This window comes from Akebia trifoliata, chromosome 12, assembly GCF_017979445.1.
Source record: "Akebia trifoliata isolate Shusen 1 chromosome 12, ASM1797944v1, whole genome shotgun sequence".
In the NCBI taxonomy this organism is placed as follows: Eukaryota; Viridiplantae; Streptophyta; class Magnoliopsida; order Ranunculales; family Lardizabalaceae; genus Akebia; species Akebia trifoliata.
This window is the reverse complement of record NC_141386.1, coordinates 5,115,021-5,187,109: the sequence shown is the minus strand read 5'-3', so window position 1 is coordinate 5,187,109 and position 72,089 is coordinate 5,115,021. Positions and strand designations below refer to the sequence as shown.

The following is a 72,089-nucleotide window of genomic DNA, read 5'->3' as shown; positions in this document are numbered from 1 at the left end:
TGGCTCGGGCTGAGTCATCTCGGTTTCGGATGAGATTTAAAACCATGCTCACAATAGCTTCCATGTGGATTTCATTTAGAAAAGAAGTGTTGCACTTAAGTCAAGTCCCATCATGTTTTCCAACACCAATCACTTGCATTGATGTAGAAAGCCAATATCTGTGAGTTGCTTTGTAACTCAATTCCTTTTAGTGTATTATGACTTTGTTATGGTCTTGTCATGCATAGTTTGATACTCATGAATTATTGGCCATTTCAGAGAATTTGACACTTTATATAGCTGAACTCCACTAAGAAGATTCTCACATGGAGCTGCTAATAATAGAAGAATGATTTTCCCTAGGTAGGGGAAACTACTAGAGTGGGTCCTTGACATGTATTTGTTCTTGAGGTTCCATCAAAATTTAGTTTCTATTCTCATATTTCAGAGAAATTGCTCCTTCCCCTCATACATCTGATTCTAGTACTCGTAGCTTATAGCAGTGTGAGGTGCTTTAAGAATAGAATTAGGTGCCTATTAGGATCTATCTGAGAAAATGTAGGAGTTGTTGCTTCTATAGTCGACGATTTAGGAAAGTCGATTGAGATGTTTTGAATTAATTGAAGGAACAAGAATTGATCCGCCTTTGACGTTGATTCAACCACGTGGCTAGGATGGGTAGAACCTTTAGACCAAGGAATTTGACAGTTACCCAACAAAAACATGCTTACTTTGACTAAGTGGCTTCTTTTAGGATCCTTCGATGCATTTAAAATAATGGTCGTCTCATTGGAAATTTATTTGATTCTGTCGGTTTGAACTTAGGGTTGTCAATCGGTCGGACCTGGGTTAATCTGTGATCAACTGATAGGAAACAGACTAAACTCAAAATTTATCTGATAATAATTGGGTTAGACCCTAGTTGGATCATTATTATGTGATCCAAATCTGGCCAACAATTGGATTGGGCCGGATAATATCAAATAAGTTATATACAAAATATTAATAAAAAAATAAAAATATGTAATATAATTTAAATGCTTTCTCACATTTTATCCGTATCAGGTTCTATCGGATTAGGACTTGTTTGATCCAGAACCAATCCGATATGTTATCAAATTAGATCCTTATTGGAATCCAAATTGTGATTCTAGATCAAAAGTTATTGGATTAAAACGGATTGGATCCGACCCGACCCATTGATAGCAGTGGTTTGACTAATAGGTACTGTACCCAGTGCTTCAACCACCACCTGTCCTCCCCCACTTGGTGGCCGGTGGGAGGTGGGCCCTCCTTTGATAGGCTTCGTACATGTGAGTGCTGTACGAGACTCCAAACTTTTTTTTTACTTTTACAAGAGCCATCATGTTTGTCAGATAAACTCAAGCCCATGTCCTCTTTATTGCGGCCCGTTTGTAATGATAGTTCGAATCTAAGGTTTGGGCCACAAATTATTCTCGGTATCATTGGGGACCCACCAATGGTATAAACTAGGACTGCCAACGGATCGGATCATATACCTGATACTGATCCAAATAATAGGTTCCAGATTAATGATTTGGGTTTGGTTCAGTACATGATCCAACAATGGTCTTATTTGACAGTTTATTGAATCGATATTGGATTTTAATCATATATCTTGATATAATACGGACTTGATAAGAATAATATGAGACTTTTTTCAAATCATACCATGGTTTCAAAACTCGTCCGAGACCGAGACGTATCAACCGAATTGTCTCGGTATTAGGCATGGACTACACGGACTGACGGACAAGATTTAAAACCGTAAGTTCATTTTTCTCATTGTTGAATGAGATGTCTCAAACGTATCGGATATCTGGCATGGACGAGACGTGAAACTGAGTTTTAAAACCATGAATCATACTGGATTGGATTATGTTCGATACAAAAGAATTGATTTTTTTATTATTATTTGTATCAGATCATATCAAATCTTGAACTCTAAATTTAATAACTTGGCTCGAGTAGGGTCTTGATCTAATAAAGTTGTCATCGTTACGATACAATTCAAGCCCAATCCACTAATAGACTAAGTAAAAACGTTCTGAGCTGGGATGCCATTAATCTCCCAAATTCAATCAAACAAATGCATTATTTATACAAACAACGCAAAAGAAATTTGTTTATGGGGTTTGTCGTGAATCAATGATCACGCACGCCTTCCTAAACTTGGGAGAGTTGTTATACTATTTTCTAGAAAAAAAAAAGCAATGTACAATCCTTTCTTCCTCTCTTTTCCCATTACATGATATATAGCCTTTTGAGATTCTCTGTATAAGATCAATTTTAACACCAAGATTTGCACTGATTGGTACCATATGTTCCTTCCAGATAACGAAATACCGTTTTATGGCCCTACCCCCTGGGAGTCCTCAATCTGTATTCAGTGTATTATAGTAATCTCTCTCAATCTCTCTATCTCTGTGCATTTGATTCTGCCAACATCCAATTCATTTTGATGTAGACGGTCCAAATGGTGGGCCCTAAAAACACTGATGCAGGAGGATCCACAAAAGTAAAAGTTAAAACTTATGGAATTATCCACCAGGTTTTTATAAAATTATCCACCGATGGATAATTATAGGGGTTCATATAGTTCTGTTAAGTTCAGACATGCTATGTATGGCCCACCCCAATGGAATTATCCAGAATTATATGTTGGCAGGTCACAGGTACAAGTAAATACTAAGGTGGTAATGTTCATTGAACATGATGGGCCTCATCTCCATCCAAACTTTGGGAAATGTTGTCATGATTCAGGTCCACTCATACTCAATGATCTTTGACTCCAAGATTGGTGATTTTGACAATTCCATTCATCATGTCTTGAATCTCAATATTATCTACCAATAGATTAGGGCCATGTGAAAAAAATAACCTAACTCAAGTTGCCATTTTTTGGTATATGGATCCATCAATAGGATTGGGATCGATTTAGACTGTTAATCCAATAATGGGTATTCTTGGAAAGTGGGTAGAAGAGAAAATACAATAAAGTATTTATTCTTTTTATTTTATTTTATATATATATATATATTGTTGGAACCGATGCATCTAGGCCTCTTAGAGCACCCAAGTAATTTTTAGGGCATGTATTGTCCCTTCCCAGAATATCCACCAAATAATTTTTGGGATAAATCTCTGAAGGTGGCTCTTAAGGGGGATTTGAACTCAAGACCTCTACTTCCTAAGATATGGTCCTGTCCTGGACACTTCACTAACCCTAAAAGAGACCAGATAATAAAGTAGGAAGAGTATTGGTAAGAAAGAGATGTCATACAGTTGATAGTTACCATCGAGATACGTGCAAAATTAAATCTCAACCTCTCATTATGTGGGGATAAACATTGGGAACACAATCGTTGTATTTTACTAAATAGATTTAATATATTTATATAAAATAATTTATATAGTTTCTCACATTTTATCCAAACGAGGCAACAAATACGATAGGTTACCAAATCGGATTGGATCCTTTACATAACCCAAACCTTGAATCATAGACAAATTTATGAGATCAAAATGGATCAGATTTCTAGTGTGATCCGAATCCATTTACAGTCCTTTTTCTCTCTCTAAAAGAAGGATTTTTTATTTTTTCAAATTTCTTTTTAAAGAAAAGATGCGTAAGTTATCTAGTGGGAACTGTAGCAATGGTGGCTAGCATGTAGGACCCACACGTGGCAGAAGAACGTAAGATAGATCCTTTTATATGCTTTAGGTGTACAAAAAAGATGAGCACGATAGTAGAGTAAGTGGAGTGGAGTGGTGTGGTGTGGTGTGGGGTGACCCCACTCTTAAGGAACATCGCTCAATAACACCTGACCCACAATGGCTCCCACCACGCATTTTCCTTTGTGGCTCCCACTACTCTATCTCTGCTCCTGGTGCAGTTCTTGTTAGCTACCTCGTTTAATTCTTGAAAAATTCATGAATTTTTTTTATTATTCTTCGGATTATTGAATTATTTTGAATAATTCACGTGTTTTAAGTTTTAAAAAAATTAAACATATTTTTATTTTTACGACTTTTACAAAATTAAAAAAAAAAATGTTACTGTAACTTCTTGTATGTTGCAAAGTGTAAATTTGTAAATTGTGACGTGTAGTACAAGTCGACTTTGGATCGGTCATACTTCAAAATTTTAGAGGAATCACCGTTTTATGTGAAAAATGTCTCTTTTATCTTTATAAAAATAATGACATGACCCTTTACATTTATTTGAGTTTACATCTTAATATCAATAACGAAAAATTCGATAATATGATAGTGATGGTGATGATTTGTCCCTTAACTTTGATCTTCTTTTATAAATTAATGAAACAATAACCTCAGTGCATTCATTATCACCAATATATCATCACCATCACTATCATATTACCGAATTTTTCGTTTTTGAATTTTTGAAATGAGACGGATAATACACGTGTGAATTATATGCCGTATATTTTTCATTTATCAAAATTTTAATTGAATGTTAGATCGGATTTTTGCAATAAAAAATAGAATAGAACTCAAATTTTTCACAAATCAAAATTTTGCCGTATTCTAAATTGCTAACAAGGGTTTAGAAAACTTTCTACGTAATTATTTAAAAAAAAAAAAAAAAACACGCAATTAGAAGTGATTACACAATAAATTTTTGTAACAATTTTTAAAGAGCTTCTATTACCACACCAATTGTTACTTATAACACACCAATATATGTTAAAACAATCATGATGAGACATTTTCCAAAACATGCATGACTTATGTCAAAATTCTGATTTTTGTATAGTATTTATTTTAATTCCAAAGCATGTTTTCTAGTGAATTCATAACTTTTATAATCAATAAATTTATTGATGAATTATCGACAAGATCTTTGATATGGTAAAATCATTGGTATTTTATCATAGAATTCGTAAATTATAAAAATGACGAATTCATTGAAAAAACATGTTTTGAGAATTAAAAACAACAGTGTACTAGACTTCAGAATTTCATCATATTCAACACACGAAATGAAGATCCACCTAACAATCATTTAATTTCAAAATGATTGATGTGTTGTTATTAAAAGTTGGCGTGTCAATCGTTTCTCTCATTTTTATTTATTTATTATATTACCTCAATCATAAAATTAAATTGTCTTGAATGGGGATGAATATCGTTTGATTTTCATCATCAAAACCCATTTATTTTCGACTACATGTTTGTATGTTAATCTCAAATGCCGACGTGTTCATGGGCAACAGTTCCATTCTTTTCTAACATTTTGTTCTATTCTTCAGCCCATCTTTTTCATGTTTTTTTTTATACTAATGTTACAAGACATTGATTTGATGTTTGGTGTGTCATATATAACTTTATTAACGAGTGTTACAGTAAAAAGTTGGTGTGACAATATAAACTCTCTTTTCAACCTCTTTTTTTTTTATAAATATGACATATTATTTTCATCATTCTTATAACATATATGTATTATTAAATACTAAATTAATATTCAACTTAAATTAACACTATTGTTTGACTTTTATCACTATAAATTCAAAGATAAAAAAAATCTTTTTTTTCTCTTCTCATGATCTCATCTCAACCATTTGAGAATCTAATCTAGGATTCCAAATATTTATTTAAAGATTTTCTTTCAATTTCAACTCTAATATTTTTTGTGTTAAGAAGTCATTTGATCTTAAATGGTCAAAAACATCGATCAACATTTGAGAAACTGATCTATCAAAAGGTCAAAGTCATCGGATTCATGATTTTGATGTCGATGGATATATTATTTAGTTAGGTTAAATGTAAAGTTGAAGTTTAATAATGAAATCGAAGGGGAGAAAGAGATAGTTTATTTGGTATTGGTTTTTAATTTTTGGTTGATAATAATTTTGAAAGAATAATCGATTTTTGAATTTTTTTTTTTAACTTTATAAATATATTCTCTAAAGTCTTGTTTTCTCTTTATCTCATTAATTCTTATCTCTTTGTGTTTCCTTTATCAACACCACCCCTTTCATGCTTATCCTTCCCCTCCCCTCCCCTCAAAATTTTAACTCAAATTATAAATAATATATTATTCAACATTTTTTCATAAATAATATATTATATTTATTTAATAATCTTAAAAAGCCTTGTGTCAAAAGTTTGGCAGGGATTTTTATCTCATTTTTTTTATTTATTTAAGTTTTTATTGATCATCATTGCAAATGATCAAATAATCTCAGTCACTATTTTCCTTTGTCATCTATGAATATTTATTCTCATTAAAAACTCTTTATATACTTTTTTTTTTAAAAATTTATAAAACTTATTAAGTAAAACTATAACAATGAAGTATTGGGATCGTGGACATGACTCATATAAAAGCACACAATCTTGACCAATTTAGTAAGTTGGCACCTTATGTTGTTACATAATTCATAATATATAGTAAAAATTATTAATTTTGTTATGTTTGAGAAAAGAGAAGAACACTTCTAACACTAGATAATTATTTGAGAAAATCTTCACCATTATTTATCATTATAATTATTTTGATGATTAAATTCAAAATTGAATTTAAAATAAGTCTTTTTAAATTTTCAAGTGTGACTAGTCTTACCAAGTTAGTAAGGATTTCGCTTTGTGGCATCTAAAAACTTGATCTGATGCTTCAAGGTTGGGGAGGACAAAATTCTATAAACATTCAAAAACAAAATCTACAAAAGGTGAATTTTCATGGTTGAATTTCAATTTTAAGTTTGGGAGTTACGTGAAAGTTCGATAGTCGTCCATTTTAAAACATTGGATCAAGCTAAATTTTTTAATTTTTTTTTTGAATCTTAAGGGGGCATTTGGTTTGGATTGTAGAGAGAGAGAGAGATCCATTCTTTACAAAATATGCTCTAGATTTGAGGAACCATGGTGAAGCTTGTAAATCTACACACTCTCATATTTGATTTTTGATCTATCAAAGATTTTTGCCAAGGCAATTAATTTCTCCTTTATTTCTATTTTTTTAAAATCATTTATACATTCTTATATTCTTGATACATTTCTTGACCATAGTTATCTAAATGGAAAATAGTAACAAATTTTTTTTTTTTTTTTTAATGGAAATTTTAAGGTTTTGTTCATAATATTTACCCAATGTTGAACCTCGACGTGAAATGTATTATAAAGTTCATGCTCAACGGTACCTATTGTTGAGGTTCGACTTTATGGAGAATGTTCACTTACATAAACTTTTGTTGGACAATTTCATCGAGGTTTGACAATAGGTATCGTTGAGCCTCAGTGTTATAATACATTCCAACACTGAGATTCAACACTGAGTAAATTTTATGAATACACTGACTACCATTTTTCATTTTTATATCTATAGATGAGAAATATATCAGGATTATAGGAATATATAAATGATTTAAAAAAAAGAAAAGAAAATAAGAGCTACAAGGTTCACTATTGTTTCTCAAATCTATAGTCTCTTTGGTGAACTCCAATGACTTTTTGATAGATTTTTGTAAAGAGAAGAAATCTCTCTCTATTTTAATGTATAAAATGTGAATTGAGATTTGCTATTTTGAAAGTTATGTGCTAAGCTGATGAACCAATGGCATGATGCTGTGTGCATTAAATAAGAAAAAGTGATTGGTCAATAAGAGAAAATTTGGAAGCAATTTAAATGCTTTATTTTTAGTAACTTTTTCAGTACACATGGCGTCATGCCATTGGTTCATCAGCCTAGCACATAACTTTCAAAACAACAAATCTCAATTCATAAAATGTTGAGAGGGAAGAACTTATAATTTAGAATATTATTTTTAAGGGTTTATTAGAGAAATTGTAGGTGAAGGTATTTCAGTAAAAAAAAAAAAAGTTCCTATAGCAAATAGTCCTATTTTGACTACAATATGAACAAACGCCGCCTTAGTTTTTATATACCTTACTGTTACAACTTGCCTATTCAACTATTAATTCCACGATTCATTACTCAATCAATTCAATCGAAGCTTATTTAAGCGACAACCATCCCATCCAAACCATGATTTTAAAACTCGTCTGAGATCGAGACGTATCGTCCAAGTTAACTCAGTATTGAAACTGAATAAGACCAACTCACAAAATCACTCTTTTAACCGAGATTTAGGACTCACATTCAAATTTTTTTATTTTTTAAACGAGACATCTCAAACATATCGAAAAACTAATCTAAGACGACTCGGTATCAGCCTGGACGAGACGAGATATGAAACCAGTTTTAAAACCATGATCTATACTCTAAATAACCTCTTAATTCCGGTAAATGACGAAACAGCCACTTAGTCTCGCAACGAGTGTAAAAAAACACGTGTTACCGAAAAAGCAGAGGAGCTTTGTTTGTACTTTAAAACTCTTCCAGTTGTCCAAATCAGAGACGTGGGTCCCTCACTTCACATTCCCAACTTCTGTACATCATGGCCCAATATGATGTAATACATCCAAATATCAATATCTATGGCCCACCAACAACTTAGCCTTTTTTCATTATATTGTCCCACAATTGGGGCAACCAAAAATAAAGTCTTGTTCTTTGATCACAAGGTTTTGTTCATTGTTTCAAGTCATGATGGCCATCAAGTTGGATGGACACTTAATTCCACCTTAAATTAATTTGATTAATCTAATGAAGAAGTTGTTAGTTAGAAAATGATTAAGTGTGATAAAAGATTGGTAAAAGAGTAGCGATTTTCTGACACACGCTCACATACGCATGGGTTAGAGTCATAGATTTTTCTCTCGGGATACACAATTGTACATCTTCATAAATTTTTATTGTTGTGTATCTCGAAGAAATAATCTATGGTTCTAACACATGCCACATCAGGGGGTTTATGAGGACGTGTGTCTGAAATAATTATTCTTCGTAAAACAATTCTTTAAAAGTCTCCCAACATATCACACGACTTCTATTTTCCAATGTACAAGTTCATTTTATCAAGTGATAGATTGACATTCTATCTAGAGATCAAGTCTCGATGGAGTCCTCTTCTTTTATTTACGTGGGTTTATAATGAGATTTAAACGCATCGATCATTTTCACGTTTAATATTCTAATTCAACGAAAATATATATGCTTTGTTGGTATCTAATACCTGTACTTCTAGTATTTTTTTTTTCTATAATGATTTTCTGATTCAAAAATTTTCATTCAGTCTGTACTTGATTGACGTGGCAAGGGCACAGAACTATTGATTTTTTTCTCGTGTATTTTGAAGAAAAAGATCTATGGTTTTGTGCCCTTGCTACATCAACTGCATACAGACCAAGTGAGAATTTTTGAGTCACGACTATTTTTTTTCTTTTTCTTTAAGCAAGTAAGTGATCAATAGTTAATAAAGATGAAGATGGTTCAACGGGATTTAAACCTAAGTCATGGGATCAACTCTTTTGAAGCATTTGCCATTTAGTCAAGTGGTACCTTCAAAGCCAAATAATACTCTAATTGGAGTTGAAAGCTCAAATGAGATTGTTTCGACACTAAATTTTCTATAAAACTTTAATTGGAGTTGAAAGTTCTAAAGAAGACGAGAAAAATGCCAAAAAAATAAAATAAAAAAATAAATGATTTTGATTGAAGTAGCAAAAAAAAAAAGATATAAAAATATAAACCGTCACATAAGATAAAATTATAAATAAAGCCAAAAAACAAAACTCATTTGTGTTGTTGATTCCAATAATTAGACATAAATGACGATGGCGAGAGAATCTAACCATTGAATTAATTGATTAATTTTATAAATGATTGCATGATTGGCCACTCAATAATCGGCATTATGAGCTATGGTCCCGAATATAATGTTGCGATTTTGATTTAATAATTCTGAAACATGTGGCCCTCACTTGATTAAGAGGTTAACATGAGTAATTTGAATGACTATAGTAAGTCCATTTATTAGACCATAAACATTGTTCATAGAATCAACCACTCTCACTCACTCTCTCATTTATTTGATTGTGAGTTTGTAGTGTTGGGGCCACATTCTTAAATAACCTTAATGTTATGCCCAACACCACAAATTATGACATTCATTCTTAGGTACCATACGACATGATAGGACGGCCCCCCAACCTGGTTTTATATATTAGACAAGATAACATCACAAGTCATCTCGGTCTGTGAGGCCTTTGAATGATTTTTTCCATTGTGAATGGGATAGCCAGATGACTTATCCAAAACCCTAGTCATCTTATGCAAGATTTTCGATAACTCGGCCGACAAGATTGGATAGATTTTTATGTGATTTTTAAAATTTAAAAGTTTTAGTCCATATAAAATGAAGTTTTTGTATCACAGCTCATCTTGATCGGTCTTGGAATGATTTTTTTTTGTGAATTGGATACCTCGATGACTTATCCAAAACCCTAATCGCCTAATGCAAGATTTTGGTGGTAGATTTTTATAATTATAATTGATTTTTAAAATTTAAAATTTTTAATCCATATAAAATGAGGATTTTGTAGCACAAATCATCTTGATCGTTCTCGGAATGATTTTTTCCTTGGTGAATTGGATACCTCGATGACTTATCCAAAACCCTAGTCGTCTAATGCAAGATTTTGGTGGTAGATTTTTATTTGTTTTTAATAAATATAATTGATTTTTAAAATTTAAAAATTTTAATCCCTATAAAATGAGGATTTTGTAGCACAAGTTACCTTGATCGGTCTTGGAATGATTTTTCCAGGTGAATTGGATACCTAGAATCCAAACCCTAGTCATCTTGTGTATGATTTTGGAAAACTCGAAAAATAAGTAGGGATATATTTTTATGTGTTTTTAATCAATATAATTGAATTTTAAAATTTAAAATTTTTAGTCCATATATAATGAGGCTTTTGTATATGTGGCATCTTTAATCTAATTTGTGGCAGAAATAATAATATAAAAAATTATTTAAATATAATTAGGTTTTAATCAAATATGTTTGGATCAACTTGAAAGAAGTTGACTAGTTCGATTTGAGATGATTTAGGTGGGTATCAAATAGGGGTTGAAGTTCTTTAACACGATATGAAGTTAGTGGGTTTGGGTTGAGTCTAATCGTGTTTGGGTTGTAATATACTGTCAACTTACCTAACTTCGTTATTAAACAGGTCTTGTCTAGATTAGGTACATCATGAATTATTTTATTATCGTGTCATTAACGTATAGTTTGCCACTTGTATAACCCATTTAAATCATGAAACATTGGTTAATCAGTTTGAAACCCTCAAAACACACAAGGATTTACATGATTCAGTAGTGTGCCTATATTGACGGATAGATCAAGAATAATCACTATTTTCTTTGAAGTTTTACAGTCTTAGGGGTCTCTATTTATAAAATTGGGAATTGCTAAAACATCCCTACTTCCAAAAAAAATAAAAAACTCCTTTCAAATAAAAATCTTAAGAAAATATTACATAATTGTCTTTTTAATGAACCTAAAAATTTGGTCTAGAACTTTTACCCTTGAATTCTTGGGAAGGGAACATTGCCCCTTGCACCCTTGCAACTCAGTTTACCGCCAACGAAATACAACATATGGATCAAAGGTCTGAATAATTACTAAACGGATTGGGTTGGATAAATTTTAAAATACTCATCAAATTCTAATGAGGACCTTTTCTTACTAACTTAGTAAAGATTTGATCCTTACTAAGGTTTGTTTTGCTCTAATGGATTACCACTTCAGCAATCCAACATCATAGTCCTCTAAGTTGTTTTAGAAAACTCAGATAAAAAAGAAATCGAAAAGCAATTTATTTTGAACTTTATCCAATGTTTTGAAAATGGGCGACTACCAAACTTTTACATAACTCTCAAACTTAAAATTGAAATTTAACGGTGAAAAATAATTAATTTTGGGTTAGAGAATTTTATCCTCTACAACCCTTAAGCATTGGATCATGTTTTTGGTTGCCAAAAATAGAGCCCAAGGACCTTTAGTGAGAGTGAAATTCTTACTAACTTAGTAAGGCTAGTCGGACTCATGGGTTAAAACATCTCATCTCATGGATATCAAAAGATCTTCACTTTCTCTAGTATCTGTAATGAGGGATCCAAGTGGCAAGATTTGACATGTGTGAGTTGGATTTTAAACCTTCTCCTAGTGTACATGATCGAGATTTTCTTTTAATTAGGTTCGGTTCAATGAACTCCAACAAGCAGTCAATCAAATGTCTTTTACTACCGTCAACTCACAAAGTAGAACCCCGTTATGTCCCCTAACGACCATAAAAAATGACGTGGCAAAATCTGGATCGATAATTTTCTACACTCCTCACCAACCGTTGATCTTGTGCGTGCTATTTTACTTCAAGAGTACAATAATGACTCGTGATGCAAGCGTGGTAAAAAAAATGCCTCACCGTAAAAAAAATAAAAAATAAAAATGAAGGTAACAGTTAGCAGACAAAATAAGGAGTATAAAATAGTATTAAAAAACCAAATTAATGAAAGAAATTGAGGAGTAGATCCGAATTTCGTAAATCTTGATTTCTCAGTTTTTTTATTGGATAACCTAATTAATTCTAGGGGGGCGGTTTAAGGGCCATATGAGAAAACATATGAAAAAACTTTCGTTTTTCAAAATAAGAGTTAGAGGTTTTGGATTAAGCTGATTTTTTGCAAGGATGGTCACTATGATGAAAAGATCATCCTCACAAAAAATCAGCTCAATCAGAAATTTCTAAATCCATCAAAAGTGATTTACAAATTAGTGATAAAAATTGGTAAAAAATCGACAGTCCACATTCTCAATCCACATTCTAAATCACTTTTAATGGGGTTAGAAGTTTCAGATTGGGCTGATTTTTTTTTTTTTTGGATGATCTTCCCATCATAGAGATCATCCTCACAAAAAATCAGCTCAATCCAAAATTTCTAACCCATATTTTAAAATTTTATTAAAAACGAAAGTTTTTACATATGTTTTCTCATATGGCCCTTGAACCTGACCTTTAATTCTAACATTAAATTATTTAGTTTTAATATGATTTTTAAGATAATTAGATCTTAATTTTCTGAAAATTTATCTTGATTCTCTAAAGCTTCAGATTTTATTATATTTCATTTTGTTTTCTGTTAAAATATCTGATTGAATTTTATTTTTAAGCTAATTAAATCTCAATTTTTTTGAAAATTTAGCTTGATTTTGTGGGTAAATTTCAGCATCTAAATTTCTAGATCACCAAAAGCCTTAAATTTTAACATATTTCTTTTTAAATTCCTATTAAAATATTTTATTTTAATTTTATTTTTAAGCTAATTCAATATCAAATGTAAGAAAATTTAGCTTGATTTTGTTTGTAGATTTCAACATCTAGATTTTCAGAGATCATCAAAAGCTTGAAATTTTAGTCTTATTTCGCGAAATTTTCTGTTAAAATCTCTTGAGAATGATCTTTCCTATCAATTTTCAATTTATATTATTTCTCTCGCAAAGTTTTTTTCAAAATCAAGAACATTTTTTTAAAATAATTTTATGACCTCAATCTTCTAAAATCCGAAGTTCACTAATTCTTCTTTTTTTTTTCTTTTTAAAGATTAGATCTTCGAAATTCAAAATCTACAATTGAAAGACAACAAGCAAACAACAATCTGCCTCACATGTCTCAATTGCCATTTTTTCCCCATTTTGATTCTTTCTTGTTCGAGCTTATGTGTCAACTTTCCAACAATTCCTCTCTATCTTCTATCTAGGATTTTGGATTCATTCAGTTCGTTAAGATTAATCCGTTTTATTTCTTTAAGTACTTTTCGATCTAATGTCAATATTAAAATCCAACAAAAGTGTCCCCAAAACTATCACTATGAATAACCCCCGAGGGGTTGGCTCAATGGCAATTTTGGACCGATAAACAATTAATGCCCATATGTTGTGAGTTCTATACTCAGTATGAGCATTAATTTTTTAGGGGCCACTCGTGAGGGTATACCTTCACTTACCTGTGCGGTGTTGCATGTGCCCCGAGACTAATTTTTGGATGAGACCATGGTCTATGGATTGGGCAATGCCCAAATACGGGTCCGATCCATTGTCTATAGGGATACTCGGCTATAATAAAAAAAAACTATCACTATGAATCTATAATTTTGTCTATTTAAAATAAATATGAAAGAATTGTAAAAGATAGCGTTCGTCTAATCCTTTTCTTCTTCAACAACTTCTCTCTTTCTCTACCACCCACACTCAGAATTTGATTCGTGCAATTAGTTTCGATTTTTTCCGAAAGAGTCATCGTCCCTTTCTTGTTTCAACACATGTTAGAGTAAAATGGTGCATTTTAGCAAATATTATTAGGTGCACATTAGATATAATCAATACATTTTAGCACAAAAATTTGCTTTAAACTCTTGGTCGGGGCTAAGAAAAAAAAGGTGAAATAGATGTTAGAAAAAGTTATTTGGATTCTAGAGTTACCGTCCAAAATTGGGTGATTTAGAAATGTCCCTCTATGTTTTGGTTAATATTAGAGATATTTCTCTATACTTTTAAATTGATGATTTGCCCCTTGACTTAGGTCTTGCTAGAGAGTTTAAAGAAAATAACTTAAATACCCTTATCTTCAAACATCAAACTAATCTAAGACCTCTTAATTTTTTCATTAAAATATCTATCTTTAAATTATTAAATTCAATGATATATTAATTTTTATTTATTCAACATTATCTTCAATCCATCGTCTTTAATATCATAAAAAATTGATAATCTTCTATATAAATTTATCTTATTCTACTTCTTTAAAGATCATATCTTGTTGTTGAGGTTTGAAGGTGAAAGATATTGCTAAAAATATTTCATATTCAAACTATTAATCTTTGGGGTAAAACTATTTTAATTTACCCAATATCATTCTCAATCCAAAGTCTTCAAAATTCTGGACTCTTCTACTCAAAATTTTATTGGTTTTATACTTCTCCTAAAATCCTTCTTGCTCTTGATCTTGAAGATTAAAGGTTGAAGAAGACATAATCTTAAGATTCAAGAAGAGAAAATTAAGTAAGGGTTGAACATTAAGGTATTTAGGTAATTTAAATTGATCCTTCACAGAGGACCTTGTGTAAATGCCTATTATTTTGTTAGGGGTACGTCGAGGGGTCGGGGTGCAAAGGATAGTGTCTCCTGTCTAATTGTTGCGAGCAGGTGGTGTACGGGCACCCCCAGATCAAATTTTTTAGGATTTAAAAAATGACAATGATGTAATATTTTCTTAAGGATTTTCTATTTTTAGGGAGATAGACATGTTTTCTCTATTCTCATTTTTGTTAAAGATCTCTAAGGATGTAAAACTCGAAAGAAGATAATAATTAGAATTTTTGATCGGATTGTGTGTTTTATTTGATGCTTCATTATGTCAAAGGAGTTATTCATAAATTTAAAAACACAAGGGTGTCTCATATTTTGACAAAAAATGTGGAGGGGGCAGTGTCTAAAAAAATATAAATCAACCTCCAAAATTCTGGGTGGCATTCCTGTTCATGAGTATGCCTAAGTGGAAAATCCAGACCGTCCATCTCTCTCCATTAATCTTATTTCTTTTACCTCTCCTTCTTGTTGTTGGAAGAAAAGATTCGAAATAAAAAAAAGAGAGCTACAATCAGAAAGCCCTCACACAAAAAACCAGCTTGTTTTAGTGGCACCAAGTCTCTTCTCTGCTCTCTTCTTCTTCTTCTTCTCATGCTCTCTTTCTTTCTTTCTCTAAGAAACCCTTCTTGTTATTGGTACCATTGTCGAGCTTTTTTATGTCTACACCGTTAGAACATGATTACATAGGCTTATCAGAGGTTCCTTCAATGGAAAACTCTGAAAAGTACTCTTCTTCTTCCTCCTCTACTCTTTCTACTGAGGAAGATAACAAGAACAATGATCTCAACCTCAAAGAAACCGAACTAAGGCTTGGGTTACCTGGTTCTAAGTCTCCTGAGAGAAAAGGAGGAGTTGGGGTACTTAAGAATCTTGTGTTTGGGGCGAAGAGAGGTTTTTCTGATGCCATTGATGGGGCTGAAGAGTGGGTTTTATCTGGAAATGGTGGATCAGAGGCTGATTTGGGAAAAGGAGCTGTTTTGTTCTCTCCAAGAGGTGTGGGGAAGTCTGTTGGTGGGTTGGAGAATAGTACTCAACAGACAGGTTCAGCTGCAACTGCAATGAAAGAAATTGTTCCACCTTCACCTAATAAGCCTTTGCAAGAGAAGAAACCTCAGATTTCTACTGCAAATGAAACTGCTCCTCCTGCAAAGTAAGGTTTTTTTTTTTTTTTTTTGAAAAAAAAAAAATGTTTGTTTGTGACGTTGTGTTGTGTTTTGATTTTATTTTAATGTGTGTGTTTTTTTTTCTTTTCAATTTGTTGATATTTTGCATTTTTTTTTTATAGCTTGGACTGATATGGGTTTTGGGTTCTTAATTTAACAAATATTTGCTCTCCACATGGCTTTTTTATTTTTATTTTTTGTTTTCTTGGTTGATGCTTGTAATAAAACAACCCCCCAAAGTAATTTTGTTTACTTTGATGATATCTTATAATTTTGATGGGTTTTTAGTAAAGCAAGTTCTAAGTTTGTGGCTTTGTAGAAGAAGAGAAAAAAAAAAAAAAAACTCTCTAGTTATTCATTTGTGCTTTGGGTTCATTAGATCTTTTTTGTGTTGGGTTTTGGTTTTACTTTTTTGTGCTATTTTTCTTCCAATTTTTTTTTTTTTAAATTTTTTTTTTTTTCATTTTGTTGATAGTTTGTTTGGGTTCTTGTTTCCTTAATTGAAGAAATTTGTGCTCTCCACTTTCCTCCCCCCCACCCCTTATGATATACTTGTATTTTGAATTTTTTACTATGCTTCATTTGCCGATTTGGGTGCTTATAGGCTGTATTTTTTTCCCCAATTTTGATTAAGCCATTTAATTTGTAGTAATGATAATTTAATTGAAATATTATTTCCTCATGTGATGATTTCAAAGTTCTCTCAAGGCAATTGGGGTTTGAATGATATTTTTTAGAATATAGTATAGTGCTCATGCTCATGTCTTGCCTTTCTAACTTGGTCTTCTTAGTTTGAAACTTCTTTCCTTATGTTTTTCATGGAAAAATCTATATATGATTTTGATTTGGGTGAACTTGGTTGAAGAAAAAAGTTTGTTTGGGTAGTTTTGCTAGAGAGAACAAATAAATAAACTACAATTATTTTTTTGTTTTGTTTTTGAGAACAGGGCTCAGGTTGTGGGATGGCCACCAATTCGATCCTTCCGGAAGAACACCATGGCTACTAATCCAGCAAAAACTAGTGATGATGCCGAAGGCAAGTTGGGTTCCGGATGTCTGTATGTGAAGGTTAGCATGGATGGTGCTCCATACTTGAGGAAGGTTGATCTCAAAACCTACTCCAACTACATGGAGCTCTCATCGGCACTTGAGAAGATGTTTAGCTGCTTTACCATTGGTTCTCTCTCTCTCTCTCTCTCTCTCTCAAATTTTTTTTATTTTAAATAAGTTATATTTTGTTACATAGGACCTTCTCTCATGGTTTTTGTTTGATTGGGAAATTAAGAAAATTATGGACTTTAGATGAAAAATATTAATGCATTTTAATTTTCAGAAAATATAGCTAAGCTTACCATTTAATACACAATAATAACTATTTTGATCATTCATAAGGCAAATATTTAAATCTCTTTGCAATTCTATTTCTTATCTATAGTATCCTCTCAATAATGTTTCCCTATTATATTACTGGAACTTTGAAGGACCGTTTTCTCGATGTATTATTGTTAACTCACTTGTGAAGGAACAAGGATTATTTCAAAAAAAAAAAAAAAAAAAAAATTCTAAAAAGCACAAGTATCATTTAGAGATCCCTTAACCTGATTTATGGAAGTTTAGAATCAAATTCTTTTCTACTCTCCGCCTTGTTTAGCAAAGTTTTCATTTTGTTTTGAACACTAGCAATTATTACTATTTACAATTCACAACTGTGGTTGCATGATCTTCTAGTATCTCTCGCCATCTTTAAATATTAAATTTGTGATTTTAAAAAAAAAAAAAGGTTTAGATATTAAATGTTAATCAGAAAAAGGGATTGATTTGTTTTTATTATGGATGAGTGTGATTCAGGGCAGTGTGGTTCTCATGGAGTCCCAGGTCGAGATGGGCTTAGCGAGAGTCGATTGATGGATCTTCTCCATGGCTCTGAATATGTGCTCACTTATGAAGACAAGGATTGTGATTGGATGCTGGTTGGCGACGTTCCCTGGAAGTAAGTACAATCATAGTAACAAAAAAAAATTCCGTTTTTTTTTTTAAATGTCTCGTTTAAAGCACATTTTGAAACTTTAACGATTAAAACAATACAAAAAACTAGTCCTTTTCAAAAAAACATGTTTTAAATTTGTTTTTTTACGTTTTAAATACTTAAAAAAAAAAACAATAATAATAAAACCCCATTTTTTGTATGCCTATGATTTGTTTCTATAGCCGTATGGTTGTTTGTGATTTGATTCATAAATGTTGTTTAGTATGGATTTGATGTTAAACCTGTATTTCGACTTGGTGAGATGAATCAAATCGTAAAAAATAACCAAGTTTCTATGTTTTAAACCATGGTCGAGGAATTCTTCCAAGATATATGGAGTCAAATGGTCTAATATACGAGTTGATCTAGCTCATCTGTGAAATCTTAAGGAATCATCATAGAGCAGAACATGAATCATCCTACACTTTGCAAAGTTCAAGCCATTTAATATTATTCTGAGTTTGAATTCTGTATAAGATATGTATTCCAATATTCTGTTGTTTAGAATCACATCACCTCCAACTTGAGATTACAATCTCATAGTAATACTTTAAACATATTTCATCAACATGATCTGAATCTTCTGATCTGGTCTTTTACAATTAGATGGTACTGTTATATAGTATTGTTTTTGCTGTAAAAGATATTCGCTATTGATTTTATTTATTTATTTATTTGTTATTGCAGGATGTTCACTGACTCTTGTAAGAGGTTGAGGATCATGAAAGGTTCAGAGGCAATTGGCTTAGGTATGTTGTATTAAAATAAAGTAGAACATGTGATGATCCCTATATTTTTTTCTTTATTATTCCCAAATTACCCCTAAATTATTGATAACCAATTACTCCAACCCATGAAGAATCTATTACATTAGGAAAAAGGGAGTTACTATTGCAACACCAATTTAAAATCTTTAATAAACATTATGGGGGTGTGAGAAGTAACTCCAAAAATAGCTGGAGCACCCCACCTTCTTCATTATTCTTGATTGTCAAGGGGGAGTGGCTTCTCAGACCATGTTGGGCTTTAGAAACATCCTCTTTCTCTCTCTCTTCAACCATGGTCTCACTCTTGCTTCTTCTCCTACTTCTCTCTATTCTAATCAAGACTCACCACAAACTACTACACCAAATCATACCCAAAACTCCAACAAATCTTCAAAGAGACCATCACAAACAAACAAATCATCAACCTCATCACCTTCGTCTCTTCTTCCACGAATGTATGGTCTCAGGCTGAGATGCATCCGTCCTCATCACCTTCCAAGTTTCAACACCTTCAACAAGTGGAACACGTCGCAGACATCAACCTCTACCTATCAGGCGACGCCTTCGATGTAGTTGTCCGCACCAAAACCTCTCAAACTCGTCTCTCTCTCTCTCTCATCTCCATGTGTGTGTTGCATTATTGAGATTTGGGGATTATGGTTACCTAGAGCTAAAAAGATTTTTTTATTTTTTATTTCCAATTTTCATTCCAATCACTAGAGATTCAAGTAATTCCTTACTTGAATCTATGGGTAATTTCCTACGAAGAAGGTTTTATGGGTAAATTTTTTACTTTAATCTAGTTGATTTAGTAGGCATCAAATGTGTTTGATGAAATGTGTAAGAGAATGGATGCAACTTGAAAATCCAAGAAGATGCATAAATGGACTGATTAGCACATTTATTAGTTGTTTTTCTATCTATTGTTGCTGTGTTTTTAGTTAAAATACTATATAATTTTAGTTGTGGGAGATACTTTATTAAGCAAATGTTTGTGGTGATGCATTGGTAATGGAGATGCTAGCCTGAATCTCATATAGATATTGTGAGACATTAACACTAGATGTTGTGGTGATGCATTGGGTGATGGATGTAGGATACTAGTCTGAATCTCATTTGCTTTCTTTTGCCCTAAAGCATGTGTAGTAAAACAAAATGGTGTGTAAATTTGTTTTTTCAATAAATGATGTGCACATTTCCTTTTTTGGCGTGGCACATGTAATTTAATTAATAGGTGTGGCAACAGTAAAAATTGGTGTGGCAATAGTAGCTCTAAAAAAAATGCCTTTCATTTCATACAACTACATGATGTGATGTGATGGTATCTGTCTGCCTTTCCATTGATCCCATATTCACTCCTTTGTGACCACCATCCATCCAATTCTCTCTCTTTCTCTCTCTACCATGTCTCTTAAATAAGAAAGCTTATATTGCCACACCAACTTCTTTCTATAACACACCAATTACATAACATACCAAACAAGGTTAATATATACGCATACCAAAAAATAAGGCAAGTGAGCTGCCATGGCTATCCTTTGATTTTGTCGTCGATCTCTCTCACTCCCTTTAGAGCTTGAAGAACTTCTATTACATCAAAGAGCTTCGGATGAGAGGAAATGAAAGGGGATGCATTCATAAGTACCTGAAACCCCATATTTAACTTGATTTGTTGGTGTGTTGTAAGAAAAAGTTGGTGTGGCAATATAAACTCTTTTGACTGAATGACAATAATGCTCACAAGTTTTCATCTACTTGTTTTGTAGCTCCAAGGGCCATGGAGAAGTGCAAGAATAGGAACTAGGGTTGTGGCAGGCACCACAACGGATCCTAGTCTGTGCCGAGGCAAAAGGCTGTCTATAAGGCCGCCATTTGGGTTCTTAAGTTGGGGACTTGTCTTGTAATCTTATATATTTTTCAAAAATCTTAAGAGGTTTGATGTCTTTGATGATGAACTCTGTATAAAAGCCTTCCCTGGTAGGTAAAAATTATCCCTAGAGACAAATCCAGGTTACATAGATTTATGGTCTTATTGTCTATGTATTTTGATTGTATGCTCTTTACTTACCTATGTAAATGGTTTGTTTGCTATTTTTGCAAATTGGCCTCTTTTTTGTTGCATAAATTCATTTTCAATGTGAATCTCACGTATACTTCGACGCTTAGGCCTCGTTTGGGAATGCTGGGAAAGTCAGTTGTTCAATGATCAATGTTTAGGAAACAGCTTCTGGGGACATTTTGTAATTGAATTATTAAAAGTTTTGGTATTTTTTCTCATTAACATCCTAGGAATATTTTTGGAAAGTATTTTAATTATTATTAGTTAAAATAGGTTCGTATTCGTTTGGGTTTTTTCGCCTAATTTCTGTGGGAAGCTGAAAGTTCAGTTTCTACCAAACGATACTTTCAAACAATTTCACAATTAAAACTAGCAGGCTTTTTTTTCCAAAGAGGAAGAGCAAATGTTTAAATGAATATTTTTCTCATTAAATCAAATATTGGGTTCTAAGATAAATCAATATTTTCTTTCCCAAAAGGCCCCTCCCTGTGTTGTCTGTTTAGCTCTTTCTTCAAGCTGACAAGAAAAAGAAGCCACCTTCAGGATGGCAGCCTTGTTTTAGTAAAGGAGTTTCCAAACAAGGGTTCTACACCAACCATTCCACTAAATGGATCAAAATAAGGAAATAAAAAATAAAAAATAAAAAAAATAAAATATAGAAGAAGTTGCATTATTGGTCCCTGTCCTACCTCATCTATTTAGGCATCCCTTTCAATAAATATAAAGGATAGGATCTCTCTCTCTCTCTCTCTCCCTACCACTTCTAGTTAGGCATCCGTTTTAATAAATATAAAGGATATTCTCTCTCTCTCTCTCTCTCTCTCTCTCTCTCTCTCTCTATATATATATATATATATATTTGAATTATTTTGAATTACTTTCTAACTTAAACGAATTTCGGCTCTTATTCAATCTGCTAGTCCATCTGACCTTTATTCAACGGTCTGAAGATGTTTGGTAAAACGTTTGGTGAATAGTAGGGCGTTGAACGGCTCCCATATAATATATGGTGATTTTGACGATAATCCTCTGTATTTTGATGAATATTTGAGATACCCCACTGTGTGTTCAAACTGATGAAGTGCCTCTTGATCTTGCTCTTCTCTAATAGATTAATGCAAAATAAATTAAATACTCTTGTTTTCAATCTCTAACCAGAAAATCTTAGATTTCTCTTCCAAAAAAATCTAACATCTTCAAGCACTTCAATCTCAATGGTAAATAATTTTTGATCTATTTGACTTTGTCTTTAATCCTTTGTTTTCAATCATGCCTTAATTCTTTGTAAAAGAAAAAAAAAAATTTCATCATCTTCTACTCCCCCTAAAAAAATCCTTGCTTTGAGGTTTGGAGGTTGAGTAGATAGAATTTTAAGCTTGAAGATGGGGGTAATTTGTTTTTTTACTTTTATCTTAAGTGGTTAACGAAGAAATTGCGTATAACTAATATTTTTATTAGTCTATAAAATAGGGTTGATGTTAAAGGGATATGTCATTAGTTTGAAAATATAGGGGTATCCCCAATATTCCCCTAAATGTGAAGGGGGATGTCTAAATCACCATAATATGGATCAATTATTATATTATAACTGTCTATTTTGAAGGGTGTTGGGCATGAGGAGCCTCCAAATATTTCTTAATTATAATTTCATAATAATGTATAATAGCGAGCTACTATGGCCAAGGTTGTACTTAGGTACTTAAAGAACAAAAATGCCATTTTTATCTTTAACAACTTTCCTAAGTGGGCATTTTGGTCCCACTGAACCAAAGAACTTTGACATTATGCAACTATATAATATTTGATCATAGCGGCTGCTTATATAATAAAATAAACAAAAAATATCTTCTTAATTGGATAAGGGGATCTAGTAGTGACTTAGTGTCCCCATTATTACATATAAAAATTAACGTAAGATTCTACTTTAAAGATCTTATAATTGGAGATCTAATAAAAAATTAAAAATGAAAAAAAATCAATAATGTGGCCATGTTTAATGAAGATCGATTATGGTTCCAATATTGAAATAAATATTAATTTCAAGACTATTTTTTTTGCTTTGGTGGCTATACGTATCATCCCACCAAATACGTGTACAACAGGTAAATAGCCATTTTGATGTGGTAATATCAATTCCTTTTCGTTCTAGTGTCTCGATATCATTAATTCAAAGTGCTATATATATAGATATATAAGAAATTCTATTGGCACACCAATCCCTTGAAATTAAATGATTGATTATAACATATAGATTGGTGTGTTGTTAATAAAAATTGGTGTGTTAGTAGAAGTTCAATTTAATAATTCTTGTATTATTAAAAGAGTCATTGTGACAATTTTAAAAATGAGAAAATCAAATTAAAATAAAAATGAAAATCATATGGGCCCATATTTATTAATTGAGTCGTGATAAACTGATGCTCTTGACTTGATAGTAGACAAAACCATAGATCTTTTTCCTCGGGATACACAAGGAAAAAAAAGATGTGTGGTTTTGTGCACTACCATATCAAGAGTGTCAATTTTTGCGAGTCTGTTTATCATTAGTCTTATCAATTATCCATTGAGTGAAAAAGTGAACCTTTTTTTTTCTCCATGGAAAAAAAAAATCAACAAAATATGTCAAGCTTTTTTAGGCAACTTGTATGGATGGTGTGTGGCCTTACCTAATATACAAAAATAATTTGAAAAATTACTTAATAGTCTCGGACATAATGTTTTCTTTTTAATTAGTTCTTGACTTTTATGGATTAGTTAAATAATTCATCTAGTAAATCCCTCTTTTATGGGTTGTTAAAATTGCCTTAACCATTAAAATTCACCATTTTAGTCCAAAAAAATTAGATTTTCGACACCCCAATCGAGTTTTGGAGATTTCATTCCGATAAAAAGGATTTGAGTAGGAAGAAGTCTTTTTTTGAAGATGTATGTAAAAAAAACTAGGATTTTTTAATACTTTTGCTTCAATTTTGGATAAAAATCGATCAAGGATGATTCTTTTGGTTTGAAATCGTTTACCAAGTCGTTATGTCAAGTTTTAGTGGATCTTTCCATGTATTTTAATTGGGAAAACTTGAAAAAAAATAAATAATAAAACGGGTGGGTTTTACATTGTCGAGATTGACAATTTTTAATTGAGTTTAATATTTTTATTGTCAAGTTAGAGATTAAAAAAAAAAAAATTGTCCAGCTCGCCAATAATTATTGTTGACCTCACTAGCTTTGTTGTTGAGCTCGACAATCAAAATATTGAACTTAAAATTAAAAATTATTGATTTTGATGTTGTAAAATCCATCAGTTTTTATTTTTCAAGTTTTTTCAACTAAAATACATGAAAATATCGATTTTAAATTTGACATAACAACTTGTGTAGATCATTTCAAACCAAAAGAATAATCTTTGATCGATTTTTATCCAAAAACAAAGTAAAACAATTGAAAAATCATAATTTTTTTACATACATTTTCAAAATGCTTGAAAATAACTTATTCTTCCTTTTCAAATCCTTTTCATTGGAATGAAGTCTCCAAAACTCAATCAGGATGTCGAAAATCCATTTGTTTTAGATGAAAATGATGAGTTTGAATGGTTATAACAATTTCAACATTTTAATCGTGAGAAATGTCTAGAGTGGGGTCAAAGACTGATTACAAAAAAGAGATTTACTAAATGAACTATTTAGCTAACCCTAAAAGTAAAGGACTAATTAAAAAAAAAAACTTTTGTCAGGGACCATTAAATAATTTTTCCACCTCTCTTTTCCATAACTTAAGTAGGGCTTTCACATGTCCTTGTACCACTAATTAATCCCTAAAAGTGGTGACACAATTGGTGGGCTCTACTTGTTATTATACATCTAATATATATCATAGATATTAAATCAATCGCTCAGCCGACAAATCGACAACTGCTTTTAGAGAAATCTATCAAGGTAAAATGAGGGTGCTTTAGCTTATAAAATTTTTATTTTAATCTTTGATTCCATTTTGTCTCCTAATTTTTTTTATTATTATTGCATAATCCGAAAAATTTAGATTTAAAAATTTATTTATTTTGATTAAAATTTGTAAATATTTATATATTTACAAGAAATCACTACAAATTTTAGACTATATGTATGTTAATTTTTCAGAAAATTGGCGCATGACTTTTCATTTTATATCTCCAAATCCATTTTTTTTCTTTCTTTCTTTGAATTCTTCCACCGCAAACCTTCATCAACCATATCAAATCACTATCACCATCACCGTCACCATCACCAACATAACCATCGTGGTTACCAAAACCACCATACACCAACCCATAGGTTTAAAATCTTGTCTCGTGATAATGTTTCAAGCCAAAAAAAAAAAAAAAAAAATCAAGACAGTTTCAATAAAAAAAACTTAAGATAAATTCATTGTATTTTACAATAATCTGAAATATTCAATGTTTCATGTTCATATGCTGTTTCAGTCTCGACCAAAATCAAAATGTCTTATATGAAATATTTCGATAAGAAAACTTCAAATTATGTCTACATCTCTATTTTCATTGTCATTTCTTTCACTACTGTCACTATCGTCACCATATAGTAGTAACCACTAACCCATTACCATTACTATCATTGCCAACATGTCACCACCCAAATATAAATATACAGAGGGTGGATGATGGGACATAAGTAAAAAACAATGATTTTTCAAAATATGGGATATAAGTTTCGGATTGAACTGATTTTTTGTGAGGATGATCTCTATGATGAGAAGATCATTTTAAAAAAATAAGCCCAATCTAAAATTTCTAAATCTATCAAAAGTGGTTTACAAATTATTGGTAAAAAATTAACAGTCTACATTTTAAACTACGTTTGATGGGGTTAGAAGTTTCAAATTGGACTGATTTTTTTTTTTTTTTTTTTTAAGGATAATCTTCTCATCATAGAGATTATCCTCACAAAGAAATCAGCTCAATCCGAAATTTCGAACCCATATTTTGAAAACCATTGTTTTTACTCATGTCCCATGAGCCCCATGTATGTATATATATATATAGATATATATATTAATGTTTACATATTTTCATATAAAACATGCAATCAGCAGTTTTTTTCATTAAAATTTCTAAACATTCTATGATATTCAAACAATCTAGAAAAATGATTAAAAAAATATTTACAATAATAAAAACTGTAAACACCCCAACCTACTTGAAAAGGGGTCCAAAATGTAGTTCTTATCCAAAAAAGTCGTCGACGGGCCTTGAGGACCAAGTCTTCAAAATTTAAACCTTGAATTCAAAATAGGGGTCCTAAGACCTTTAGAAATCTCATTGACCCACAATAAGACTTTAAAACCGACCACCTTCTCTAACCCATCATCAAGTCTTAAGCCCGTTGCAAGCTCACAAAGGATACCTCAAACTAATCTAATCAAATCCCGATTTCCAACCTTACCCTAACTTAAGCCAATTTCAACCTAAGTTAAATCATAATCAAACCCTAAGCCCAACATGCATAAACTTACTCTAAATCAAACTCCTACTCAAGCCCAAGCCCATGTCCGTATCTATAACCTAAATCAATCAAAGTCCACACAACATATTATCATCAAGACGGACACTTGTCACCACCGCAACCGACCTCCCAAAATCATTCTACCCAAACTCATCATCACCCTCAAAAGCTAATCAACCCACGCTACATGTCATAATCTACCCCAATCATTTTTTTAAAAACCCATCACAAGCTACACCTATACTACATCACACCCATTTTCCTTAATCTTCTTACCTAACCCACCAAAAAATTATACATGTTTACCATTTTGGGACAAATGTTACAATACCCTTCACCCTTCCAAAATCAAAATATTTAATCCATTTATATAACCATTCTTTTAACCCAACATTTACACCCCTCAACATTAACCAATACTCAACCTAGGAATGAGTTGTCTAACCAACCTAATTGAATTTTATCCATGGATTTGGGTAAAAAATAACCCATTTACTCCTTTTACCAAATTATCCCTTTCCAACATCAAAATGCCAAGTACTTCATGCCTAAACTTTATGCCATTTTCCCTTAACCTTCTAACTTTGACACTTTTAACCTTAAAAAAAATCCTCAAAACTTATAAAAACCCCATCTCCCCATAAAAATCCTCATGCTCTCAAGCCCCACTCAAAGCTTAAAAAACTCTACTTAAATTATCACTAAACTTTCTCCCCATCTTTCTATCTCTCTCTTTCATTCTCTTCTACTGAAAAAGGGATTCACATAACTATTCTGTTAAGGATCTAAAATTGTTGTGTTACGTGCGGCAATTTTGATGAATAATATGAAAGAAAAAAATAAGAACAAAATAAAAATAAACACAAATATTTAACGTGGTTCGGCGATGTGCCTACATCCATAAAAACATGAAACAAAATTTTCACTATATGTCAAATTAGAGTTACATCATAAGAATTTATAATAAACCCTAGTCGTATAATAGGTATTAAAAAATTTCAATAATACCCCTGTACCTTACCACAGAGGCGTTGCCCCCACACTCCTAACCTACAAAATTCGTTCTTGGCAAACATATGTTTTTAGCAGATGTCGTCATTCGCTCTGTTCAGTATGTTATGCGTTTCGAGCGGAGCAAGGAACGCAAAACTCTCATTTTTCCACTCCGAATTCACGCTAGCATTTGCCTGTATTCTTTATATACGTGTTCCACTAAATATGTGCCACATACATTAACAATCTACACCTTGGCAAATATCCACCCCTTAGGAGAAATACAAAGAAACATAACTTAGAACTCTACCTGGGACAATAGGTTGGGACGTCTCCCATTTAACAACTGGAGACATTAATCAAATCCAAGCAATGCTTGAGCTTATCTATGGTAACATGCTTTGTCAACATATCTATTGCATTTTTAGAAGTGTGAACTTTCTCAAGCAATAGTTCACCAGAAGAAAATAATTCCCTGATCCTGTGAAACCTCACATCTATATGCTTGGTTCTTGCATGATAGACTTGGTTCTTTGCTAAATAAATGACACTCTGACTATCACAATGCAACTGAACTCCGCTTTGCTGAATACCCAACTTTTTTACCAACCTTGCAAGCCACATGGCTTCCATGGCAGTCTCAGCCACTGCCATATATTCTGACTCAATAGTAGATAGTGCAACTAGAGACTAACCCATGGACCTCCAAAATATAGGCCCTCTCACAAAAGTGAATACATAACCTGTGGTAGACCTCCATCGTCCAAATCCCCTGCATAATTTGCATCCACATATCCCACAAATGAAGGATCACCTTACTGTCTGCTAAACATGATGCCATAGTCTGTAATACCGCTCAAGTATATGAAAATCTACTTGACTGCATCCTAATATTGTCGTCCTAAATTTGATAGAAACTTGCTCACCATACTGATTGCTTGTGCCAAATTTGGTCTTGTACAAATCATAACATACATCAAGTACCCTACTGCACTGACATATGGGACTCTTGACATATCTTGCACTTCATCATCTATCTTCGAGCACTGAGGTATAGACAATCTAAAATGATTCGCCAAAGGTGTATTAACTGGTTTTGCATTATCCATGTTGAACCTTTCCAACACTCTTTCAACATAACTACACTGAGATAATTATTATTTCATGGAAGCTCTCTTCCTCCGAATCTCTATTTCAAGAATCTTCTTAATCCGCACCCAAATCCTTTATGTAAAATTCTCTACTCAACAAAGTCTTCAACTTGTTGACCTCACTCATACTCTTTGCAGGAATCAACATATTATCCGCATAGAGTAATAAAAAAAATATATGAATCATCATCAAGACTCTTTACATAAATACAACAATTATACTCACATCTCTTATAATCAATCTGGATCATGTAGGAGTCAAATCGCTTGTACCACTGTCTCAGAGACTGCTTTAACCCATAAAGTGATTTCTTCAATTTACAGACCAAGTGTTCCTGTCCAGGTTGACTAAACCCTTCTGGTTGTACCGTGTAAATCTGTTCCTCCAAATCACCATGGAGAAACATTGTCTTGACATCCATCTGCTCCAACTGCATATCAAAATGTGTTATTAAACCCAACACTACCCTGATGGAAGTGTGTCTGACCACAGGAGAAAATATCTCATCATAGTCAACCTCTTTCCTTTATGAGTAACCCTTTGTTACTAGATAGGCCTTGAACTTCTCACATTCTTTTTTTGAAATTACTTATTTCTTATTATACACCCATTTGCATCTTATTGCATTTTTTCCTCTAGAAGCTCTACCAACTCCCATGTTTGGTTCTTATGCAGAGATTGCATTTCCTCCTCCATAGCACTCATTCATCTACTTTTCTATTGATTATGTAATGCCTCCTGAAAGATAGTAGGATCCTTGTTATTAGTGATAAGTGCATAAGAAACCAAATCTTCAAAACCATACCTGGTGGGTGGCCTGATAGTGCATCTGGGCTTGTCTGTAGTTGTACTGTGATGTTGTTTATCCTTTGAGTTAAAGCTCTTTGTATTTTGAGCATTTTCTAGCTCCACCTGCACCACGTACTCATATTTGCTATAATTTTCAGGCATATGTTTCTCTTCTTCTTTAGTACGTTGCAACATGGCTTTCTCATAAAAAACCACATCTCTACTGATCACTACCTTGTTTGCCTTTGGATCTTAAATCTTGAAGCCTTTCACCCCTTTTTGATATCCTAGAAAAATACACTATCTAGACTTCGCATCAAGCTTTGACTTCTTTGCACTAAAAACATTCACATAGGCTGGACATCCAAACACTCTCAAACCAGAGTAGTCTACTACGCTCCCTATCCATACCTCTTCTGCTATTTTCCCATCTAGTGCTGCCCTAGGTGATTTATTAATTAAGAAACATGCCATATTTACTACTTCTACCCAGAAGTTCTTGGCAAGACTTGCATTCAACTTGAGACACCTTGCTTTTTCAACTATTGTTCTATTCATCCTTTCTGCCATACCATTTTATTAAGGTGTCTTGTGTCCTATGAAGTGCCTCTTGATCCCATGTTGTTCACACAATTCTATGAACTTTGAATCTATGTACTCAATACCATTGTCTGACATGAGGCATTTGATCTTCTCCTTGTCTAGTTTTTTACTTCAGCTTTCCACAACTTAAACTTGACAAACAATTTTGATTTGTTTCGCATGAAGTACACCCAAACTTTTCGTGAGTAGTCACCAATGAAAATAATAAAATATATATAACCCTTCCGTGATGCTACTTTACTGGCCCCTAAACATCTGTATGAATATAGTTAAGAATCCCCTCTGTTTTGTGTGTGGCTGTCTTGAATTGTACCTTATTCTGTTTTTCAAAAACATAATACCTATAGAAATCAAGCTTGCATGTTTTGATACCCTTAAATAGGTTTTTCTTATGAAGTTCCATCATCCCACGCTCACCCATATGGCTTAACTGCATGTGCCACAAGACCATGCTATTTGACTCAAATTTTGCAACTGCAACTCTACTTACAACTGTGGCACCTAGCAATCTATAAATTTTTTTTGTTAATTTTTGCCCCTTCATTACTATCATAACACCTTTACTCACCTTCATTACTCTACTTTTAGAATTGTAACTAAACTCATTACAATCTAAAGTACCTAATGAAATCAAATTATTCCATAAATCCGGTATATGTCTAACATCACACAACTTTCTAACAACACCATCAAACATCTTAATTTTGGTATTCTCCATTCCAACAAGTTTGCATGAAACATCATTACCCATCAGAATAGAACCTGAATTAACTAATCTGTAGGTGTCAAACCAATCTTTATTAGGTGTCATGTGATAAGAGCATGCTGAATCCAATATCTAAGAATCTGTGAGATGATATGAACTGGATGAAATAGAAAGCATATCTCCGTCACCGCTCTCTGAGTCTTCTTCTTCCACTACATTCGTTGATTTTGATGAACTCACTTTATTCTTTGTATCCCTCTTCTTTTTCTCTAGACATTCTTGTTTTATGTGCCCCTTTTTCTCGCACTTATAACACTGTATGTCCTTTCTCTTCTTGGATTTAAACAGAGCTTTATTGTTACTCGATCCGCTCTAGAACTTGTTTCTTCCACGTTCCTGATTACTCTTCGCCACAAGCCCTTCACTTTGTGAATTCTTGTCACTGACTTTTTTTTCCAAATTAAAATCAAATAGAATACTTGTGATCTCCTCTAATTTGAGAGTTTCTTTCCCCCACATCAAAGTTGTAACCAAATTTTCGTACGTTGGAGAAGCAGGTATGGAATTCAGTAACATCAACACGTTGTCTTCATCGTCGAACTTTACATCAACGCTTCAAATCATTGACGATCTAGTTGAATACGTTGATATGCTGATTCAGATCTGTGCCCTCTAACATCTTAAGACCATACAGTTTTTGCTTAAGATAAAGCTTGTTCGTGAATGACTTGGACATATACCGACTTTCCAGTTTCGATCAAATTGTTGTCGGTGATTCCTCATCCATGACATGATGCATCACGTCATCAGCTAGACAAAGCTTGATAGTTGCCAAAGCCTTCACTTCCAGTTCCTCCCAATCTATGTCATCCATCCCTTCCGGTTGTTTTCCGTATAACGCCTTCACCATGCCTTGTTACACTAATAAATCATTCACCCTCCTTTGCCATAATCCAAAATTACCAGATCCATTGAACTTGACCATGTCGAATTTTGTAGAAGAAATCTTAGACATCATGACTTGAGCTCTGATACTAACTGTTGTGCTACATACGACAATTTTGATGAATAATACGAAAAAAAAATAAGAAAGAAATAAAAATAAACACACAGATTTAACGTGGTTCGGCGATGGGCCTACATCCACAAAAATGAGAAACTAAATTTTCACTATATGTCAAATTAGAGTTACATTATAAGAATTTATAATAAACCTTAGTCCTACAATAGGTATTAGAAAATTTTAATAATACCCCTGTATCATATCGCAGAGGTGTTGTCCCCGCACCCCCAACCTACAAAATTCGTTCCTAGCAAACATATGTTTTTAACAAATGCCGTTGTTCACTCCGTTCTGTTCAATACGTTATGCGTTCCGAACGGAACGAGGAATGCAAAACTCTCCTCTCTCTACTCCGGTTTCACGCTGGCATCTACCTGTATTCTTTATATATATGTTCCACTTAATATGAGCCACATACATCAACAAAATTGAAGAAGAAAAAGAAGGAGAGAAAAAAGAAATCAATGCCTCAAGGTGGGTAAGATTAGGTTTATTTAAAAGTATTGTACCCCTTCTTCTATCTCCCTTCCCCATTTCTTTAATTTTGGTTTAGAAAACCCTTAAGATGTAATTAACACCCTCCCCTACCTCCGATAATGGACTTCGATTTGATTGAAGTCTTTTTTAAAATGAAACCTTGCTATCTTTAATCTCTACTCACAAGTTGTACACATCACAATTTTTTTTTTTTGAGGTTAAAGGATGTTGGGTCCTCTCCATTCCATTAGAGTGGGCCCATAACCATTAAGTTGACATTTTGTCAAAACTTGTCTTCTCAAGGCAAAAATATGATAGGGTATCTTCTCTTGATGATATGACCCTTATGGTTTAAGTCGACATTAAAAGCCCTTTGCATCCAAGGAGATAAAAACGTTGTTTAATAGAATTTTTTTATTTTTATTTTCTTCTATTTCTCTAAAAAATGACTATGTATTTTAAGGTTATCACCTTTTGGTAAAGAGAGAGATGCCTAATACCTTCCTCTCTCTTTAATCGAACACTTACTAGATCTTGGGTAGACCAACATGCCTATTCATATGAGAGTTATTATTCCACAAAAAATCGATTTTTATTCAAATTATTATCTAGGTGGTTATTCACACCCTTTTTTAAAAATAAATGAAGGCGACTCCAAATCCACGTGGCAGTGATCTTTAGATTCGAAAATCACGTAGCTACAAAAATTATACATAATTTTTTTTTTCAAAATGACAGAATGTAAATTTTATTCCAATAAAATACAAACCTATGCCTCTGGTAACTAACATGCTACTTACTAAGTAATTGAAATATATTTACTTATTCATTTTTCTAGAAAAGTTAGACTTAAAATCCCCCACCTTGGTGGCATTGCAACATGTCAGCTATAAATAATTAAGATCAATTGATTAAGTACAATAACCCTCAGATGGTTTATATACAAAAGGTAGAAAATCCTAACTGAATGGATAATCGCAAACTAAATCCAAACAAATCATTATCTTATAAAATCTATCCCAATCTTCATAAATATGGTTTGGTATCTCTCAATACACTTTATTACAATGCTTCCTCCCTTAAATTCATGGCTATCAATGATTAACATAAGTTCTATCAAATTAATAGCTTTCAAGAATTAATGAAGAGAAACCCCAAGGGGTTGGCTCAATGGAAATTTTGGATCGATAAGTGGTTAATGCTCATAGGTCGTGAGTTTGATACCCAATATATGAGCATTAATTCCTCAGGGGCCACTCGCGAAGGTGCACCTTCACTTCTTTGGTGTGTTTGATGTGCGGGGGTTGCACATGCCCAGGGACTAGTCCTTGGACAAGACCATGGTCTATGGACTGGGCAAAGTCCAAATACGAGCATGGTTCACTATTTACAAGGATACCTGGTTACAAAAAAAAAAAAAAAAAATCAATGAAGAGTCATCATTTGCCAATTGCCACACTTGTGTTGTTGAATCTTTGTCATTAATGACCAGCCTCAATCTTGTAGGTGAGTTGCCATTAAAGAATTGCTCTACTAAATGTGTGATGCCTCTGAGTAACATAAAGTGTATTTGTCCGAAAAGTATGAAGATGAATCATTTACCCAAATATGTAGAAGATTAGGATGAGCAAGTAGCTCAACTCTAATGAACCTCTATGGGTCAAGATCAGTTTAGGTTAGACTGAAACTTGTTGGATTTTAATCCGAAAATGTGGTCTATAATAGATCAAAATGAACTCAATGACAACTCCATCAAAACCTTGATCATTGATAATGACCTTTATTGGACCTTTAAAAAATAGACTCAATGTAGTCTCCATCACAGTGTCATTGAGTGTTGAGTGTATTTTTTCCTCCACTCTCGATCAGATGTGTCATAACCCAGTTAAGCCATGTGACCCTCTTATATTCATAGTTCTTCTCTTTGCCAATAGATCAATCTTTTGGAGTAGTTGGTTGGTTAACATGGTATCAGAGCATTAGATTCATATAGGTCATAGGTTTGTGGGGGAGTGTTAAGTGTATAATTTTCCTCCAATCTCGAGTGTGTCATAAATCAATTAAGTCATGTGACCCTCTTATAATCATAGTTCTCCCTTTCTCCACCATATTGATCTTTTGGAGTAGTTGTTTGGTTAACATCAAGTAGAAAGTTTTTTTTTTTTTTTTTGAGTCGATATAATCTGACACCCACTATGCCCTCATCACAAAATTGTAGATTAGTTGTCTCGACATACTCAAGAAAAAATATATGATTATGTGTATCCCAATGAAAATGATCTACGATTCTATGATGAGGGTGTATGTCAGAGGGGGCATCAGAAAATCATTATTTTTTTTTTCCGCTTTGGTTGTTGTAGTCCACCCCCCATGTAGAACACAATAACCTAGTCTTGGATGGAGTAATAGGTAGAAGTTCGGGAAGACCACGAGAACGGAAAAACGAAATCTATAGGAGTTTTGTTTGGGAAAGTGACACATTTCATGAGGAGATGAAGCACAACATCTCATAGATAACTCAGGATACATGCACATGCACTTATTTTATTCTATAAAGGTTATGTAAATAATAACATGTGTATATGTACATATGTATATGCATTATGTGTATGTATATGTATGATATAGAATGTGTCATAATTTTAGTTTAAGTGCGTCTGGATGACATACATACCATTGAGATGAAGGAGACATGACTCATTCAATGAAACTTGGGTCCACATCTTTTCTGGGAGATGATGTTGGTTGGGGGACATATCCATTCAATGGGGATAAGGACGGCTATATGAGAAAAATACTTTTATCCATAGTGATAACCGATCCACAATACCTGGCTTGCAAAAAAGAAAAATGAGAAGGGAAATTTATACATTTTTTCCACAGTTATTAAATGAGTCGCGATAAACTGACGCTTTTGTCGTGGCAGTGTACAAACCATAGATCTTTTTCTTCGGGAGGATTACATAGATTTGAACATAATAAAATAAGAGATTGAAAGATTTCCTTGAAATTGTTCTTTTAGAAAATTTCCAAAAAGCTAACCATAGGTTCTTCTCTCCATCGGAACAGCAGGGCCGTTATGCTTATTACTAAATTTGTTGAAGATATGAAATATAACCAAGGTATATTTTTTTGATTAGAGATTGACTTGATCATCAGAAGAAGAATTGGGTAAAAAATTAAGATACATTCTAAGAAAATAAAACTTCAAATGAAGAGAAGTAAATGAAACACTTTCATAAAAATTCTCGTAAAATCGAGAATGAAGTTTTCATTTTGTACATGTCAGATCATGAATTAGTAACTGCATCAAATTTCCAAAAAGTCATAATTATTTTGAACTTTCTATTTTTGGAATGGGATATTTACGGAATCCCCATTGAAGAAAAAGATCTATGGTTTGTGCCCTGCCATGACAAGAACGTAAGTTAAGAGTGTCAATTAATCATTAGTCTTATTAAATCAGTCATATTATTTTGAATAATGATTTTCCAACTCCCCCCCCCTCCCCCCTCGCGACATATTTATGGAAATGTGCAGTTGTGTATCCCAAGAAAAAATCTATATTTCTAGCACATGCTACATCAAGTGAGCATGGGGGAGTATGCCAAGGGGGGGAGGGGGGCGTATCTCAAGAAAAATCATTTATGGTTCCATGCAAACATTCACATCAGCATAATGTCAAATGCAGTGTTTTTTACAATCACTTCAACATTTTCCTATTTGTTTTTAGAGTTTCATATTGCATTGACGTGGAGGTGTGCAAGGAACCTCGTTTCTTGAGAAAAAAAAACATCTATGGTTTCGGACACACCTCCAAGTCAGTGCAGTGTGAAATGCAGTCCCTCCAACATTTTCTTTTTATTTATTTATTTATATTTATGAAAATAATCATATATCCACTTTCGAAATGTGTAATGATCTTGTAATTCAACTTGACAAGGTAACTCAAAAACTCAACTGACGTATACCCTCCAAGAACTATGGATTTTTTTTCTCGGGATACACAATTGCACATCCCTGTAAAACATGTGCGGTTGTTTGTCTCAAGGAAAGAAATCTATGATTCTGGCACCTGCCATGTCAGTGAGTTTTTGAGTTACTCTCGATTGAATTACAAATTCACTACTCTTTTGAAATTATTTTTGTCTAACCGAAAGATATACCAACAATTTGATGAATTTACCTTTATGCCCATGAGTTGTATGTAAGTTTATCATAAAAGTAAATAAGTAAATAAGTAAATAGAAGATGTGGTTAAGGGTGTTACTGCATGAGTCACTTCAGGTTCCTGAAATTAGAATGACATCTTTTTGTTTTCGGTTCTTCTCAATTTTGATTCATTTCTAGGTAAAAATAAATAATTACAAAATCAAGTAAAATCTTTTTCATCAAAATTAATAAAACGTGATTGGTTGAGTAACTTTTGAAATGTACATATAAAGTGCCGAGCTAAAGATTTATTTTTTTATTTTAGGAAGTGATATGGTCGAGCACATTGAAGAGGTTATAAGTACTAAATTGTTTATTTATGAAAACACTTTCCTTACTAACTTAGTAAGATTTTAACTCTTACTAAGAGTTTTTGAGAGCTCAAATGAATTAACAAATAGGCAATCCAACACCACAATCCTCTAGATTTCTTGGAAAAATTCAGATCCCCAAAATTAAAATAAAATAAAATAAAAAATAATTGTATTTGTTTAGACTTCATCCAAGGTTTTGAAAATCGACAGCTACCAAATTTCCATGGAACTCACAAATTTAAAATTAAAATTTAATGGTGAAAAATTATATCTTTTGAAATTTTTTTTTTTAAATTCATAGAATGTTGTCCTCTACAACTCTTTGACATCAACTCATGTTTTTAGATGTCACAAGATGAGCTCACGACCCTTAGTAAGAGTTGAAATCTTACTAAATTGGTAAGGCTAGTTAGACTATTTATTTATGAAAAACATTTTCCTAACTAGCTTAGTAAAGATTTGACCCTTACTAAAGGGTCGTTTTTGCTCAAATGGATTACCACCTAAGCAATTCAACACCACAGCTTTTGAAGTTAGTTCGAAAGACTTAGATTGCAAAAATTCAAATTCGAAAAATAAGTTTTTTGGAACTTGATCCAAGGCTTGGAAAATTGATGGCTATTGAACTTCCACATAACTCCTAAATTTAAAATTAAAATTCAATGGTGAAAAACAATTCTTTTTTGAGAATTGTTTTTTCAGAGTTCATAGAATTGTATCGTCTACAACCCTGAAACATATAACTCCTAAACTTAAAATTAAAATTCAATAGTGAAAAACAATTCTTTTTTTAGATTTGTTTTTTCAGAGTTCATAGAATTGTATTGTCTACAATCCTAAAGCATTGGATCATGTTTTTGGATACCACAAGTTGAGCCCAAGGATCTTTAATGAGGGTGAAATCCTTACTAACTTAGTAAGGCTAGTTGGATTCTTTATTTATTGCCTTACTTTATTCCTGTGATTTGAAGCGCCCGACCCTTATAGTATCAAATCATAATGAAAACAAATTTAAAAATAAAAATAAAAAATTCAAGAGCATGCGTAGTTGGCTGCTTTAACTTTCAAGAAAATATTCATTAATCTTGGAGATCATTAATGAAGATTTCATGGAAAGTTCTGATTCAGCCACTATCCCATAAACTCCATCATTTGCATAGGTCATGCTCATTTCTCCTCTAAAGTAAGATTATGACTTTAGCCAAAAAAGCTAAATTAATTTGATTATTTTTTTATTGACTAAATCAGTAAAAATTAAAATATGATTTAAAAAAAAGATGGATGGGTTTGATTCTAAGCTAATTATTATATATTGAAAATTCTTTAACTGTATTTTTGGAATTTCATTTGGATATAAATGAAAATATGAAATTTGATAATATATAACCATTTTAAAGGAGATTTTCTAACACATTCTTGTTTCTATCATTTCTAGTGAAGGTGGTGGGGACATTAATGGACCAGAATAGACCAAAATCTGATTTATAAATTAAGGCATGGATCAAAGAGTTAATCTATAAAGATCCAATCTAATAACTTACCGCGGTTCAATGTGAAAAAGGTATAAATTATAATCTATATCTATAAATTATTATTATTATATTTTACAATTTTTAAGAATGCTACAACTTCCAATTTTTACAATAAAAACAAATCCCCACTTGAAAGTTGTTAAAAGAACAAAAACCATTTTAAATATTTTGACAATTTTGTGTTCTTGGAAAACTTGATTTGTTCATCATCAATAATAATAAATAAATGCAAAATTAATATAGGTATTCTACATTCTCATTTATGTTTCAAAATTATTCTCATAAAAACTTTATCAGAAAAAAAGTACAAATAAATAAATTAAGCAATGTTATTAGTTGAGGGGAAAGAGGATTGCATGTTCATTCCATTCCCTCTAGTTCACATACAATTGCTGATGACAATGTACAACATTTCTTTCCATTGATATCTTCATAAATTTATATAGGCAAATGTTAAAAATAGAATACAACTCCAGAAATGAAGTAAAACCATTCAAAACCCTAACAGGAAAGACAAATAAAATGAACTAAAACTGAAGAAAGCCTAAAAGAAAACCTAGTCATCACCATAGGCTCGGAAGCTATAACGTTCCTCGTAAGGGGCATTGAAGAATAAGTCGGCCTCAAACCACTTGGGGTAGCGAACAAGGTCACCTGCCACAAAGCGCATGTATCTTTCACTCCCTTCGGGCACAACTCGCACCTCCCCTTGCACGACATATACCAGCTGGTCAACATGCCAGTCCCATGCCAATTGACATTTTCCTGTCTTCCACATTGACCACCGTGAGACCCCAAGCTCTTCTAGACGCTTTGGCGACACCCCATGCTCTACCTTGACATTGTACAGATCCTCCAATGGCTTCTCCCAACGACTGCGAATAATATTAGATTTCTTCTGTCTGCCACCACCTTGGATCCGAGTGGATGCTGGCAGATGGAGGGAGGAGCCAAAGCTGAGCGCAGTAACCACTGCTGCCATATCTGCTAATGTTTCGTTCCATGGAAATGTCATTACGTATTGGATACAATTTTGACCCAAATCTATGTCATTGATTCAAATTAAAACATGACGTGCATTACGTGCCCATTGGCAATAATGTTAAACGAAAAAAAAATGACGGAATTCAGCAATATTATCAACAGGTACATGACGGTATGGTTAAAGAATAACATTATATATTGTTAAAAATACAATTGGATTACCAGTCAGCAAGCATCCTAGTGTATAAACTAGTTTGAGAACTAAACTTGATTGGTGAGAGGTAAAACCAAGACCATTTCCAATGGTTGTTCCTAACCTTAAATGGGCTTAAGAACCAGGTATAGCAGGCAATCAGTCAAGACCAACAAAAGGAGAAAAAAAAAAAAAAACCAAACAAAAACAAAGTAATGGCATAAAAAAGAAAGTCTTCTATGAGTAGCATGACCACATCATGATATCTCTATTTCCCATTTTCGGAGCCTAAAATAATTAAAAAAATTCTGACAACTAAAAGTAGATCTAACATCATACATTTCCCTCCGCATAAAGACCCCAAAATCTGAAACCCAGATACAAAGCACACATCTTGAACTCAAATTGTCAACAATGATATTAAAAAAAAAACAGACATTATACAATAGCCTTTCAGAGTAGAACCTACACATATCAAATTAAATTATAAAACCCTAAATATTTATTTGATTTTGGCAATCTCAACAACATGAGGCATTTGTGAATATTTTATGTTGCTGGATTTTTGAACAAGTAAGGAATTTTGGGCTTTGTTTTGTAACCCTAGTGCAACTAAGGAGGTACAAAGAATATGAATGGCATATGATTCTTAAATCGATCAGAGAACAATATTATAGTTCAAGGCAAAGAACCGGGACAGTCAATCCAAACCTTTCAATCATGGAAACATACATGTGGCCCCTACCTCATTCAATGTTAAGACTCTAAATTGACACATTTGGGTTCAAAGATCCCTTCCTACCTTATAAGATTGCTTTAGGGAGGTCTTTAATTTGTTACTATCATAACTTCATCGTGATTACAAATCCTTGTTTCATTGAAGAATATTGAATAGACATGAATTAACAAAAGATATTGCTTTCAACAGAATAGACTAATCGAACATTATTCGTTTAATTGACCCAAAATCAGGGTGGAGCTAGGATTTTGTCTACAAGGGGGCAACTAAGACCCTTATAAATTAAAAAAAAAAATTGTGGGGGAATAGTAGTGTTTCTTTATCCCCCCGCCTCTATTATCAATTGTTGTAGTACCTAAATCCTTATAAAATTTTAAAACTCGTGGGGGCAAGTGCCCCTATTGTCCCTACTATAAATCCACCCATGATAAATAGAAATAAAGATGGAGAGCTGTGAGATCTAACTAGAAATGTGTCACTTCCGTAATATGATGAATCCATAAATAAGAAGACTGTGTAGGATTACAAAATAAGAGATGCATTTATCGGCATCCTAGTTAGCAAATTGACAATACATATGAAAAAAGCTTTGGCAAAAGTGATGTAGCAGAAGCGTGTGAATCAATAGATTCGATAGAATGTGTTCAATGGAATACTCAATATTAATTTGAATCAATAGATTTAATTGATAAACAAGTAATAACTTGAAAGAAAATAAAACATAAAGTTAAAATGTAATTAAAAGAGAAAAGATAATTGAATTGATTATTGATTGATTCATTTTTAATTTTTGGATTTGGAGCTCCTTATATAGATAACTCCATCATAACAACTTGTAATCCTACTAAAATATCAAAAATTAACATTTATAACCTATCTATAACATAATACTAACTTTCTAATCCTATTAGAACTCAAATTAGAGACTTCTAAGCACTTTTAATTATGGTCTAAATAATAAAAACGAATTTAAAACAAATTAAAAACTAATAAGGAATTAAATTCCTAACTTAACTATGAAATATAAATCTAATAGAATTAGAAAAACTACTTAAAGTTGTAGATGTCCTACATCAAAAAGAAAAATTTCAGGTTATGTTTGGTAAATCTTTTTGAAAGTACTTCTACAACTTTTAAGTTGAAAGAGTTAAAAAAATTATAAAATCATGTTTGGTTAAAACATTAAAAAAGTAATTTAAATAAGTAGTTTATTAAAAATAAACTCTTAAAGTAGAAGTCACAATTGAGTGATTTCTACTTTTAAAATTATGCGGGAAGTAATTTTTCCCACTCCATCACCATGTAAAATGTGTGATCAAAACCCATGGAGTGAAAAACATACACAATTTATGAGAGACGTGTTCACATACTTAACGAGATGAGTCCAACTAACCTTACTTCGTAAGATTTCGACTCATACTAAGGGTTGTTGAGCTTACCTTGTAGCATCCAAACATGATCCAACACAACAAAGTTGTAGATTACACAATTATATGAATTTTGGAAAACAAAAAATACAAAAACATTGTTATTTTTCATCGTTGAATTTTAATTTTAAATTTGAGAATTCTGTGGAAGGTCGATAGCCATCCATTTTCAAAACCTTGGATCAAGCACAAAAAAAAAAAAAAAATTGATTGATTTATTTATTTATGAGTTTTTCCATGAAATCTAGAGGGCTATGGTGTTGGATTGCCAATCTGCTAATCCATTTGAGTTCGAGGACCCTTAAGAAGACTTAAAATCTTACTAAGTTTCTAAGAAAAATATTTTTCTATTGAGATACACCTATCTCTATACCCTCTATTCGAATCTCTAATGTTATTATGTAAAATGATTTTGAATGTCATTAAGTGTTGCAAATCTTTAGTTCAATACCCAACTTCACCACTTACTATCGAAAAACAAACTTAATCAATTAAGGACTTTTATCATTAGTATGACCAAACGAATTTATGTTGGTGAAAAACACTATTACAAAAGTTATTCTCAATTTAGTGTTTTTACAAAAGTAATTGGAAAGTTACAAAAGTAATACCAAACACAGCCTAAGTACATATATTTTGAAATTCTATTATACAAGCCAAATGTATAGGAGAGAAGCAAGAAAACTGGCATGGAAATATTCATGTTAATACAATTGTATTTCAAAAACTGAGATAAAACGGGCACATTTATGATTCATGATTCTAATCCTAATATTAGGGGTACGATGTAAATAATGTAATGCTCATGGAGAACTCCCTTTAGGGCAAGCATTGGGTCGGATAATATCTACTTACCCAACATATCCAACCCCAATTATTTGGGTATGGGTACAATTTTTTTTTATCCGATTAAGAATTCTGATAAATTTATCAGTAATTTTTTATCTGAATTTTTGTAAGGTCAGATTTGGATGTGTCCTATCCCATCCAAATATCCGAGTATAACACTATAAATTTATAATAAGATGTATATATAACCCGAAGTTGAAGTTCTCCTATCATCTTCAAAATGATATATATATCCAACTTGGATGTCCGCTTGAAATTTGGGTACAAGTCGGATAAGGATATCTTTTAAAAAATTGGATAAATAGTATGATAGGTATCCCTAGCAAAAGTGGGGAAAAAAATTCAGATACGGATAAACCAAATATAGAGTTGGATAAGGATACGAACATATGCTTCATTAGACCTATTGATAGCCCTAAATCTCTTAGCAAATCAATTCATCACCAAAAACTCAATTCAAGAAAACTTGACAATGAGGATGGGGAAAGATAAATAACACATAAGTGAGAATAGAGCAAAATCTGCTGTGAAATGTCAATAGTACTTAGGTCAATCATTTCTCGAGTCCAACCTCATATCTCTTAATTTACGCCAAAACTCACAAAATAATCGATATAACCAAAGAAGGGATCATTGTCCTTGGAGTAGAATTGATGTCCCAAATTGACTCTAATTAAGTACCAAGAACCATAAACATCAAGCACTTTTTGAGGACAAGAAGCTAGAGTTGGTAACATGACATCATGAAAGAGTATGTGCAATTATGAAGTAGCAACGGTGGTAACATACCTACCCCATAAAAAATGTCACTTAACATAGGATTGTACATGCACTTAAAAGGGTCAACCTTCATAATTATTATCTCCCACAACCAACACGTTTCTATTGAGTTTAATCCCACATCGGACACCAATTGCCTTCTTTTTCTCCTTATAAGATCCTGGGCCTCTCCACCCATAGCCAGTTGGTTTTAAGTTGGACCCCCTAATTTATCATGGTATCAGAGCGGTCCTTTCTCTTCTTCACGTCACCCAGTTCATATCTCCACGTGCTTTGGCCCAATCCGGCCCACACGTGCGGGGGCATGTTGAGTTTAGTTCCACATCGGACACCAATTGCCTTGTCTCTCTCCTTATAACATCTTGGGCCTCTCCACTCATAGCCAATTGGTTTTGAGTTGGACCCTCAAATTTATCAGTTTCCAACAATACAAAAGGCTAAGAGACCACACCAAGCAAACATGATGCGACTAGATGAGTTTCAAAACCATATTTGTAAGAGATCGAAGACAGAGGTATTTCCGTCATTTTATGTAATTTTCAATGGAAGACCAAGGTCAAGAATGTGACATTAATTTAAAAATGGAGGGTTATTCTTAAATATTTATCAAAATCAAAAGGTGCATGTCTTAATTACCCTAAATTATAAAACCACCCAAAGACCTTTCTACTTTGTATCTGAGGTTCCTAGGGTTCTCTCTTTCTCTCATCACCATGACTGCTCCAACGCAAGAAGAGCTTCTCGTTTCTCATCTTGAACAACAGAAGATCTTTCTGTGTATCTAGAATTTTGTTTAGTATGTTAAACTCAAAGGGTAAAAAAACTGAGTAGCTAACTAAACGAATACCATCTATATCCAAAGAATTTGAATTGTTGGTCTTTCTTTGTGTATCCTTAAAAACAACCCTATTAAATAGATAAACTCTTTGTTTAATTGTTAACCTTTTAAGGTAACCAATTTCACATAGATTCCTTTTTGAAGGCATTCCATCGATCAAGTCATCCTCAAATCCGAACCTTCATGCTAACTACTAAATTCTTTTGCCCACTTGGCAAAAAACAAAAAACTCAAATTCGGCAGTGTAATTTTTTTTTTTTTTTTTAAATCCGTGAATATATACATTGTTCTTTGTTCATGGCATATTTCTAGGTTTTTAGCCTTTTGACCATGTCACTTTAGTATGCGGTCATATTATTGCACACGATCGTATCATACTTGCTTAATGTGGTCTTTTCACACTGTTAACCTTGTGTATTATTGTTGGACATGTATCGTTTGTGGGAGGTAACGATTATGGAGGTTAACCCTTTTAAGCGCATGTACAACCCTATGCCAAGTGACATTTTTTATAAGGTATGCATGTTACCATCACTGCTACTTTATAATTGCGTGTGCTATTCCATGAATCATGTTACCGCCTCTGACATCCTATCCTTAAAAAGTGTTCAATGTCAGCTCTATGGTTCTCGGTACTTGATTAGAATCAATTTGAAAAATAGGCCCGACTTTGAGAGTAATGATCCCTTCTTTGATTATATCAGTTGTTTTACGAGTTTTGGCATTAATTAAGGAACATGAAGTTGGACTCAGGAGATGGTTGACCTGAGTATTTTTTTTTCCTTCCACAACGGATTTTGTTCCATTCCCACTAATGTGTTATTTCTAGACCCCTCCCCCTCCCTTCGTCAAGTTTGCTTGATTCTTGAATTGAATTTTTGGTGATGAATAGATTTGCTACGAAAAGGGATAAGAGAGTTTTCCATGAGCATTACATTATTTATATCATACCCCTAATATTAGGATAAAAAACATGAATCATATACGTGCCCGTTTTTTATCTCGGCTATTTGAAATTCAATTATAGTAATATGAGTACTTCCATGCCATTTGTTTGATTCTCTCCTATATATTTGACTTTTATTATAAAATTTCTAAATATATTTGTACTAGATTTTTTCTTTTGTTAAAATTTTTTCCATATGTATTGTCAAATTGCTAACAAAGATCCTGAAAAATGTATCTCTTGTTTCATAACCCTACATAGTCTTCTTAATTATGGATTCATCCTATTACGGAAATGACACATTTTCTAGTTAGATCCCATTACTTTCCATCTTTGTATCTCTTTATCAAGTATGGATTTGTTCCTTGGACAGTTTATGTGGCCAAGAAACTATTCTTCTTAAGAGCATGGGACTGTCAAACTTAGTGAAATAATACTCATCGGTAAGATATCAAACAGAGCATTAAGTGAAAATCTATGAGCAACAAGTGAGAATTAATGTATTGCCAATAATTGGGAGACAAATATGGGGAAATGAACAAGGATTATAGAGATTAATCATCAAGCTTTACATGTCCCTAGTAAAAAGAGTAGGAGTGGGGTTTTATTTTTGTTTGGATTGAATGTTTTATTCAAGTAAGGGAATGGAAAATGTGTTATAAAGGGCTGCAAAGATATTTTTCAATAATCATCATTTCGGGCAGGGGTGGATTTACAGTGGGGACAATGGGGGCACTTGCCCCCACAAGAATTTTTAAAATTAATAAGCATTTATGTGCTATAGGAACTGATAATAGAGGCAAAGAAAAAAGCATCCACCACCATTGCCCCCACAAGAATTTTTAAAATTTATAAGGGTCCTTTTTTTTTTTTTTTTCGAAAAGTAAGATAAAACATAACTTTTAAAAATTTATAAGGGTCTTAGTTTCCCCCCATGTAGACAAATCCTAGCTCTGCCCCTGATGTCGAGTCCATTGAATGAATAATGTTCTATTAGTCTATTTTATTGAAAGTAATGTCTTTTGTTCATTGAAGTATATTCATATTCTTCGATGAAACAAGGATTAATGGCTACTTAATCATGATGAAATTATGACCATAACAAAGCAACTCCCTAAAGCAATCTTATAAGGTAAAAGGGCTCATTAAACCCAAAAGTGTCAATTTAGAGTCTAGAAATTGAATGTAGGGATCACATGCATATTTCCATGATTGAATGAAAGGTTACCCATTTGTGCTTTGCATTCTCATCGTTCCAAGCTTCCATCTATAAATTTTCATTATTGAATATTAGAAATTAACTAAATTCTAACCACTACATTGTTGACAATGTGCATCAAGTGCAGTAAACTAATATGTAATATTACTAGTCAATGTGAGAGCTATTCATTCATCTCAGTTTCCTTATGTGTATGTCATTTGTTTGATGTTCTCTAATGATGTTTTATGTTCAAATTATCATAAAAAAAACTATATTTATGCTTAGGCTAAATATGAAAACAAAAATTTGCTTAGTTGATCTAAACTGAAAATAATTGTCATTCATCTTTCCATGAAACCCAATCAACCCAGCATCAATTTACTCCTTAAGGATAGGTGTAGTAAAATGATAAAAGAACCAATTCAGCTGATTAAGATTTTGGAGTTGACACAACCCATTTACGTGCTAGCATAATTAGCAGTGCTAAACAAGTAACAACAATGTGACAATAGGCCTTCCCCCCCCCCCCCCCCTACCCCCCCAATTGTCGTCGTCGTCGTCTTCAGCCTCATTTACAGATAACGAATCCCAAGTCTGAAACAAAAATAGAAAAGCCCATTTATGTGCTGCTTGTATTCTTCCTTCTCTAGATTCTGTCCATTTGATTATTTGAGTTCTCATCCTCTTGGGTTTTGTTAAAAAAGCTTAAAGGGGAGAATGTTAAGGGAATTCCGGTTGGGTCTTTGAAAATTTATTAATTTCATTCAGGCTAAAGAACTCACACTTTTATTAATATTGTAGCATTTCCCTAGGATTATAAATTGGTCGAAGAAGCTTTGGCCGGATAAGAAGAGGTTGAATATTTGAGTATATTTCTTTGTTAAAATTTGATTTAGACATACATACCCTCCTAGATTTTGGTGTATATATATATATTTACTTATATTTATTTGATATCAGTGAAGGACATATATCCAATTAATTACTCTTTTGGGACACTGTTCCTTAGAAATTTGAGAGCTTTTGACACAGTAGAAACATAAACTGGAAGTCCAGTAGAATCTCAACTCAAATCAAATCAAAGAAATTTGGAGAAAAAGTTTCCTACTTTCTCTCTCACATCCCTCTCTGTTTTTGTGGGAGTTTGAGTAGAACTCTTCAGAGAAGAACAAAGACACTCTTTTGTAGAACAAGAAGGGATAACAAATATCAAACAAAAACACAGACATATACAAACCCTAAACCAAAATAGAGATATATAAATCTAAACCCTCTAAACATATAAATAAATTAATCCATATACATTAAAAAAATAAATGCAATAACTTTGAAAATAAAAAATACCTCAAACCAATTCAATTTCGTGAGCACAAATATCTGTGAAAAAAATTCAAAATAAAATATTAGGGTTCCTACCAAGAGTCAGATATAAAGATAATAGAGAGAGAAGAGAAACATGCGAGAGACGTACTTGTTCGTTTAGTAGTTAAATACGTAGGAGCGGAGAGAGAGAGAGAGCAGCAGCAGAGGTTTCAGGTCTTGGAAACCAGAGAGATGAGGAGAGAGAAAGAGGGGGGAGAGAGCATGCTTTCAAAACTGGGTTTGACGTCTCGTCTCGTTCATGGACGGGAACGATTTGTCTCGGACGATTCAACTCGTCTCGTATTACATAATTGTTGTTTTTTGGACGATTTAGATATGCCCCCTACGTTTTACTGAATATTAGAGATATCACCTATATTTTGAAATTGATGACATGCATTCCTTGACCTTAGTCTAGTAAAAATACTAAGGGAACAAATGCCCTCATCTTCAACCGCTAGTCAAAAATCCAAAATTTTCTTCTTACAACTAGTCATCTTCAGGTTCTCCAACCTCCATGGTATATCAACTCAACTAATTAATCTTCAATTTATCATTTTCTACCTAAAACTAACTCTTTACATAAAATCCTAGATTTTTCTACCCAAAATCTCTTCATTTTCAATTTTTTCAAAAATCTTATTTGTTTTTTCTTTCCAAAACGAATTATCTTCAAGTTCTTCAACTTCTAGGGTAACTTTAATTTATTCAACCTTATTTTAATCCATTATTTTTTATCTTACATTCTTTATAGAAAATTATAGATTTTTCAACCAAAAATTTCATTATTTTATACTTTCTTGAAAAATTTATCTTCCCTTGAGCTTTGAAGGTTGAAATACATAAAATCTTAAGATTGTTGATGAGAGTAAAAAAAAATTATCCAAGGAGGTTGAAGATGATTGGTTTTAGAATAAAATTTTGGATTTTTGACTAGAGGTTGAAGATGAGGGTGTTCAAGTCTTTTTCTCTTAATCTATGTAGAAGACTTACGTCAAGGGATGCATATCATCATTTTCAAAATATAAGGGGGTATCTTTAATATTTAGTAAAACATAGGGGTTATGTCTAAATCACCATTTTGATGAGTAAGCTGGAGTGTTGGACTTGAGGGCTATCAATGGATAGTCAAAATCTGCATTCATATATATATATATACAAAAAATTAAATATTGAATTCGAATAAATTTTTAAATCCAAAAAGTTTTTAGATATTTATGTATTCGTTCTAATGATATCCAATTCGAAATATTTTACTAATTGTAGACATGGACTTTTTGTTGAAAATCCTATCTCTATTTGGATTTGGAGTAGCCACCATTCTTTTTTTAGAATAAGGTGTAAATGGGCATCCGAATTGATTTTTTTTAAAAACTTAATAAAGTAGTGACTCTTGTATGGATTTGGTACTTACCTATATAAGATTTAGGCAAGAGGCCCATTTAGAAAATAGAGAAGGTTTTAGACACCATATTTCCTCCACCTTAGGTGATAATCTATGTATTAGACATTTTTTATTTTTTGAAAAAATATAAGAGATAAAGTTGATGCAAATAAAACTTGTACCCTCAATCTTTGATGGATTCTATTTCGGGTCTAGATAATGGGAGTCACCTCATTAAGAAAGGAACCTCATGGTGATTAAACCACAAGGACTTACATTTTAAGGGAGGTAAACCTTCAAAAAAAAAAAAAAGTGAAAGGGGAGATAGAAGATGGAAATAGAAAAGGGAGAGAAGGAGGATTATTTTCCTACACCCACCTTGAAGCTTTGAGTTTCTTTTTTGAATCTTCTTCTATGTTCTTTAAGTGTTCTTGATCTTAACTTCACTATAGAATTTGAGGGTTGAAATACTTGTAGTATGATGATTTGAAGTTTATGGATTTTAAGTTAAGAATTGAGTGAGTTGAAAGATTTTAGTAGATTTGAAGGTTATGTGAGTTGAGAGGCCTCAGTGGATTTGAAAGTTGAGAAATATAAGAGAATTGAAGAGATAAGATAGTTGAAGCTTGAAATAGGAGGTTCAAGCATGTTTTTTCAAAAGGTGAGAGGGATTTTATAGAAGTTGAGGGTTACTTTTAAGGTCAAAATAGTCTAGGTTAGAAGATGGAGGAAAATGACAGAGAATTTAGGTATAGGGGATTTGAATTTTGGGTTTTAAAAAGGGGTAAATTGGTAAAAAAAAAGGGTGGATGGGTTGATTTTTTACCCAAATTCATGGATAAAATCTAATTGGGTTGGTTAGGTAACTCATTCCTATATTGAGTATTGGTTAGTGTTGAGGAGTATGGGTGTTAGATAAAAAGAATGATTATGTAAGGGGGTAGGTATTTTGATTTTGGGACAGTGAAAGGTGTTTTGACATGTGTCCCAAAGTGACAGACATGTGTAGCTTTTTGGTGGGTTAAGTGAGGAGATTAAAGAAAATAGAAGTGTGGGGATGACTTATGATGAAGGTTTGGAGAAAATGATGGGGGTTGATGATGACAAGTGGTGTGGATTGAGGTTTGAGTTGTGAAGGTTGTGAGAATGATGATTGGGTAGGTAAGATTAGTTTTGGGAGGTGGGTTGTGGTGGTTACAAATGTCCCCCTTGATGATCATGGGTTTTGATCTTTGATGGACCTTGATTAGTTAAGGTCATGGATATGAGTGTGGTTTTGGACTAGAGTAGAGGCATGATTTAGAATGGGATTTTGATATTAGGCTTAAGACTATTTTGTGATTTAAGTTAGATTTCATGGGTTTAGTGTTAGGTTAGGTTGGTTTATTGATTAGGGTTTTGGCTAGGGTTAGGTTAGGTTAGGTTGAGGATTTTTAGGAGCTGAATTAGTTTAGGGATTTTGATAAGAATGGAGGTGGGTTAGAGATGGCTTATGGGTTATGGATTAAACTGATGAGTATGAGACTCATTTGCAAGCCTATGGGTAAACTAAAAGCCTTGTGCTTATTTTATTACAACAAAAAGTGAGAAAAATTCAAGAATTGGGTTACTATGCCTTTAATTGGAAATTCGACAAAATAATAATTTTTATGGGCTTTTTCGAGGTGAGCTCGTGAAAATTGGGATGTCTATAACAACGACTTTTTGTAGGAATTACGTGCAAAGAGTAGACTTAATCCCCTTTTGCATGGGTTCAGAATTTTTTTCGAAATACGATTTAAAAATACCAAATGGATTAACGCATTTTGCAGAAAATGTCACCCAAGCACAGGGTGATATGGAGCTCATTTGAGATCTCAAATTTTAATGATTAGATGATTTTTCAAATTTCGACGTTTTTAGTCGTGTTTCAAAAATTGAAATTTACAATGCCATTTGCAAATGTTCTCTTTGAAAATTTTGATTTTGATTTTATTATTATTATTTTTTGGACTCGTATATGATGTACATATTATGTTTCTAGTCAATTTCCCCATACTTATAACATGGGGGTAAAATAAAATAATTTTCATTTTATATAAAGTACAAGGAAACTCGTTGACTTTTAGCTGTTCTTGGTACACGGAATAAAACTAATTTCGAAATATTAAAACTCGCGCGCATCCTTAGTTCATCATTTTTGTTTGTCTTCTTTATTTTCCTCAAATTTTTTCGACAATTTTTATATGATTTTCACTTTCTCTCAGATTTTTTACTTTGATTTCCACTATCTTTTCTCCTATTTTTTTCAACTTTTGGGCATGTGAGGTTGCAGAGTCTTGGCTTATGTAGTTGAGATGGAGAATCGGTGGAAGGCATCATGGGTAGAAGTCGAGCTCAGGTTAGCCTTATCCAGGAGTAGAAAGTTTGTATCCACGAGATTGAGTTGGAAATGGTGAAGCAAGAGTCTCGCCTACAAGTTGAGATCGTATGTCTTCTCATTGTAACATATTCAGTTTGTACTTATTTATTTATTGTTTTGATCTAACACTTGTTCTCCTCTTTGTGATTGTTTTAGGACTATCATCGCCGACGGGATGGTACGGGTACTTCCGCATAGCCTCCTACACCTAGTGAGTTGTGATGCTTCTGATGTTGAGAGAATGATGATTGCTCAGGCTACAGGATTGGTGTTTTGAAGGGATGTCTTGACTCTTTCTTTATTTCCTATCATGATGTTTGATAGAGTGCATGTTGTATTCTTGTATTTTCTTTTCATTCATAGAATGTGACGTAAAAATATTGTAAGACTTTATATGAAAGGAAAATGGATTTTTTATTTACTTGGCCTCGGGTATATATATTGCTTTGAAAACGTAATATTTTAAATAAATCCTAGATTTTTCATTATTGACCAAAATAATAGTTTTGAAAACATTTGGATTTTCAATACTTCTTTGTCGAATGAACATGATAGATTCAAAGTTTGAAAGTTTTTAAAATTTTAAATGATCTCGGTATTTTTGCCAACTATCGAGGATATAAACGTTGATTATTTTTTTTGTTCTTTTAGAGTCATCAGTGCCCTAGTGCTGGGAAGAGATGAGTATGTTGAGATTGTTCTTTTAGAGCCATTCCCAATGCCCCAGTATTGGAATAAGGTTGTTTATGTTTGGGACTTGGTTTTAGAAAATTTTGTTGTTCATAATTTATACTCTTATGGGCTAGGAGTTTATTATTATTTTTCCCATATTGCCCTTAGTGCCAGTTATGATTTTCACCAGATTCAATTTTTACATTTTTATGCATCGACGTCCTTTTTGGATTTTTATTATGCTGGTGGATTTGATCTTTTCATAATCTGATTCTTTTACTTACAGTGCCTTTGCGGGTTTTCATTGTAGCCTTTTAGACTACACTTATATTTTCTTTTGATTTTTTGCATGAAAATTTATGTTCTTGAAATCTTTGAGTCTTTGTGGCTTGGTGACTTAAGTTGAGCTGCAAGATCAGCGCTTCTACTCTTATAGTGACGTTCCTTCTTAAGTAATTGATATGGATTCCTCTTTCAAGTTTTTCGATGACTTCTCATGGTTTGGTAACTCCAGTTGAGTCGCGAGATCAACGATTTTACGCTTTAATATGTTTTTTTAATATCTGATCTGAATTCCCCTTTCGAATCTTCCAACGACTGATAAGATTTGAGATTCAAATTGAATTATAAGATCGATGGTGTCAATCACTCTACTGCTTTAAACCATTCCCTAATTTGAAAAGACTTTAAGTTAGAAGAAATGTAGGCTTAGGCTAAAAGTAATGGAAGGGTTCCAAAAAAGTTAGGGTTTAGATTTATTCAAAGTAGGTTGGACACGGGGTTCGTTTATTTTTGTTTTAAAACTGCGATCTATGTTTCTTCCCAACGTCTCATAAACTTATTTAGGCTAGAAGTTATAAGATCGATGGTGTCAATCACTCTACTGCTTTAAACCATTCCCTAATTTGAAAAGACTTTAAGTTAGAAGAAATGTAGGCTTAGGCTAAAAGTAATGGAAGGGTTCCAAAAAAGTTAGGGTTTAGATTTATTCAAAGTAGGTTGGACACGGGGTTCGTTTATTTTTGTTTTAAAACTGCGATCTATGTTTCTTCCCAACGTCTCATAAACTTATTTAGGCTAGAAGTTTGGGTCGAACTCAAGATCAAACATTTGACTTTTTTTATTTTTTTATTTTTTGTATTTTTAGTCATTCACAGTTTATCCTCATGCGGACCAAGAGTACTTTGATATTTTAATGATTTTTTATTCTTTTTTTACTTTCTTTATTTCTTTATTTTTTTGTTTTTATTTGTTTTCTTATTCCCTTTTTGTTTGTAATGATGACTTGCACCAGTCTTAGATTAATAAATGAATGTGATGATTAAAATGGTCAACTAGGGTTAGATAGTTATTTTAGGATAGTAAAAAGATGGCATTTTATCAACTTAGGGTCAAATTTCAAATGTAGTATTTCTTGACAGTGTCGGCATTGATTGCTTGAGAGAAGACTTCACCATCCATCTCTATGATGATAAAAGTTTTTCCTGACATTACTTTATGTATAATGAATGGTTCTTTGTAATTTGGTTAAAATTGTCCTCTAACATCTTCTTGGGTCAATAGAATTTTCTTTAAAATAAGGTCTCCTGGTGAGCAATATTGAGGCCTGACCTTCTTATTGTAAGCATGAGCTATTCTCCATTGATAAATTTGATTATGTAAGATGGCTACAAGGCACGTCTTCTTTATCAAATTTAACTAATAAAACCGAGCTTGACCTTATTCTGTTTTATTCAATTCTACTTCTCTCAAGATCCGAATGGAAGGAATCTCAACCTCGATTAGTAAGATCACTTCCATTCCATGCACCAACGAGTAAGGAGTTGTCCTAATTGAAAATCGAAATGATGTTCAATAGGCATGAAGAGCAAAAGACAACATATCGTGCCAATTCATGTAAGTAATTACTATTTTCCCAATGATTATCTTGATGTTCTTGTTGGTAGCTTTGATTGCACTATTCATTTTGGGTCTATAAGGTATAGAGTTATGATAAATGATCTAGAAGTCCTCACACATATTGGCCATGTCTTTGTTCTTGGGGTTCTTTACATTGTCAATTATTATTCCGTTGGGAAGACTGTGTCGACAAACGATATTGTTTTTGACAAACTTCATAAAGTTAGAATTTGTAACATTAGCATAAGATGTGACTTCTACCCATTTAGTGAAATAGTTGATGGTGACCAAGATGAAACGATGTCCGATTGAAACTTGCAAAAAGATATGTCTAATGACTTTCATGCCCCAAAGTGAGAAGGGCTAGGGAGTAGTCATGTTGTGCAATTTTGAAGGTAGAGCATTGATCTTGTTTCCATAAATTTGATATGGATGGTATTTTCGAATGTGTCGATAACAATTATTTTTCATTGCTATCCAGTAGTATCTCATTCTAATTATCTTCCTAGCGAATATGTGATCGTTTATGTGAGGCCTGAAGACACTCTCATGTACAATCTTGATTAGTCATTTAGCCTCTGCTTCCGACAAACATCGAAAAAGGATTTCGTGGTGTGATTTCTTGTATAAAATCCCATTACTTAGAAATAATTGGCCTGTAAGTTTCTGAATGGTTCTTCGATCATTAGGTATTGCATTTGATGGGAAGGTAATCTTTTAAGTATGCCTTGATGTCTAAATACCATGGTTTTTCTTCAGGCATTTCTACTTCTATAGGTAAACAATAAGCTGGCTCGTTTTGAATGTTAATTTTGATAGGATTTATGACTAGGTCTTCTAAGATGTTAATCATAGAAGTGAGTGTGGCTAGTACATCTACGAACTGATTTTTGGTTCGTGGCATATACGTAAATGAAATCCTGGTAAAGTTTGAGCTCAATTATTTAAGATACTCATGATAAGGAACCGGTTTCTGTTATCGAGTCTTCCATTCTTTAGTTATTTTATAGATCATTAGGTTTGAATCTCCAAATACGTTGATTTCATGAACTTCGAGATTAATCGTTGCGTTTAATCAAGCGATACATATTTTGTACTCAGATTCGTTGTTAGAACATTGGAATTTCAATCTGATAGCAATCAAGACATGAGATCCTTTAGGTTTAATTAAGATTGTCTTATTCCATTTCCTTTTTGATTTGTAACTCCATTGAAGTACATCTTCCAACTTGGCTCTTTATTATCGTCTTCGACTTCAGTAAATAATACGATTTTATTGGAAAAATTTGTCTTCAATGTTTCATAGTCGAGCAACAGATGCTTGGCTAAGTGGTTGACTATGACTTATCCCTTAAAGGCTTTCTGAGTGACATAAGTGATGTTCAACTCAGATAATAATAGTTGTCATTTTGTAGTGTGACCCATTAACGCTGATTTCTCAAAGAGGTACTTTAAAGGATCTATTCGAGCGATGAGCATTGTCGAGTAGTTGAAGGTGACTCAAGAGAGCAAAATGATAATTGATGGTGTAAGATAGATGCAATTAACGGTGATCCAACAGAGTATGGCAGGCTATAGATTGCATCTCTCACAGAGATTACAATTCTTTGGCCTAAGTACCAAGTTTTTCTTGAAAATCCAACTGGGTTTTGTTATGAAGTAAAAAAGTCTTTGGGTTATGCTTAAAGGTGAAAATTAAACTTCAACAGAAGTAGCTCTGATGGAAATTGGGTTAAAACGGATGGATTAAGCAATACCTCTATAAACCTTTCACGTCTTTGAGAAGCAATAGAATGATTACTGGTGAAAAATATATCAACTCCTGTAGCAGATGTCAATTGCAGAACAAAAAATAGTTAGCAAATAGATGTAACAGAGTGAGAAAAACATTTAGTGTGTAAAACTAGAAGGAAATACCTCCATTCTAGAACTAAAAATGGACTTCTGTATAAGTTGTGCTCGAAGAAATTGCATTTTGGAGAGGTTTGAACCTCATGTTAGTAAACATTCTTCCACACATTGAGGAATACAACTATGAATCGACTATCATTCATCCACACATCCTTAAAACAACAGATGCCCAGAAAAAAAAAAAAACAATAAATTGAACCTTTATTGAAGCTATTCTAGTTCTTTAAATTACAAGTAATCAAAAGCTTAAGAAATGAGTGAGAGAACCTAAAACACTTCAAATCTCCTGTTTGAAAGCTCTCCAAAGAAAAATCATCCAAAACCATCTCCACAGAATGTAAAAAAAGAATCAAATCCTACAATGGGCAGAAAATGTTTGTACTGAGAAATGACAATTCCAATAAAAAATAATAATTTATAGCTGAAAAAGATAAATCTGAATGCAAAATATCAACCCTGCCATCCATTCCGTGGCTTCTTGGAGGAAATAATTTCCAAAAAGGAGTCGATCGGTTGCCCTGCCAAGCTTCTTGGATCGTCAATCAGAATCTGGATATAGGTTTTCACCACCTTTAACGCGGGATTCATAGCTTCCGTCAAAGACAACAAGTCCACTGGAGCATTGCAATGGAGACCCACTTCTCAAGGTTTATGAGTCACTGCTACCATTTGATCTCAATATCTCATTCTTCTCCATCCCGTGAGAAGTGATGCTAACCTCAGCCTCAACAACTTGCCCTGAAGTGCACTAAATGTCTTCATCTCTTAAATACTCTACTAGTGGAGTTGGTGCTAGATTGAGATCAGGCACTGAGGTGACATTTATATAGAGGCTCACGTGAAACAAACTAGGTTGGTCTTCTTTTCTAATTTGATGTTTGATCACATTGTTCCTGCCACAACATCCTTCAACATCTGCACCATACCATGTTCTTGTTTCGGACCAGGAAGTGAATCCTCTGCAATGGAAACAAAGAAACAAGTTTATTCTTGGTTTTTTTTCTCTAATCAATTAAGTAGAAAACATGGCATTGAGTTGATTTGGGTTTCTCACCTCTGTGTCTGTGATGTGGGTGTCGGCATTCGAACTGGTGTTTAATGATGCATCAGCTTTCTCAATTGGAAGATAACAGAGTTTTTGCACCTCACTGGAAATTGAGGGTCTGCTGAAGATGATACGAGCCATCATGGCTGAGACTCCATTCATTGGAGACACTTCTATTTCAAGTTGGCCATTTCTTTTCCTTGAAAACTGGAAGAGAAATCAGCACAATACAAGAAGTTTCTCAGCAAGAAAATTAATGTGGTGGACAATTCACATTTCAAAGTATATACCTTATTAGCACTATGCAATGGGGGACCATCCAATGTCGTGATCTCTCTTCCTATCCAATGTAGGATTATCAGTCTCAACATTTTTTTTTTTAATACTAACATTTGAAACTTTATTTCCCTCCAAAATTGTTTGAGATGCATAAAACCAACTAAATTGACAAGAGTTGGAGAAAATTGCAAGTTGAATGATCTACTGGATGCATTGGACTCCCAAAATAGAGCGATCGAACTGATCAAATTACTTTTGGAGTGTTGTTTAAGATAAGGAGAAATGGAGTGTGATTTGCACAGGTTGACGTGTTACAAGGGCTTCAAGGAGGGGCATAAAAGGATTCTTGTGGAAACATATTTGGACAGCAGAGGAATTGACATTAAACACACCAATATCATTATCATTTATTTTCATATATCTTGTATCTGCTTGCTATTACAAAACAAATCACTTAATTTCCATGTCACTTCATCACTGGGTAAACTGAAGGTTAATGGAAACAAAATTTAAAAGCCATTGTCCTGATCAAGAGCAAAAAATCAAAACTATCTTGGCCAAAAGATTTTCAGATGCTACAAAAATTTAAACTATAAAGGAAAGAATTAGATCAAGAAACAAGAACCAATAAGAAGAATAGAATGGAACTCTTGCTTTGGAAGGTACCCATAGCAAGGAAAACAACAATAGACAACAATTCATTTAGCACCCCCACCCTCCATTCCGAAGTACCAAATTTTATATGTGAGCCGTTTGTGAAACATGATGGTCATCAAAATCACATAAACAACTACTTGTCCTTCTTCCATAAAAACATGACCCCATAAAAATCAAAAATTCTGTATGACCGTTTAAACAAATCAAATCAAAATGTGATTCATGCAAGGTCTTTTCGAATAAATTATATGAAATACAAATAAAAAAAATGAGAGGAGACATGTCTGAAGCAAGATAGCCATGAAACTCAGAACAGCAACTACTGGAAGGTCTTCCATAAAAATCAGATCCCATTTCTTCCGCGGTTCCCATTATCATCACGTCTTCATCATACCATATAGACAAGATTCGTGATAATATGATGTCCCCCTCTTACACACGCCAAGATTTATGGTTATGCATATCCCGAGGAAATGATTGGTTCTGTGATGGGGTGTGTGTCAGAGGGGGGCATTAGAAAATCATTATTGTTGAGAGAATAAGATCAAGAAAGTTGAAACTTGGCTGAACATTGAAAAAAAAAAAAAACAGCTCTTCTATAAAATCAGGTCTCTTAAGTACATCTGTGATTCCCTTTGATATCCTCTACAAAACCGATATTATGTCTGAATGTTAGTAATAACATATTATAGCAGTATATATAAAAAAGTTTTTGAGGTTTCAGAACAAATAAAAATTAGAGAAGTCAGTCACCTCCTTCACTCCTAGCATTAACCAACACGCATTATCCTGCAATGAATAGTAGAGGGAATAAGATCAAGCAAGTTGAAACATGGAATGGGCAGAGAGCTCCATGAAATTTGCATATATAGAACACAATTTTTTTTATTACTAAACCTCATATAAAACTCTTCTTAATTGTTAACTATAATATGCCACCTTTAACACTCCTCTTCGATCATACAATATACATTTAAAAACTGAAGGGGAGACTGACTTGCACCAGTTCCAACAAATGGAAAAGCTTCTTTTGCCTTTTTTCCTCACTACAATGATGGACAGCTAGACACTCTAAAGCGGATCCCTGTGATGCAATGATGATCGAAGATCTGTTTTCAAGAGCGGAGCCCTGTTTTTTATGGAAGACCTTCAAGAAGGAAAAAAAATAGTAGTTGTTGACGTTGTTTCAAGACCATCATTCCAAGATTGCTCACATATGATATTTGGTACTCTTGGGGGATGGGGGTTGGTTAGATTCTCTGTTATAAGCTCATCTGTTTAAGGGGACGAAGAAAGCATCAAGTGTAGCGCTTAACTGGAACAACTATTTTATTTGATTGTCTAGCTGTTCATCATATGATATTTCAAACGAAGCTTTCCACTCTTGGGCCTGTGAGTTAAGTGTTACTTAGAGTGTCTAGCTGTCCATCATTATATACTTCTGTGTTGTATTGGGAATCTATTTGAGAATACTATTCTCCCGTCATCTCAACCATTGGCATGTGATGTGATGATGAGAGGCAACCTCAAATCAAGGATGATGCAATGCAACCAATAAGGAGTTGTTTCTTCTCTTAATTCAAATGTAAAATCTTAATTAATTAAAAACAACCAACGAACTTTACATCTCAGATATCGGCGGAGCCACGATGCGTGTCTATAAATGAATAAGTGATTATTTTGGGGATGTGTGATATGATGCTCCAGTCTTCTCCTACCACCTTTCGGCAACGTGGTCCCAAAACAGAACAATTTATGATTCTCAATTCTTGAAGAGAGGTGAGATGTTGCAGCTCCTTAGACATGCACTTCAAGGAATGGCAGAGATTGATATGCAAACTTTGGAGCGATGTAAGATGAGCCAAGCCTTCAGGGAGTGACAAATGTGGTGATCCTTGGATCTGCAGAAACTTGAGATAGTTGCTATTGTTACGGTGGGTGGAAAATGACCTTGAAAGAACACCTACATCTCCATTTAAAAATAACTTTTCAAGGAGTGGAGGGAGGCATGGTGTTAAACTCAATTTTGGGCAATGAGAAATGGACAGTACCCTTAGAGAAGCAGGGAAGATGTAGTGAGGCAGCTCCTTTAATTTGCGGCATTCATAAAGTGTTAATGAGTGGAGAAGTGGCATGATGATGATCATATCTCTTCCAGCAGCATGTTCTTCTTCTTCTTCTCTTGTCAGCATCTCTGAGTCCTCCCACTCATTCATATACGACAAACTAAGTTTCTTCAACTTTGGGAATGCAACCACAACTCTTGATTCTTCACCACCTCTTTTTGTACCATCATCAACATCCACATTAATTCCTAAAAACTCAAGTCCTACATGTTTAACCGATTTCATTTCTTCAATTTTGAGGCTTTCAAGGATTGGTAAATTTCCAAGAGTTGGCAAAACATGTACCTTCGGAAATCTAATAAGGGTTAACTTCTTGAGACATGGCATAATAACTCCATCTTCTAACCTCAAATCCCACTCCTCCAAGTTAGCCATACCATCAATGTCAAGTTCTTTCAATCTTGGGGAAACTGTCACAAGACCATCACTACCAGCAATTCTACCAAACACTTGACCCATGAATTTAACCCGATCCATGTTTTTTATTTTGAGTTTTTGAAGAAATTGAAACTTCCCAAAAGCAGGAACTTGCACACATATCTTGCAATCAACTATTTCAAGAGCAACGAGATTAGGTAACATTGAATCATCCACCCAATTAGGGAACTTAGAACCAACGTAACTTTGCATTCGAAATTCCTCCAAGTTTCGATGTGGTTGGAGGCCTTCCAGCACACCTTCAATCCTCTTTATCTCGCCTTCTCCCATGTTTCCCAACTCATCGCACTCAAATATCAGTTTCAAACCATGGAGATGTTGCTTATTCTTTAATTGTGCTTCATTAGCCTCATTTACATCCTCCACTTTTTCTAACCCAAATATTTCTAGATCCCCTTGGAGGTAGTTGAGATATTTTAATTCTTCGATTTTGCATCCACCTCCCCTCACATCGCCAACAATGAACTTACACAATGTTCGAAGGGAGCTTAATCTACCAATTCCTTGAGGCAAGTAGCTTAGTTCAGTAGTTCCTTCAATTTCAAGATGCCTCAAATTAATCATTTTCCCAATCCCTTGAGGTAGTTTACCTAGCCATGTACAACGGTAAAGTTTCAATGTCTGCAAATTATACAATCTGCTCATTGTTTCAGGCAATTCCTTCAACCTTGTCTTAGACAAGTCAAAGTATCTTAGATGTATCAACTTCTCAACCTCATTTGGCAGTTCTTCTAGATGACAATTGCACAAAGATAGTTCTCTTAGACATGTCAATTGACAAAACAAATTAGAAAGAGCTGGAACAGAGTGTGATGCCCGTGAATGTCCATCGATGATGAGAGTGCGTAGATTCTTTGCCTCGTAAATAGAAGGAAGGATGGAACTCAAATCTGTAAACCGTGTAATGTTTAAATGGCGGACCTTCTTGCTGCTGTTGTTGAATTCCGTGTTGTTACCATCCATGATAAAGCATTCAGTCTTGGTGAGAAATTGGGCAAAATCATGGATAAGATCATGCATCTTGTAGTAAATTATTTTTCCATCATTATCTCGTTCCAAGTATTGGAAAAATGAGCGCATTAGTAGTTCATTGAAATATTCAGCGCCCACTACTTCCAATTCTCTTCTTCCCGTGGAGTTAAGAAGACCTTGCGCCATCCACAACTTGATTAACTCATCCTTTCCTATCTTATGATCTTTTGGGAAGATAGCACAATATGTGAAGCAACGTTTCACATCTGAGGACAATGCATCATAACTCAACAGTAAAGCAGGCAAAACACCTTTTTCAACCTCTTGTAATTTCCATGCATCACTTTCCAAGACTTGTTCCCACTCTTGTCTGTTTCTTTTGAAGAGCATGAGACTTCCTAAAGTCTTCACAAAAAGAGGCACACCCTTGCATTTTTTTGTAATTGTGTAACCGATATCTTCCAATTTCCCACACTCTTCTTTGTTCCTTCCCTGAAAAGCAATACGTTTAAACAATAACCAACATTTCTCGTCGGACAATTGACCCAGATCATGAGTGTAGGTCGAACCCATCATTAATGCAACTTTCTCACTGCGTGTAGTAACGACAATTCTGCTCCCTTGTGCACCATCATTGAGAGCAAGCTTCAATGGACTCCACTCTATGTGATCCTCAGTCCACATGTCATCCAACACGAGTAGAAACCGCTTTCCCGTGACAGATCTATATAATTTTTTATGCAAAAATTCCCACTGAATGGAATTAGGGACGTCCTCACCAGAAGCTTCAATGATCGATTTGGCAAGCCTTGTTAAATCGAAAGAATCAGATACACACACCCACATTCTCTTCTCGAAATAGCTATTCACCTTATCATCATTGAAGACCATTTGGGCAAGAGTGGTCTTCCCAATTCCCCCTATTCCACATATAGAGATGACAACAGGAAGAACACTAGGTGTTTCTTGTTGACTACTCTCACTCAACAACTTGCTTAGTATAATATCTTTGTCGTTGTCACGACCGCATACTTCTAATACATTAATCATAGAGCTAGTCATTCGAAATGTTTGTGGTTCCTCAGTAGTAGTCCTCATCCCACTATCAATAAGCTGGAACTGATCCTTGTCCTTTGCAATTACATCTAGTCTGCCTTTTATTTCTTTTATCTTATGGCCGATGTCATGACGCAAAGAAACTTGACTGAAGGAATTGCAAAGAAAGAACAATTTGGAGATCAATACCTTCTTCTTGCGATTGGGAATGCGAGCGTTATGGATTTCAGATCTGATGAGAATTTCGGTGATCCACTCGTCCAACACATCGTCCATGTCGTAGGCCACCTGTATGAGTTCTTCTAACCAAACCTTCACAACTTGTTTCTTGACTTGTTTCTCCTCTGCATCTTTGAGCACAGCTTGGATGTATTTGAGTGTAATCTGTAGCTTTTTAACATCTTCATCAACACCCACAACCAATCTCACTTCCTGTTCCACCTCTTGTCGACCTATGGATATCAATTGCTCTATCAGAGCAGAAACGAGTGCGTAAGCCATACTTTTTTTGGGAATTAGTGATCAGAGATGAAAGGTTGAAGCAAGCGTTGAGGATGAAAATGAATATAAGAGGTCAACAGAACAGGACTGAAAGATTAGAATCTATTAGTGGATAAGAATCATATATACTTTCTTATTTGTATCTGGAGAAAAAATATCTATCATACTTAATTTTAAAACATATATAAAAGTCAAGTGAAACTCTCAAGTTGAATGAATCAAATAAAAAATACTTAAATTTGTTAATATTAAAAAAAAAAATATTTTAATATTTTTAATAAATAAAAATTATTTATACTTTGTTCCCTATGCGAGTGTCAATGAGTACCCATTTACGAGGAATCAAATCAGAATTGAAACCCCCATTTTCAATTCCCTTTTTATTGGATTTGATTAGAGCCGATTTTAATATGGAATTTAACCGATAGGAACCATAACCATTAGGTTCTATCTAATGGATACCCAAAACCGATTTATTTTGTTGTTTATATTTACATTATACATGATTTAAGATTTTCCTCTATTTTAAAATTAACATATATATTATATAAAGTTCTTCAAATTTTCATATAAACTAAATATTGGAGTTTGAAATGGCTCATCTCTTTTTAAAGTTTATTAGAATACGATTTTTAATTTTTGTAAAAAGTCATTAAATCCTATTTTTAGTGGAACATATTATAATTAAGTTGATACTTTGTAGATAATATGTTATTTTTAGAAGGAAATTTTTTTATAATAATTTTAAAATATTTTTTCCTATTTCATTCTTGAAAATCGGAATTGATGGGTACTCATGATTTTTGACAATTCCGATTCCACTTATTTTAAAATCAGATCTGGAACCATCAAGAATCAAAATTGAAAAAAAAAAAAATTATAGTGATTATGATTCTAACTTTCTTAGGATTCGAACTAGAATCAATCCATTGACTCCCCTAGTTCTCAACATGGTCGAGTAACAAGTTTCTAATTGACCCATTGTAGGTTGATTGCATAATCCATGATCAATCTATTCATATAGATAATAGGAAAAAAAAAAAAAAAGGAACAAAATATATTACAATTGCGATTTTTTTTTTTTTTGAGACCATCAATATTTTTCCTCAATTCACTCCATCAATACTTTACTCATGTATTTTTTTTTTTTTTGGCGAAAGTAAAATTTATGGTGCACCTAAGGCACACGATAGCAAGTTTTTGGGTATATTGACGTGTGAGAGAGGTTTGAGAGTACTCTACTGAAGCCTTTAATGCAGTAGTTGTAGTAGGGCTGGCAACAGATCAGTACCACTCCAATATTGATCCAATTTTTTGGGTAAATTGACGTGTGAGAGAGGTTTGAGAGTACTCTGCTAAAGCCTTTAATGCAGTAATTTGTAGTAGGGCTGGCAACGGATCAGTACCACTCTAATATTGATCCAATTTTTTGGGTAAATTGATGTGTGAAAGAGGTTTGAGAGTACTTTGCTAAAGCCTTTAATGCAGTAGTTTGTAGTAGGGCTAGCATGGGATTAGTACCACTCCAATATTGATCCAATTTTTTTTAAACATATATCCAATCCAATCCGAACGGATTAATAATTATGTGAACTAAATCTGATCTATTTCATCTCATCCTTAATCCGAACCATCAATTCTAATCGGAACATATGCCTTATTTTCAAATGATCAATGTTCAAAAAAATTTAAAACTATAAAATTTTAAAAAATCTACTTTCAAACTACAAATATGGAGGGAAACCAAAAAGACTAAAATGTTTTATCTATATGTATTTATATGAAATTAAGAATAATAAAAAATTATTAAAATATGTTTGGATTAGATTTTTTTTTTTTTTTGGTGGATTGGGGTAGATTCGGGTCTAAGTTTCCAATCTGATCCGAAAATCTGATTTTTCATGTTTTTTCGGATAGAATCAGTTCGGGCATCGGGTATATTTTGGATCATTGCCAATCCAAATTTGTAGTTTGTATGATTATTAATTATTAATACTACATCATATATTATTGTTGGCACTTGGTGTGTATTGCACCAACATCTCTCTCATACATGCTTATTTTACAAATGCACACATGTAAAGAAAGAGTCGTGTTACTGGGGCGTAGAAACAAATCCTTTGTAGCACAGGTTTCCTATAGCAATCTCTCCACGAATGAGAGAGAGTCATAGTATGAAAAAAATAATATCTCAGCCCTCTTCTGATCATCGTTTAGATCTAATTTATAAAATAAATAAAAAAATCAAAAAATAAGTTTTTTATTTTATTTTATAAAAATCCAAGTCTTTAAAAATGGGCGGGTAGTGAACCCTCAATTTTCAAAGGTGGGATTTTAATGTATCGTTGATGTGGCAACCGTTCAAACATTGCTACAAGGTGCTACAGGAAACTTATGCTATAGGGGATCCGCTTCCTTCTAGTGCCCACCATATACGCTCATCACACCCACTTAAGTTTTTTTTTAAAGGAAACTTAAATTTTTGATAGATATTGTTCAATAAGTTCAGATTGAACTTGTTTTAGAAAATTCGGTAGGTACCAACCGAACATTACAAAATCTATTCGGTGGATGCCTACCAAACAAAATTTTATAATGTTTGATAGAAAGTTACGTCCGACAGGATACTTATCAAATCTTACAAAATAAGTTCGGTCTAAACCTATCGAACAATATTTATCAAAAAAAATCTATAAGTGCTTTGGTAGGTTCCAACCAAATTGGTTTTGTAATGCTCGGTAGGTGCCTATCGAATTTGTTAAAACAAGTTCGGTTTGAACCTACCGAACAGAATCTATCAAAAAGTTATGAGTTCTTCAATTCGAAATCGTCATTTTAAAAGTTTTAATAGTGATATTTTTATCTTATTTGATGATTAAATGCAAAAAAATTATATAAAAAATATATAAGCCTTTTGAAAGAAAAAAAAATCCTAAAACCTAATCTCCATTTGATTCAACCTCTCACAGAACTCAAAACGGGATGAATGTGAAGTAGAAGATTGAGAGAGAGAGGTAGATGGTGGAAAAGGAGATAATGGATAGAGAATATAGTGAGATGGTTGAGATTTTCATTCGACAAATGGATAGATGGAGAAGATGTTGTGTGTGGAGGGTAATGTTGATGAGAATATTAAGTGTAATTTTCCTTTTAAAAAAAAAAACTTAAGTTGGTGCGGAGACCATATATGGTAGGCACTAGTAGCATGACTCATAGGTAAGGCAATCATGTTTTTAAAAGGGTAATTTAGTAAAATCCTTGTAAATTGATGATATTAGTTTTAGAGAGCTACCCTTGGCACCCCAACTTTTATCTATTGCACTCCAATTTTAAGACGGTTGAATCTCCCTTTTGTGTGAACAAAATTCCAAGTTTGGTCCATTGTTCGTTTTTATTCCTAAAACATGCATTCATCACTCTTATAACCTACAAACTCATTTTTATAAGCTATGGACTTGTGAGTTCATCACTTTTAATATCTACGAATTCGTAGATAGACCAACAAATTCATTGATTATAAAAGTGACGAATTCACTCAAAATGCATGTTTTGGGAATTAAAATGAACAGTGTACCAAAACCGGAATTTGAACATAAGTTGCGCACATTTTGGAAAAAATCTCATTGAAAATAAAGAAAGTAAGTGAAGGGTGAATCTCCATTTCGTGAGCTGAATATGACGAAATTCCGAATTTGGTACATTGTTCATTTTAATTCCCAAAACATGCATTCGTCATTATGAACTTGTGAGTTCATCACTTCTAATATCTATGAATCCATAGATATACCATTGAATTCATTGATTATAAAAGTGATGAATTCACTCTAAATGAATGCTTTGGGAATTAAAATGAACAGTGTACAAAAACTATAATTTGAACATAAGTTGCGCAAGTTTTGCGGAAAATCCCCTAAGTGAAGGGTGAATCTCCATTTCGTGTGTTGAATATGATGGAATTCTGGTTTGGTACACTGTTCACTTTAATTCTCAAAACATGCTTTTACAGTGAATTCGTCACTTTTATAATCTATGTCACTTTTCATATTACCCTAACAAGTACTAGGATAGGTTTGCAATTTGATTAATTTCTTGGAAAAAGGCTATTTTAGTAATTTTGATATGCATACATTGGAGTCAAATAATTTCCGGTACCTTTTTTTGCCAAAAATCATTGCTGAAATTTCTTAAGAATTTAGATGATTTATTCAATTTTTTTGCAATGCAAATCATTTGCATTAATATTAGGGGTAGTAATCTTAACACGACACGAAATTAATGGGTTTGAATCATAATAGTGTCATCCCGTCTAACATGATTATTAAATAGGTCGGGTTCGGGTTAAGGGTGTCAACCTATTTTGACACATTTTGTTATTATGTCATTAACATGTAGTTTTAAATATATCAACAATTATTTTAAAAATTTTAAATTACCTATTTTTGGTGATGATAACTAGTTTATATTTTGTGATACTTAAATTATGATGGTAGATATCAGTTTATGATTATGTGACTTTATTTTTAGTAATGATATTTTATTTTTGGTGGTGGAAATGGAACATATTTTTTCGAAGAAAGATTAGAGTTTTATATAATAGGTTATACATGGGTTGGACCAGGTATACCTATTTATAAAGGGGTTGGGTTTGGGGTTTAAGTTTTTGACAGATTATTGAATGGGTCGGGTTTGGGTTGGGTAAATTTTCATAATACCCTTACCTCAACATGACCCAACCCATTGCCATCCTATGCATTATGTAAACAAGCACCCATAAAATTGATTTCAAAAAATAATTTGCACTTTGCAAATGATTTGAAACATACCAAGCAAGGCCTAAGATGTAGAAAGAGTATTTTATTGTAATTAAATTTATTAATATATGTATATTATTTATTACATAAATTAATTATAAATATTAACAAGTGAGGTTTGCTCAAAACTCAAAAGACAATGTGATGAAGTTTATGTAGTACTATCATTTCAAATCAGAATCTAGTTGGAGAGACTCATTAATCATTTGGTTCTGATTCAACTCTCATGAAAGGCAATCCCTAATTTGCTTTATTCTTTAACAATTTCGGATGCAAGAAGCAGAGGACTATTGCCGCATATTAGGACTATAATTTTGATATTCGAACAAAACTACTTATACATCAATTCCCAATTCATCAGTGTATCACTTAATATTTTCATCTAGGATTTCAATGTGAAACAACCCTTTTATTGTGGCAATCTTTGAGATCATAGCGTGAAATTAGTTGGTTTTTTTGTGCAACAATATGTGTTGAAGGTTTTGAGCTCACCATAATTATTAATTAGTCTCACTTAAATATTTTCCCTGAATTGACCTAATTTGTGTATTTAAACACATCAGCAGATGAAACATACGGAGAATTTATATATTCTATATTTTTCAAAAGAGAAAAAGAAAAAGAACTCTTGAAAATAGCTCATGGTTTTAAAAATTAAAGAAATTTTTTCTTACAAGGATGTTATGGGGAATGCTAATGTCTAATACTTTATGGGAACATTAGCATTGTCCAACACTTTTTTCCCCTATAATATCCCTTTTTGTTTTGTCTTTTCGTGACAAAGACAATGGCATATTAGTCTTTTACACAATAAATATATTTATTATACCATTAATAAATACATTTATCATGTTGGCAATTATTGTCAAAGCATTTATTTAATTCAAAATATTTAAATGCTCAATATTTATTATGTAAACAAGTATTTATTGTGTAAAAGACTAATATACTCTTATCTTTTTTACTAAAAGATAAAACGAGAAGGGGTATTATTAAGAAAAAAAAAAGGAGTTGGACAATGCCAATGTCCCCAAGAAATATTGGACGTTCACATTCCCTTATATATATATATTATCTTGTATAATATTTTTTTTACAAGTTCAACTAGTGACAAATGTATTGATAACTGCTTGAATTGCTTATATTAATCGATATAAAGGTATTGGTGTGCCATTGGATAAAAAATATATAAAAGATTATTGTTTTGAGAATTTTACTTTTATTGGAAGGATCAAGAACAATAATGTCAGAATTATATTATCCAAACTTCTCATTCTTGCAAGAACCCACTTATGTATTTTTCTAAATTATTTGATTTAGCTCTTGGTGATGTGAATATAGCGGATAGATATACGCATGTACGTATTGGGTTCTACTACTATCTGTTAGAGATTTTTGAACATGTCAAGACATATAAGAAAGTTTTGTTTACCCATTTGCCTATGTCTTGTATATGTAGATTTTGAACATGTCAGACATCTAAGATAATTTTGTTTAAAGGCAATGTCTTGTTCAAGAGAAAAATCAAAACTGTCTTGACCGAAACATTTGAGATGGCACAAAATTTTAAACCATGAATGAAAGATTACCCCTACCCCCCCCCCCCCCCCCCCCCCCCCCCCCCCCCCCCCCCCAAATCTAACACTCTCCCAATAATCAAATTTTATATGTGGACCTTATTTTTTTTAATGGCTTGAACTGTGATGGATCTTATTGGATTTGGTCAATCCACTTTTGGAGCCTGCCCACTCGAGGGGCCATTCCTGAAAAGACCTCCCGTTCAACTTGAAGTGCACTAATGGGGCCATACCCATGTGATCCATCTATGAAAAAAGATGATCGAACTCATAGAACCAATTACATGTTCTCCTTTCAAAAGGTCTTTCATCAAAACATGGCCTTCTCTTGGGCAATTGATAATTTCATTCACGCTTCCCAAATCGATCAAAGTTTCATCTGTGCTTCATAAATTGATCGATTCAGGCAAGGACTTTTCAAATAAATTATATAAAAAATGCATGAAACTTGCAACAACAACTACTTGAATCTTTCTTCAAAAGCTCTTCCATGAAATTAGCTCCCTTTTTTGGTGTTCAAAAAGTTTCGTCGGCTATTCCCGTTATCATCAATTATTTATCCTAATTCCTAGCCAAAACAGGTATTCTGTATGAGTGTGCACAACAGATTATAGAAGTATATAACCATAAAGATCTTGAAGGTTTCAACTACTAAGAAAATAGAGAAGTCACTTGTTTCACTCTTAAATTAACAATGTCCTGTTTTTTTTTCTTCATAAAAGCTTTTCTTAATTCCTTTCTCTTCTTTATGTTTGTTGTGTTCAAGTAATCAACATGGATGCCTTTAGAAAAAGGAAAAAAAAGAAGTTATTGGATTGGTTAAAATACTTTATATGTAATATTGGATTTGTTTCATTTTTGTTTTCTTTTTCTAATGTTTGTATTTGTGTTCAGCGTGGAATTTGTTTTAATGAGCTGTTGATAAGTGAAAATTTTAGATGATTGAATAAGGTTCTGTAATTCATTTCAGAAACTGTCGGAGGAACCTGACAAGGTTCTTCATTAGAAGAAGTAGAAGGTATTCCTTTCTTTTTTTCTATTTCCATAACCTAAACACAATTGATAGAGAAACGTATATGTTAGTTCATAACACCAACACTCTATCAAACATAAGTGTTCGCTGATGTATTTCATCGAACACTTGGTGTGCATACCATCAATTATTTATCAAAACATAATAATACTACATAAGTGTTCAATGATGCATTTCATCGGAAACTTGATCTACATAACACAAAGCATCGAACAAGCATTTGAGAGTATGTGGTTGTGATGTTCATGGTGAGCGTTACGATGGTAGGCCTTTTTAAAAACATTTCTAACTTAATTTACACCTAAAAATAAATTTAAGAAGAGGTTGATTATGGTGTTCATGGTAATTCGACATGTGGTGGTGTTCGTGGTGCTCAACGTGGTGGTGGTGGTGCTACTCATGTGAAATAAAACGAAGAGGGCCGTATTTTTTTAAGGAATTTCGACAGTGATGACTGTGTTGGGTGGAGGGAATCCAAACTATTCAAATTGAGATTACTGTTTTTATCTGTTTTGAGGTTGTTCTATAACATCTCTAAGTTTTGGAGATTTAATTTCCTATTTATTGATTGATCAAGGGACTTGATGTCTCAAGGCCGGGGGAGATTGACGATGATCTCAATATTTAATAGGTAGTAAAAGCAGATATTTGTTTCCTGGAATGTAAATAGTTACAGGGCTTGCACTTTTTTTTTCTATTTTTTTGCCTTCAAAAGTATCATTGTGTGCACTATATTAGATCAATTACAACCTTTGTTGTCAATTTTAGATTAATCATGCCATGAGAAATGTGAAATTTGATGTTGTATATCCATTTAATCAAGTCAAGTCAAACTCGTGAGTCCAATGAATCAAATGAAAAATGCTTAAATTTATTAGTATTAAAAAATAATATTTAAAAAAAAAAAAATTTATTTATGTTTTGTTCTCAACATTGTCAAGTTTCTAATTGACCCGTTATAGGCTGATTGCATTAACGACGATCGATAGCCAAAGTTTCAATACCCACCGAGGAGGACATGGCGTGGGGAGTGGTCGCGGTCAAAGACATGGCCAACAAAGGAATTTCTCTTCTCCTCAACAATATGTACACCAACAGCATGGTACTTGTCCTCGTATTACATGCCAAGTATGCAATCATATTGGTCACTCTGCTCTCCAGTGACGACAATCATTCATATCGGCCCAATTTGGGGATAAATAAGTCTGCCTTCCATGCGGCTCAATCTATATATGATGATGCATGGTATCCTCACTCTGGAACATCAAATCATATTACAGCAGATCCATCAAATTTATCCCTCCTCATAATATACTAGCCTAGAACAGATCAAAATCGGCAATGGTTCAAGTTTGCCAATTAAACATATTGATTCTTCTAAACTCATTTCCAATAATGCTACATTTGATCTCCACATTGCTCTGCATGTACCTTCAATTTACCACAATTTATTATATGTCAATCAATTTACAAGGATAATGACATTTTCTAATTTCATCCTTCACATTGTGTTATCAAGGATCGATCAACGGGGACTCATTTGTTGGATTAATATGGGATTTATCCAAATGTTTGAA

General features: G+C 33.1%; 3 protein-coding genes across 12 annotated transcripts; 1 reads left to right on the top strand and 2 right to left on the bottom strand.

Moving 5' to 3' along the window:
- The first annotated feature begins 15,551 nt into the window (after nt 1–15,551).
- On the top strand, nt 15,552–21,161 carry LOC147388754 (auxin-responsive protein IAA27-like). Its single transcript, XM_086418115.1, has 5 exons — nt 15,552–16,230; nt 17,191–17,420; nt 18,092–18,233; nt 18,957–19,018; nt 20,803–21,161. The coding sequence occupies exons 1-5, from the start codon at nt 15,737–15,739 to the stop codon at nt 20,838–20,840; spliced, it is 966 nt and encodes a 321-aa protein (XP_086274241.1). The 5' UTR covers nt 15,552–15,736; the 3' UTR covers nt 20,841–21,161.
- A 17,581-nt stretch (nt 21,162–38,742) lies between these two features.
- On the bottom strand, nt 38,743–47,982 carry LOC147388753 (uncharacterized). 3 transcript variants are annotated; one of them, XM_086419018.1, is made up of 3 exons: nt 47,860–47,982; nt 47,733–47,765; nt 38,743–39,415 (listed from the first exon to the last, which is right to left on the bottom strand). In XM_086419018.1, the coding sequence occupies exon 3, from the start codon at nt 39,411–39,413 to the stop codon at nt 38,988–38,990; it is 426 nt and encodes a 141-aa protein (XP_086275144.1). In that variant the 5' UTR covers nt 39,414–39,415; nt 47,733–47,765; nt 47,860–47,982; the 3' UTR covers nt 38,743–38,987. The 3 variants fall into 3 exon arrangements, with proteins under 3 accessions (XP_086275144.1, XP_086275145.1, XP_086275147.1); XM_086419019.1 differs by having other exon boundaries at nt 38,743–39,418; nt 47,860–47,976; XM_086419021.1 differs by having other exon boundaries at nt 47,740–47,765; nt 47,860–47,932.
- Nucleotides 47,983–56,192: 8,210 nt separating this feature from the next.
- On the bottom strand, nt 56,193–63,218 carry LOC147388752 (putative disease resistance protein RGA3). 8 transcript variants are annotated; one of them, XR_015170570.1, is made up of 4 exons: nt 60,050–63,218; nt 59,624–59,908; nt 57,072–58,787; nt 56,193–56,976 (listed from the first exon to the last, which is right to left on the bottom strand). XR_015170570.1 is itself a non-coding variant. In XM_086418209.1 (2 exons), exons 1-2 carry the CDS (start codon nt 63,089–63,091, stop codon nt 59,809–59,811), a joined length of 3,195 nt encoding a protein of 1,064 aa, XP_086274335.1. In that variant the 5' UTR covers nt 63,092–63,217; the 3' UTR covers nt 59,667–59,808. The 8 variants fall into 8 exon arrangements, 1 of the variants encoding a protein (XP_086274335.1); XR_015170568.1 differs by having other exon boundaries at nt 57,072–57,269; nt 57,353–58,787; nt 59,624–63,217; XR_015170567.1 differs by having other exon boundaries at nt 57,072–58,643; nt 58,752–58,787; nt 59,624–63,217.
- Nucleotides 63,219–72,089: the final 8,871 nt, after the last annotated feature.

Bases quoted from the DNA above. Each gene is read 5' to 3' on its own strand.
- LOC147388754 (XM_086418115.1), top strand. From the start codon at position 15,737: ATGTCTACACCGTTAGAACATGATTACATAGGCTTATCAGAGGTTCCT. The intron at 17,421-18,091 runs GTTCTCTCTCTC...AGTGTGATTCAG, and splicing joins GTTTAGCTGCTTTACCATTG to GGCAGTGTGGTTCTCATGGA. The intron at 18,234-18,956 runs GTAAGTACAATC...TTGTTATTGCAG, and splicing joins GTTGGCGACGTTCCCTGGAA to GATGTTCACTGACTCTTGTA.
- LOC147388753 (XM_086419018.1), bottom strand. From the start codon at position 39,413: ATGGCAGCAGTGGTTACTGCGCTCAGCTTTGGCTCCTCCCTCCATCTG.
- LOC147388752 (XM_086418209.1), bottom strand. From the start codon at position 63,091: ATGGCTTACGCACTCGTTTCTGCTCTGATAGAGCAATTGATATCCATA. The intron at 59,962-60,049 runs GTACTGTCCATT...ATGGAGATGTAG, and splicing joins TCTTCCCTGCTTCTCTAAGG to GTGTTCTTTCAAGGTCATTT.